The sequence below is a fragment of the Crinia signifera genome, chromosome 4 (assembly GCF_055691185.1).
Source record: "Crinia signifera chromosome 4, ASM5569118v1, whole genome shotgun sequence".
In the NCBI taxonomy this organism is placed as follows: Eukaryota; Metazoa; Chordata; class Amphibia; order Anura; family Myobatrachidae; genus Crinia; species Crinia signifera.
In genome coordinates, this window is record NC_139220.1 from 66,026,866 (window position 1) to 66,098,954 (window position 72,089).

General features: G+C 44.3%; 4 long non-coding RNA genes and 1 pseudogene across 4 annotated transcripts; 4 read left to right on the plus strand and 1 right to left on the minus strand.

The window, feature by feature from the left end:
- Positions 1 to 30,418: 30,418 nt before the first annotated feature.
- Positions 30,419 to 31,670, plus strand: LOC146072331 (uncharacterized). Its single transcript, XR_014473062.1, has 3 exons — positions 30,419 to 30,454; positions 30,992 to 31,066; positions 31,596 to 31,670. It is a non-coding gene; the product is annotated as an uncharacterized LOC146072331 (long non-coding RNA).
- A 5,318-nt stretch (positions 31,671 to 36,988) lies between these two features.
- On the plus strand, positions 36,989 to 38,603 carry LOC146072332 (uncharacterized). Its single transcript, XR_014473063.1, has 4 exons — positions 36,989 to 37,021; positions 37,326 to 37,400; positions 37,939 to 38,019; positions 38,567 to 38,603. It is a non-coding gene; the product is annotated as an uncharacterized LOC146072332 (long non-coding RNA).
- A 576-nt stretch (positions 38,604 to 39,179) lies between these two features.
- Positions 39,180 to 40,372, plus strand: LOC146072333 (uncharacterized). Its single transcript, XR_014473064.1, has 3 exons — positions 39,180 to 39,255; positions 39,792 to 39,866; positions 40,292 to 40,372. It is a non-coding gene; the product is annotated as an uncharacterized LOC146072333 (long non-coding RNA).
- A 4,009-nt stretch (positions 40,373 to 44,381) lies between these two features.
- On the plus strand, positions 44,382 to 45,938 carry LOC146072334 (uncharacterized). Its single transcript, XR_014473065.1, has 3 exons — positions 44,382 to 44,455; positions 45,253 to 45,333; positions 45,864 to 45,938. It is a non-coding gene; the product is annotated as an uncharacterized LOC146072334 (long non-coding RNA).
- A 22,993-nt stretch (positions 45,939 to 68,931) lies between these two features.
- On the minus strand, positions 68,932 to 69,052 carry LOC146076094 (5S ribosomal RNA; annotated as a pseudogene).
- Between the last annotated feature and the right edge of the window lie 3,037 nt (positions 69,053 to 72,089).

Below are 72,089 nucleotides of genomic sequence, written 5' to 3' on the forward strand. Positions count from 1 at the left end.
AGTAAATGAAGTGTATGTGTGTATTTTTTTAGTGACAGAAGTGTATGTTATTCAAGAGGTGTGCTGCATGTGTGTTTTCAGTGAAACAGGCGTGTTTTAAGTGACAGATTTCGGAGGGCCACCAAGGCACGTGAACAAACCACCCGTGTCGTTTATGTGATTTTTTTTTACATATTAAACAGCAGACCCGCATATCACAGAAGCTGGACGACCTGCATGTCACCTCACACAGAAGCAGGCCGACCCGTATACCACTCTTGGAGGGAGCCAGGACGCATACTGGGAGCTGCAACACCTCCGTGGGACATTGGGCAAACCCCCCCCATGAGCACTACCATTCTTATGGGGATCCAGTGACACAGAGAAGGTAATGTTGACCTGTATGCTGCTCCCTCCCACACTTAAATCAATGCTCGCTCTCTCTCTTCTCTCCCTCTTTTGCACACTTCCTCTCCCCCTCTCTCTAACTTTCTCCCTTTTTTTCACACTCCCACCCCTCTCTTTTCTCCCTCTTTCTCACACTCATTCTCCCCTCAACATCCCCTCTATTCTCCCCCCTCACACTTACTCCCCCCTCCTTTACTCTCACCCTTCTCTCCCACTCATTCCTTTTCTCACCCCTATCTCTCTTTTCTACCTTTTTCACTCGCTCCCCCCTCACTTCTCTCAATATCTGTCTCTTCCCTCTCTCATCCCTCTTTCTTTTGCCACTCTCGCACACTCACTCTTCTGCTCTCATCCCCCTCTCTCACTCCTCTCTCTCAAACTCTTTCTCCTCTTCACCCTCTCACCCATCTCTTCTCTCTTTAACCCCCTCTGTCTTGCTTCCCGCTCACACTCTCTCCCCCCTTTCTCTCAACTCTGTCTTTTCACCCTCTCTCACCCTCCCTCTTTCACCCCCCTTTCTAAGCTCAGCCCTCTCCCTCTCCACTTAGAACCCTCTCTATCTCTCACACTCTCTCCCCCTCTCACACTCTCAGCCCCCCCCCACTTCTCACACTCACTTTCACCTTTTCTCCCCTCTCTCTCACTCCCGAACTCTCTCTGTCCAAACTCCACCCCTTCTGTCCTTCTCTCTTCACCCTCTCACTCACTCCCCCTTTCCTTCTCACTCTCCCCTTTTACTGTACCTCTCACTCCCCACTCCATCACTGCCTCCCTTCCTTCTCCACCCCATCACCTTTTCACTTTTCACCACTGCTTCTCCTCATCATGCCTTCAGAGGCCAAGAAATTGTTGTGAGGCCACACCCATTGTTTTATGAGCACACACAAATAACCCCTCGCCCTCTCATTGTCCCCCCCTGTTGTTTTGTTCTGAATCCACACCTATACAGAAGTGCCTGTTTTTTATTAAGTGACAGAGGTGTGTATGTATTGGGGGGGGGGGGGGGGGGGGGGCACCAACACTTTACTTGGAGACCTGTACAAGTGATAACACTCCACACTGTGGCAACTTTGTTTAAAAAACATACATACACATGAGAGATTCCTCTATTAAGAAAGAAACAAGAATATACAAAATAAATTGAACTATCAATCTACGAATTGTATGGTGTGTATGATAGTGTGAGATCTGATAATTTTGCGAAAAAACTAATATTACACTGGTAAAAAAGCAAAATAAGAATACACACTCTCACTGTGTCTGAATTAAAGTGTAAAGCTGCAGAATTAACAGCTACAGCATGACAAATCTGAGGACGGCATAATATACAAAAGCCACTTATTCCTCAGTGATAACACTCCACACTGTGGCAACTTTGTTTAAAAAACATACATACACATCAGCAGGGCTATTTTTCAGCAGGCTCCAGCAGGAACTGAGGCCCTTATTCTAGTTCACTCTTTCTGACAAAATATTTCTTAGATGGACAAAACCATGTGCACTGCAGGTGAGGCAGGTGTAAAACCCCACCCAAATCTAATTATCTCTGCACAAGTAACACCTGCCTCACCTGCAGTGGACATGGTTTTGTCCATCTAAGAAATATTTTGTCAGAAAGAGTGAACTAGAATAAGGGCCTCAGTTCCTGCTGGAGCCTACTGAAAAATAGCCCTGCACATCAGAGACTTTTCTATTAAGAAAGTAACTTGAATATACAAAATAAATTGAATAATCAATCAATGAATTGTATGGTGTGTATAATAGTGTGAGATCTGACAATTTTGCGAAAAAATTAATATTACAGTGGTAAAAAAATAAAATAAGAATACACACTCTCACTGTGTCTGAATTAAAGTGTATTGGTTATAAAATAATAACAAAAGTACATTAAAGACACACAGAGAAGGGTGGTGTATATCATTATCTATTTGTACTTGCACAAATATACAAAAAACCTACAGGGACATCGTATCCCTGCAAATTAAGGATTTAATGAGGCAGTGGTCTGACACTGTTTTAATACACTTATTCCAATTTCTTTATCATTCTCACATCACTGTCGCTAACATTTTAATATTTCACCTTTTTATTAGCAAAATCATTAAGTTATATTTTATAATTATCAAAAAAGGACGTCTTAGTGCACCCAGCAATACTTTCTTTTCTTGTGTGGTTGTGACCTTCAGTAAAATATACACATTATGCAGGGGTCAATCAAGCATTTTATGGGCGTTTCCACGAAAACGGTTGGTGCGCCAACAAAAACGCTAGGCATACCGCTGCAAATGCAGGCGTGTCCATGCCTGCTTAGGGCAGGTGGCTGATGTCATATGAGGTCAGCTCAGCCCCCCTATTTGCCAATCTCCATGCAGGATAAAAGTAAGTATAGGCTTACTTTTATCTGTGAAGGAAGCAAAAATCATTCGATGGTGAGCGACCATCAAATGATTATTCCTCTGTGTGGCCACATGTGAGCAGATGTGTAAGTGTACACATCTGCTCGCATCGTGTTGCAGGGATTTGGTTGGCTGAACAGGCATGCGTTAGGCGGGCTGGCTTTTAGCTGCTCTCTAGGCAGCGAATATACGCAGCCTAGCGAGCAGATCCGAATCTGGCCCAAAGTATATGAGATTCATCACATGATGGAGGTTATTCTGGTTGACTTGTTCAGTTATAAATTTGCACCCTTGCGAGTCAACTAAACCCGCCTTGCGAATGGTGGCCGGCTGCCACCCATTCGCAAGGTGTATTCGCGCACAGGGCTTGAGAAAGATGTTACACAGTAACATTCATTTGCATCCTTGTGGTATCCGCCCCCCATATCATTCGATAGTGGGAGACCATCAAAAGATGGCGAAGACACATGCAATATAAAAGTGGGCAGAACTTGGGCATTAAAATGGGCATAGGTCCCAGATATAATTTGAATAAGTAGCTGGTATCCTGCAGGGGTTAAACAGTATTGTTCAAAAAATATTACACTTGATACACACACAGTCAGGTCACATACATATGACCCACTTGCCATTTTTTTTGACCAACATGGATTTGGGCAGAAATAGGGCACTAAAGTGGGCATGGGTCCCAGATTTCATCATTTTGAATAAGTAGCTGGTGTCCTGCAAGGGTTAAACAGCATTGGTCAAACAGTATGATACTTGAAACCAGCACAGGGGGGTCGCATACATATGACCCACTTGCAATTTCTTTTGACCAACAAGAATTTGGGCAGAAATTGGGCACTGAAATGGGCATGGGTCCCAGATTTCATCATTTTGAATAAGTAGCTGGTGTCCTGCAAGGGTTAAACAGTGTTGGTCAAAAAATATTAGGTACTTGTGTAGTTTCACGGCGCCACCGCGCGCACAGTCTGTTTCAGAAACTTGGCAGCTTGCCAGAGTCTCTGTTTAACTGTGCGCGTGCCGCTCTAGCTGTTATCCTAGCTGTTCTCAGCGCAACGTTACCAGCGTAGCGTGTGCGCATGCCACTCTAGCTGTTCTCATTGCAGCTCTACGCTATCAGCCTATGACCTTTTCATACCCCCACTATCCACGTCGGCTTGGAGTTGAGAATAGAAAGTGTGGCGAGCGCAGCAAACCACCGAGCCCGAAGCGTGGCGAGCGCAGCGAGCCCCGCGAGGGGCCGCGGATACCTTCACAGGTATCCGCGGCCCCTCGCGGGCTTCACAGGTGTCCGCGTCCCCTCACAGGGCTCGCTGCGCTCGCCACACTTTCTATTCTCAACTCCACGCCGACGTGGATAGTGGGGGTTTGAAAAGGTCGTAGGACGCGTACCGCCGCCGCTCGCCACGCTTCGGGTTGACGTGGATAGTGGAATTAACAAGGTCGACAGCTGTTATGTCGACTAGTGTCATTGTGAACAGGTTTAGCAGTGTTTTGAACAGTGCACCCCTATGTACCCCTACACCCTACCAAATTCAGACGCATTAGCGTCTGAATCCAAATAACCCCCTTGTTAGCAGCTTGCAAGGACTCGGGATTCAGACACTAAAGCGTCTCAATTGTAGCGTGTACATTACGCTACGCTGATAGCGTAGCGCTGCAATGAGAACAGCTAGAGTGGCATGCACACACGCTACACTGGTAACGTAGCGCTGAGAACAGCTAGAATAACAGCTAGAGTGGCACGCGCACAGAGTCTGGCAAGCTGCCAAGTTTCTAACAGCCGTGAAACTACACAAGTACCAAATATTACACAGGAAACCCACACAGGGGGGTCACGTACATATGACCCAATTACAATTTCTTTTGACCAACAAGGATTTGGGCAGAACTTGGGCATTAAAATGGGCATAGGTCCCAGATATAATTTTGAATAAGTAGCTGGTATCCTGCAAGGGTTAAACAGTGTTGTTTAAAAAATATTACACTTGATACACACACAGTCAGGTCACATACATATGACCCACTTGCCATTTCTTTTGACCAACAAGGATTTGGGCAGAAATAGGGCACTAAAGTGGGCATGGGTCCCAGATTTCATCATTTTGAATAAGTAGCCGGTGTCCTGCAAGGGTTAAACAGTGTTGGTCAAAAATATTACACAAGAAACCCACACAGGGGGGTCACGTACATATGACCCACTTGCAATTTCTTTTGACCAACAAGGATTTGGGCAGAAATTGGGCATTAAAATGGGCATAGGTCCCAGATATAATTTTGAATAAGTAGCTGGTGTCCTGCAAGGGTTAAACAGCGTTGGTCAAACAGTTTGACACTTGAAACCTGCACAGGGGGGGGGGGGGTCACTTACATATCACACACCGAAAATTTTCTTTGACCTACAGGCATTTTGGCATCAAAATAGGCAGTAAAGTGGGCATGGGCAACAGATTTGTTTGAATGGACAAAGTAGCTCTAGTTTGCAAGGGTTAAACAGGTCAGGTCAAATAATGTATACCATACATTAATGTATAATCAGTGTAAACTTTAGGTACTTGCTTGGTTTCATGGCGGCAGCACGAGCCCAATCTAGCTATGAATCGTGGCAGCTGCGTACCTTCCGCAATGCGCAGGAGCGACAACTCCACAATGCTCACGGACGGGTCTTTCCGTGCGAAAAAACCTGTCCGCAAGAGTACGGTCACTGTGGGCGGCATAGGGGCGTGTTGAGGGGAGCGGCCAAAATAATGAGGGAAACTGGGCGTAAACATGGGCGTACACGGGGTGTGCACAAAAAATGTACACTGCTACTACCGCTCATTCGGAGAAAGCACCGTTCATTTCAGACACAAAACAGGCGGACGCCAACCGCCACCTCAGACCACCCCTAGAGATACCGCATGAGAGCGGATGCCTGGGTCTGCTAATTAACGCTGATTACTACTCAAACACATACACTTGAATGTAATAAGCAATGCTGTAGTCTATTAAGTCCAAACCATTTTTTCACTACCTGCAAGCCACACACAGCACTCAAACACATTGGAAGCATATCTTTCTACACTTCTCTACATGTAAAGGTTGGTTTCATTTTAGTTAAGATTCTTTTTAAGACCTGCTTATATATGCCAAGGTAGTTATTTGGAAACCATTTACACACATTCAGAAAGTGTTTTCATATACTTTAAACAGCAGCACACTCAATCTACACAAGTCGACATGTGTCAACCTTTTCACTCTAATACAAACATATGTTTTGTATTTATGATACAAATACATAAACCACATTTAACACCTACAAAGGATGTTTCTGCAATGTTTTCAGCCCATGCCCACTATTTTGCACACAATCTTTGTATAGCACCCAAAATACAGAACTGTACCACTTTCTGATCTGCTATGAATTTAATTTTACTACACTCTGGATGTAAAATGTCACCAATCACATTATTGCAATCACATCTCTTTAACAAAGGATTGCTACATCTGCTTAGGACACTGAGAAATCATTTTTATGAAAATGTGTTAACATGTTTGTTCACAAGCAATTTCATCATGTTTGTTCGACTCACACATCTTTAACATACCTGTACCAAGACATTACTGGTTTTTTAGGGAGGACACATATGTATTCCTACACAAATGTACATTTTGATCCCTGTTTGCCTACCTCACCCACTCCATGACGAGATCATTGTTCTGGACCTGCTTTTACCTACTAATGTTGGAGTTCCCTCACCTGCACAGAAACTGCTTTCTCACCTATTAAGTTGCTCTGCACATGTGCTGACACAAACTAATTAGCTGGGAAAAGTTGGATATGAACATGTGAATGGCCATGGAGAGGGTTACACATGGGAAACTTCTACAACACTTCAATAAATGCACTAAAATACCCTGGTCAGTAAGTACACATCAATGTATTATTTGTTTCACACAAGAAATTACACATACAACAATAGTGTTTTAATTCTTAAAAAAAAAAATTATTTGCTGTTCAGCATCACAGCTTAGTTCACAATTTAAAATCAGAACGAAAAATTAAATATAACATATTGTCAAAAATAACAATCAACAACAACAACAGGTTGCATATCTCCAAACATGTGTTACCCTGCAAATGCAATGGTGAGAGAAATGTGGTCACCAGAATACGACCTGCAACAACCAGGGAGAATACTAAGCCTGATACACACCACCAAAAATAAAACCTGCATTTCTAGAGGTCAAAATAAGGACTTTAATGCCCATGGCACGAAAATGGATAGATGGCCAACTCAGGAAGTGGATGTCCAGTGCAATTTAAAAATTTGGGGTCCAAACACAAAGGAAGTGAACCAGGTGTCATTCTTTTGGCCCTTTTTTCCCCTTTTTGGATGGGGCCTTGGGGACAGGGGCCTTTGGCACTGAAGGCTTGCGGCCTCTTACCCTAGTGGACACAGGAGGGTCAGCAGAGGTGGAAGATTGGGGAGCAGCGTGGGGTGGCCCAGCAGATGGGGGATTGTCCCTTAGGGACCTGGCGGTGGTCAGCAGCTCAGCCAGAATGTCATTCTGGCGGCTGAGTTGTTGGGCAATGCTTTGCATGCCAGCCGCCAGAATGTCAGTCTGGCGTTGCATGGCCTCAATATGCTGGGTGTTGCTCTCCTTCCAATCCCCCATGAATTGCACACACTGCTGGTGACGGCCTGCAGCCTCCAACCCTTGCTGCTGGATCTGGTCCAGCATCTCGATCCACCTGGCATCAGCTGTGGCCTGTGGCGGGAGGTGGCGTGTTGGTGGAGGCTGGACCACTTGCTCCACCTGTGGCCCTGAAGAGGAAGATGCTGCCGGTTGATCAGCTGGTTCAGCTTCATCTAGGATAATAATTTTAAACAATGTCACCATCACATACACAAAAAAATCTCACTAACCAATTACAATGCATTACTGTGACTTACCAACAAAAGAAGAAAAAACCTCCACCAGGAGCTCACAATCCATATTGGATATCCCCCTGACATCGGCAACATCAATTACATCCAAGGCTTCCTCCTCCAGGGGGGTATATTCCAAGTTGTCTGGGATAGGCCCCCTCCCGGTGGACATGCTGTGGTTGTACCGGTCAGTCATCTTCCTATTCAGTGTTGTTTTAAAGTCTGACCACCTACAAGTGAAAACATACAAATATCACCATGAGATATGTGCACCACTGTGCTAGTGAACATCATGACTACGTTACATTTCCTAGTGTGGGTGACCTTATGTTTTTGGTGCTTATGTTTCCCACACACACATTAATGTCTCCATTATGAGGCATTTCAGTGTCTCATATAATTCATTAGCCCACTAAATGCACATACATATATCACTATGCAGAAATGACATCATCCATGGCCAAATTATGCACCTCCACCTGCTGTGAAACTACACATCCCACCATAGCTTGACAGTGTGGATAATATGGAGTTATTTAACTATGGGAAGACATGCTGGGATGGGTAGTTTCACACCAGCGACATGTGCACAGTTTTAACATCATTGTTTCAGTAGCATCATCTGGAACTTGTTACTACAACTCTTTAACAACTACACACTTTCTGTTGTCCCATCACATACTTCACATGAGCAGAAGTGTGCCCATGACCTCACATCACACCAATTGTGCATGTTTCATATATAAATGTGGGTTATTAGACATTGTTGTGTTCACATGTGACATTGAAGTGTAGCAATATCTACAAACACACCTTCCTATTACTATCAAAACATACATGTAACATATGTACACACATATGACATTATCAGGGGGAGAAAAACACTTGCCTTTTCTTCACTGATGCCATATCTCTGACCACTGTCGACACCTGGTTCACTTCCTCTGTGATCTTCTCCCAAAGGTTTTTTCTTGCACTGGCACCCGGCTTCCTGGTTGGCAATTCTATCCATTCTCGTGCCCTGGGAACTAAAATGCTAAATTCTGCCTCTAGAAATACAGAGTTTCTTTTTTTGGTGGTGGTATCCTGCTCAATACTCGGCCTAGATGGTGCAGGTCGTTATGCACCTGCTGGGTCTCACATGTTTGGAGAGATGCTACCTGTTGTTGTGGCTGGTTGCTTGGCCCTTGTGGAGCTGGTGGCATTGTTAGTGAGGGGCCCCCTTGGTCTTGGGCCCTCCTTCTCCGCTCCTGCTCCCTCTGCCTCAAACTTTCAAGCAGGGATTCTGCTTGTGCTCTTCGTAGGGCGTCCTCAGCTGCGGAATCATCTGAATCAGACATGTTTGCAGCAATTATGGCCAGCATCTGTCTGGATATTTATATGGTGATTTCCCGCCTGGATCAAGAGGGCGTATATTTTTACCGCAATGTAGTAGCTAATTTTCACTGTTTTTCCCGCCGATATTTCCCGGCGATAATTTCCACGTTTATGACCGCGGAAATTACGCTGGTCTCAACGCACCTGAGCATTCACCTGTACATGCACATGCACAGGTTGTTGACCATTGTGTGCTACATGGTGAAATGTGTGCACATGTTATTCCAATGATGAGTGTTTTCAGGTGGTCTCTGTTGGGAGTACATGTATGCTTTTTAACACAAATGTATAAACATACCAACATAACAATGCTTTCCCTACATTTGTTATGAGGATAAAAGTGTCATACACCAACATGTTGTATGTGCCTTGTTATCAGCGTATGTATTAGTAGATGGTTGCGTGTATTATTTTTCGCACACTATATATACAGTACGTCTCTACATTGAAAGCATGTTGTATGTGCCTTGTTATCAGCGTATGTATTAGTAGATGGTTGAGTGTATTATTTTTCGCACACTATATACAGTATACAGCACGTCTCTATAAATGGGTTACTGGAGTTACATACTGCCAAGGGAATCTTCGCCAATAGTCCTCCAAAAGGGGTACGGGACTCACAAACCCCTAAAAGGACTTCCAGCAAGTATTCTCCAAAGGGAGTATCCAGGATCAAGTTCCCAAGTGAGGAATTCTGTGTCACAAACAAAGATATGAACTCTTGCTTGTCAACAACTCCAAGTGTATTTAGCACAGTCCAACTTCCAGTTGGATTATCTGAACACTCATCAGTCTATGGATCCGATCCGGTGTCACCTGTGGATCCACAGACTACACCGATTTTAATCCGGTTGCTTCCGTTTGTCCATCCCAGTCTGATAGTTCAGATGAGAGCTGCCATTCTGCTTCCTGCGCTGGAGAGAATCTAGGTTTCAGTAATACAGAGTGGTCTACTCAGTCTGAGAATTAAGATTTTGCTTCTGACGATGAAGAACAGGAAGAATTCTAGGAAAGGAAGTTCCTACCATGAACTTTTTGTGTTATTCTGTATTGCTTCATGCCAGGTTCCATGTAGGCCAAAGAAGTGTCCTGAGGCCACCCCTGAAGGAGGGGGTACTGTCACGATCTGGGTAAAACAAACATTATTTTTTACATTCAAGTGTCTCCCCACAGTCTTTTCAGTGATTGCCTAATGCTGCAGCTGTGCAGCAAGGCTTGCAATCTTGCCTGATGCCTCAGCTCACTACAGCTGCACTCATTATTGCTTTGGTCATTAACCAGCCAAGTCTCCTCCCACCTTCAGGTATAAAGGTGCTAGAAGGACTCCTGCAGTTTGTTAGTGCTTCATTTGTCATCCATGCATGCAAGTGTCTCCTGATGGTGTCTCTTTCCCCTGCTGCAGTGTATTCTCCAGGTTTACCATCGCCTGTGAAGTGTCCAGGTTACCATCGCCTGTGAGTGTCCAGGTTACCATCGCCTGTGAGTGTCCAGGGTATCATCACTTGTGATCCACCACCGTCTCCCAGACTCACCTCAAGCAGGTATCCGCCTAGCTCCGGGATTCCATTCCCTTCTGATGTTCCACCATCGATCCAGTCCGATATTCCGGATTCCAAGTTTCCATTGATCCAGTCCGATATTCCGGATACAGATCTACAGCTACAGTCCAATACTCCGGATACATCAACCCAATCTGTATCCGATGTTCCACCATTGATCCATCTACATTTAATCATTGTAACTTATTGCCATTGCTGTGACTGTCTCATACCATCTTGCATACTTTACCTGCATTCACCTGTTACAACCTTCTGCCAATAAATCTGGTTGTATTTTACAACCAATCTGGGTGCACTGTTGTGCAAAGTATGTGCACAGGGGTTCCCTACAGCCTGCCCGGTTTCAATACCAATCCAGACCCCACCAGAGGTCTTTGTCTCATCGACTCAGACCCCTGGTGTGACAGCTCTAAGAGTGGTCAGGAGCACTCTTTGGCGTCCGCCTGTTTTTGGTCCAAAATGCACGGTGCGTTCGCCGATCAAGGCGGTTGTGGCACCGTGCATTTTGTGTGCACACCCCCGTGTACGCCAATGTTTACGCCTAGTTTTCCTCATTATTTTGTCCACTCCCATAAAAACACCCACATGCCACCCACAATGACCATGCTCTTACGGACAGGTTTTTTCGCACGGAGAGACCCGTCCGTGAGTGGTGTGCTGTCGCCGCACATGCGCATAGCGAAAGATATGCATGCGCAGACTAAAAAAAAAAGCCCGATCCGACCATGCACGGTCCGACCGCACCAACCAGAATAAGGCGATAAGTATGAATATTTATTTATATCAGTTGAAATCTTGTGCATGGGATGTGACCTTTTAAATGTATTAATGCTATTTAATGTGTCTGTTTATATTTTACTGAATTTGATTATGCATATATAAAGATACTAAATTGATCAGTGTGTGTACCATCAAAAATAGTCATACACAGTTTTTTTATAATTAAACTGCCAGGTACTAGATCGAGGAGATCTTTTGGTTAATACCATTAGTTCCCCCAATCCTTCCAATTTTAAATTGCATAGTCTCTGAGGTACTCGCAGCAGAGGGAAGGGGGGGGGGGGGCATACAGGCGACGGGCAGGGGACATTCGCATGTGAATGCACAGCGTTTCCTGGGAGTACCCATGTTAACGATGGGTGGCTTCCTTCCTTCCAGAGGCAGATAGCTGATGTCACCAGATGTCAACTGCCCATCCTTTTCTTGGACCAGGGTGCCACTTATCTAAGTCACCAGAGAGTGACTTAGATTAGCGAGCACTTCAGAAATCATTCGATGGTCGGTGACCAGTGAATGATTTCAGGCCCGCAAGCAAGCCTGCAAATGGATGTTTATGCTAAACATCCATTCACAGGCCTGTTGGGACATTCGGCCTCAAACGGGGGGCGGGCTGCGTTAGTTGGCTCACAAAGCAGCGAAATACCACTGCTTTGTGAGTAAACCAGAATCAGGGCCTTAATGACATCTATAAAATATGAAACAAAGGAGTGAAAGAGAAAACCAACAGACAATACTGACCACAAAAAGTCTCCAAGGTGGAGTTTATAAAAATGTTTGAACTATCAGATTTAATAGTGTTGCAGAAAATCAAAACATTTATCCTCAGAATATTCTTATAATGGGAAGTTACTTAAGATGGATAAATAGTATAAAAGGATAGGGGTTCAGTGACCAATCGTGTTAACAAATAAAAAAAGGAAGGATTGGATCATTGAGAAAATTTAAGGGTAAAAAATGTATTCAATATGAATTAACACAACACCATAACAATTAAGTAAAGGATTAAAATTAAAAATACTGAGAGATTTGATAGATACTAAAAATGGATTAGGAAGGCTTATTTTTTTGTATATTCTGTTTTTATACATACATAAATTAATAAGAGGACATCTTCTCTTGACAAAATCACAACGTAACAGCTTGTACTAATATAAATACAGTCACATTAAAGAGTCCATATTACACGGATCTGAGTACAGTATATTGTTAATACAATAGATAGGAAAAAAGGGAGGAAAGGGGAGAAATAGAACATGAGACAGGGGGAATGGGATGACCAGAGGCTGAGAGTGTACATGAAGATAATATAGCACAATAAATTTAGAAGTTGCGGTACACCAATCACATCCTTCCATAGGAAAATATGTAGTCCTTGTAAAGTTTAGAGGATTTATAGTCCAGTCATGGGAACCATATGATTGTGAATTCCAACAGTCTCTCTTTGGAGCTTAAGAGTATATCTTCTCTTCCATATTTATGTAATAGTCTACTCTAGTAAACCAAGTAAAACGGGTAAAAGGGTTATGAGATTTCAGAAAAGCAGGAATCATTGCATGAGCAGCATTACTGAGGTGTCGCAGTAGTGATTTCTTATATGCAGACATAGACATGGAGGAGTGATTTAACAGCCAGAAGCCTGGGTCAGAAGGGACAGGTGCATGTAGAATATCTGCAGATACGGAAATGACATCCTCCCAAAAGACTCTGATAAGGGGGCGTGTCCACCAAATGTGTATCATGGTGTCTAAGTCTGACTGACATTTCCAGCAAGTAGGGGAATTAAATAGGGAGAAGTATGTAGAAGAGAAGGGTACCTGTACCATTTCATCAGTAGTTTATATTGTGTTTCTTTTACCTGTATACAGATGGAGCTTCTATGTGCCTTAAGATATATAGACTCCCATTCCTTGCTTGATAGTGTAATTTTCGGATCCCTTTCCCATTTCTGCAGAAAGGGAGTGATCTGTTGGGGGTCAGACAGTTGCAGTAACCAATACAAGGAAGATATTGTATGTCTAGTGTGTAAAGTTGAAACACATAATCTTTAAAATGCAGTTAATTCCCTAAATGCCTGTTTAAAGGTATTTCTTGTGTATAGAAAGTGTTGCATCGGTAAGTACTTCCAGATATCAGCCAGTGGTATTTCCCATTTTGTCAGTATATCTGAAAATTGTATTACCCCAGATGTCTGCGCTAATTGGCCCACTCTACAAAGGCCTTCTAAGGCCCATTGTTTATAGTAAGAAAGAATAAGACCGGGTAGGAAGGCAGGGTTACCTAAAATGGAAGTAAGAGGGCCAAAATCTGAGGAAACACACTGTCTCTTACGTAGTACTTCTCAGGACAATACTGTGGGGGTGTGGGAGTTTGGGCAAGGTCAGGAGCCATGGGAAAATTTCAGGGTATTGCTGGACGTATAAGCTCTCCAGTACCACCCATTGCTTAACCTATCGACTCCACTTCCAGTGAGCATGATAGCGTGATAGTATATTTTTATATCTGGGATGGATGGATCTATTAATCCTGGGATTTCTCCAAAACCATATGAATTGTTGTATCAGTGAATGTATGGATCTGAACCAAGGGTCCGGGATATGGATTGGCAACGCTTGGAGAAAACAAATCAATCTTGGGAGGGTGTACATCTTGACCACACTGATTCTACCTAGCCAAGAAATCTTATTATATTGCCATTTACAGTAGTCATTTTTAATTGTTCTAAGCAAATGGCAGAAATTTAGGGATAGTAAATGCGACAGGTCGCTAGGAAGTTGAACCCCAAGATAAGTCATATGGGAGTTTTTCAATATGATCATATCCCTTGGGGGAGCAGAGATATTAAGGGCGTATGATTTGCCTGTATTAACCTTGAAGTTAGAGAGTGAGCTGAAGATATCCAGCTCATGCATGAAATGTGGACGTAAGCGGATAGGTTGTGTTGAGGATTGTGAACACATCAACTGCGAATAGAGCTAATTTATAGTTTGTGTCGCCCACTTGTAGACCTGTAATTTGGTCGTTCTTTCTGATTGCCCTGGCTAGACCTTCAATACAAAGTACAAATATGAGGGGGGATAGTGGACATCCCTGCCTCATCCCGTTACTTATAAAGAAGGTGTCGGAAAGAACCCTGTTGACCCCACTTGTGCTGAAGGCCATGAGTAAAGAGCTAGTATTCTATGACGTTTCTGTGGACCTAACCCGATGTGCTCCAGTAGAGCCCTCATGAAGTCCCAATTGACCCTATCAAAGACCTTTTTGGTGTCAGTCGACAATAAGATGGTAAGGATTCGACTATAAGAAGCTAAATGTATAAGGTTGAGTATTTTTGTGGTATTGCCACTTCACGGTCTGGGACAAACCTTACTTGGTCATTGTGGATCAGCAAAGGCAGAAATTCATTCAGCCTAAGAGCCAGTAACTTTAAGAATAATTTTAGGTCCACATTAAGCAGGGATATGGGTCTATAGCTGGAGCACACCGAGGGGTCCTTCCCTTGTTTTGGAATTACAGGGATTTGAGATTCCAAAGATTGGGTGTAAAAATTAGATTTATCTGATATGGAGTTAAAGGCTTTCAATAATCTAGGGCTCAGAATATCTTTAAAAATGTTGTAATATACTGCTGGGAAGCAATCTGGGCCAGGACTTTTACCTGTGGGCGAAGAAGATATGACATGTTCAACCTCTAGTATCGTGAAGGGTTTCTCTAAGGACTCTCGGGCCAAGGGCATCAATTTAGGGTATGCCACCTTTTCCAGATACGTCTTGGATTTCAGCAGGTTAGAGAGAGGATCATGGGCAGGGGAGTGGTCTCCAATATTATATAGAGTAGAATAATAATTTTTAAAACAGGCTGCAATCTCAGGTGTCTCCCAGATTATATAGAGTAGAATAATAATTTTTTAAAACAGGCTGCAATCTCAGGTGATGGACATGGATAAGTATGAAAAGAAAATGATAGAGATGTTAAATGGAACAATTACAGAAAAAGAAAGGGACTGTCTAAAAATGGAGGATCCAATCATACCAGTAATTTACGGACTACCAAAAGTCCATAAAAAAACTGACGATCCCCCCTTAAGACTGATTGTTGCGGGGATAGGTGCTATCACCTCAAATCTGTCTCAGATGGTAGACCATTTCCTGAAACCAATTGCCCAAAAAGCGAAATCCTTTTTAAAATACACAACACAAACCCTACTAGAATTAGAAAAAGTGAAATGGGAGGATGGTGATATACTAGTCACTGGGGATGTAGGTTCTTTATATACGATTACTGCTCACGAGAGAGGAATAGAAGCAGTAAACCATTTTCTAACATAGGAAAATATGTCCAGTGACTTGAGAGAATTCATCCAGGAAGGGATTGATTTCATTTTAAAAAACAATAACTTTTTCTTTAAAGACAGTTTTTTCTTACAGCAATTGGGGACCGCGATGGGCACGAAATTCGCACTGAGCTTCGTGGTCATATTCAAGAATTATTGGGAAAATGCCTACGTGTGGGAGATGCTCGGTGCGGATCTTGTGTCCTACCACCGCTATATAGATGACGTGATTATGATATGGCGGGGGGGACGGGAAAAGTTAAAAATATTCTGTGATCATCTTGACCATAATGATTTTGGGATAAAACTCACCTTTGATATAAGTGATATTAATGTTAATTTTTTGGACTTAACAGTGTATGTAGATGGGGGAAAATTGTGTACGAAAAACTACCAAAAACCCACTGATACAAATTCCCTGATTAGAGTAGATAGTAGCCACCATCCAAATTGGCTGGCATCAATTCCAACAAGCCAGTTCCAAAGAATTCCACAGAATTTTTCCAGTGAGAATGTATATGAAAAACAGGTAGTGCATATGAAAGACAAATTTATGAATAAGGGATACAAGGAACAGGATCTTGAAAATGATTTGGAAAAAGTAAAAAAGATGGAGAGGGGTGACCTTTTAAAAAGGAAAAAGAAAAAAGAGAAAAAGGAGGATCGAGATTTCTCTTGCTCCTTTGTTACAGCATTTAATGACAAACATAAAAGTATAGAAAAAGTAATTTATTGTCACTGGAAAGTGCTTATGTCAGATCCTATCTTAAAAAAAAAAATCCTACCTGAAAAACCTATAATGATCTACAAAAAAGCAGCTAATATGAGTAGACATCTTGGTAGTAGTGCCAAGGCACCAAAAAGCGCAGGCTGTAACATCAAATCACTGTCCTAGTAAAGAAGGCAGTAAGATAGAATCCTTCACATCTTGTGTCACTTAAAAAGAATACAAAATAATGAGTTTCTCCACTTGCAACAGCAAGAACATAATTTATCTGATACAATGTGAATGCGACCATCAATATATAGGAAAAACTAGTAGAGCCTTGAAAACGAGACTAGGGGAACACCTCCGTTATATAAAAAAATGGAGTAGAGAATCACTATATGACGGCACATTTTGAGCAAATACATCAATGCTCTATTAATGATATAGTCAGCTTTAAAGTGATTGAGCAAGTGAAGGGAAAATGGCGCAAAAAGAACATTGCGGTGTCCTTGGCTAAAGCTGAAATGTGTTGGATACATGAGCTAAAAACTCTGAGTCCCTCAATGGGGACTTTGAACTAAAATAGTTCATGTGAAGTTGCCTAGCTTTGGGAATTTTTTGAGTTAAAGTTGGTACCATTTGACGGTACTATACTCTTTATTAAAGTTCTATAGGTTTTTTATTTTTTTTTATTTCCTTTTTATTCAATTTCTTATGCATATAAAAATGACAATGACATAAACATTCTACATTTCACAATTACATAACAATACATTCTCACTGGGAAAATTGCGCCTGGTAATGTACATCGCAATTTATCACTCACTTTGTTAGTTTTATCCCGCTGTTCCCAGTGAGACAAAAAACATCACAATACTAACAACAATACTTGCCTGCTCAAGCCCACCCCTTCCCATTCCCGTACCCAATCCATGTGTTTATTTGGCCCTTTTCCATTTCCAATATTTCTTCACCAAATTTGTGCATTTGTTTTCAAACCCTACTTGGCTAGATGGGAGTCTGATGTTTACTATGCTTTGGTCACCCGGGTCATATTATTTTCACTTTCCTTCAATAGCTTTATGCAGTCCTTCGTGCATTATGCCTTTATGGCCCTATTTCTTGACCTGGCTGGATATCTATTCTCACCCTGTGTATCCAGTGCTTATGGTGAAAGTGATTTCTATTTTTAATCTTAAGGGGGAAGAAGAAGTCAGTGTCTTTTTCTTGAATTTGTGTAACTCTATATTTTCCATTAATAATTCCCTTATAGTTTATCCATTTACTCCATACTTTATTAAATTTACTTTTTGTATTTCTGTGTATGTGTGTATATTTTTCATGTGTTACTGTGTATTCTACCTATACATGTAAATTTATATTTTCCATTTATATAATTCTATTACTAGTTATCCATTTACTCCATACATTATTAAATTTACTTATCGTGTTTCTGTGTATGTGTACATATTTTTCATGTGTAACTGTGTATTCTACCAATCTTTTCCATCCTTCAAACTCCAGGCAATTTTCTGCCAGCCAGGTCCTGGCAATCATTACCTTGGCCGAGGCACATATATTAATGATAAGGGATTTATCCTCCCTACCTATACTTCCTTCCCCTATCATATTCAAAAGACAGCATTTAGGTGTCAGGCTCTCCCTATTAACCCCCATATCTACCAGAGATTGTTTTACTTTCTCCCAGAATTCCTGTACTATTGGGCACTCCCAGGCCAGATGGTAAAATGAGCCCGTGGCTCTTTGGATATTTATCCGAGGACCTTCCACCAAACTTCCTCAATCTTGTCATTGTTAGGTATGCCATGTGTAACATAAACAATTGTACTAGCTGCAATCTAATTGAGTTTTTAGCTTTTGATACCGATGACATCACGCTAGCCCATTCTTCTCTTTCTATTGTCCCTATATCGCTCTCCCATTTCTCCCTCAGTTCATCCAATCCACCCCCATCCGACTGCATTAGTTGATTATATATATTTTGGAGGTTAGTTTTTTTTTTTTTACAGATTTAAGCAATTTCTTACATGGGGATGTCCCTAGTCTTGGAGGGGTTCCCAAAAGGTGAGTCTCCAAAGTCTCAGCTGGAGATATCTAAAGAAGTGCGTTGTAGGCAATGTTCCTTCTAATTTTACGAAGGCTGTGTGCGGCAAATTATTTTGGCTGTGCAACTTTGGAAGGAAATTTAAATTTTTGTGCGTCACATATATAACTGGAAAATGACGTTCACCATTTGTGTTAACTTTACTTTAAAATTATATTAAACATTTAAACATTCAAAACACAGCACACAATGTAGTTAATGGGTGAAACACACATCAATTGAGTCCACAACTGCAAAAAGGGACCACTGCTGCTTTGTGCGCTCTGTTGTAATGTCTGTGCGCATGCTTGTCGAGTTGTGTGCGCGCGCACGCGTGCACAGCTTAGAGGGAACACTGGTTGTAGGCACTGAGAACTCCTCCTGTAGTTGTTTAAATGATTTTAATATCTCACCATTGTAAATCTGACCCAGCATGGTTACCCCATACTGTTCCCACACCTTGGAAACTTGGAGATGCTTTGTCTCTTTCATTCACTGAGGGTCATTTAGGGGGTGTTCTAGATCTACTTCGGAGAATATCATCAGTTTATTAGCTTCCCTCCACACTTTAACTGCTTGTGCCACCACTGGGGCATCCCCCTTATATACTCGACCCTTTAACAATTTGTACAGTGGGGTTGTCCCGCTCTCACTCTGTGCTACAGCACCCACTACACCCTCATTCGTACAGCTAGGCCCCATCCAGTCCCCCAGTAATGTCAACTGGCTCGCCATATAGTATAATTTAAGGTTGGGCAGCGCCAATCCCCCCTCGTCCCTCCCTCTCAAGGTCTGTAGTCGAATTTTGGGGCGTGCTTTGTTCCAAATGAAGGTGGAAAGCATACTATTTATTTTCCTGAAGAAGCAGTCGGGCACATGCTGTGGAGCCTGTTGCAATGCATATAAAAACTTAGGGAGCACAAACATATTTATCATATTTACTCTACCCGTACTTGTTAATGGTAGTTTCCGCCATATTTAATTTTTATGGTTAAGATATGATATTAATGGTTCCAAATTCAGCATCTTATGTTCGGCAGGATCCCGGGAAATCCATATCCCCAGATATTTAAAGGATTGTACCCACTTAAGTGGTGTATCCACTAATGGGGTTCCGGAGTCCCCCGGTCTCACTCACAAGATGCTTGATTTGCTCCAGTTTACACTAAACCCGGAGTAATCCCTGAATCTCCTCCATCACTATCGGGGCTGCCCTCCTGCCATTAGATAGAAATAACAATAAATTGTCGGCATATAATGCCACCACGTCTGTTATGGCACCTGTCTTAAATCCTACTATATCTGGGTGTCCTCGCAGAATACAAGCGAGAGGCTCAATGGCCAGTGCGAACAGGGCTGGCGAAAGTGGGCACCCCTGTCTCGTACCTCTATAAAGAGCGAATGATTTTGAGACAAGCCCATTTATGGCCATTCTGGCACTCGGGGTCGCATAGAGCAATTGCACCCATTTTTATAAATTTTGGCCCGATCCCCAGTGCTCTCATTGCCTCCCATTGGTAATGCCACTCGATGGCGTCAAATGCCTTGACCGCATCAAGTGACATCACCACTGGCAAGGGGTCCTCTGTATGCGGGGCTTGAGGATCCATATGGAGCTTCCGCAAATTAATTGATGTCGATTTTCCTGGCATAAAGTCGGTTTGGTCAGCATGAACTATTTTACAAATATGTTTATTCAGTCTAGCTGCTAAGACCTTGGCAATCATTTTCGCTTCTGTGGCTATCAGGGAAATTGGTCTATATGATTCTAGTAGTAGAGGATCTTTTTCTGCCTTCTGTAGTAAGATTATTTTTGCTTCTGACATGGAATTGGGAAAACTATCATTATTATAGCTTGCATTAAATGTCTCCATTAGCATGGGAGCCAAGATTTCGGAGTATCGCTTATATATCTCAGCTGGAATGCCGTCGAGTTCTATAGGTTTTTCATGTTTTTTTCTGTTGTCTATACACCTTTAAATGAGAATTTTTGTAAATCATAAGTTTTGTATGTGGTATTTTGGTTTTACATATTTTTTGCCTTTCTCTAAACCTTATGTCGACAGAAAATAATCCCGTTGCAATATGGGAAATTTTTTTTATATATATTTTTTTATTCTTTTCAAGTTTTTTTCTATTTTTTTCCCTTTTTTTACGAAAAAGGCGCAGTAGAAAATGTTGAAAAATAATGTATTTTCCAGATTTTAAAAAATAGAACATAAGTTTTTTTCGTATGCAATTGAATGGTAAAAAGTCACTATTAGATTTATATAGGATTATGAGATAAAGGATTGGTGCTGTTATGTAGCGGGTAGTGGAAATATACTGTGCCTTTTAGAGAACCCTGAAAGGGGAAGAACATGGATTCAGAATGCAGTAAGTAGTACTATAAAGGTGACTATGTGACCACCTCCATCTGAGCCTTGATAAAGATCTCAAGCAGATCGAAACGCGTTGGCCGGCGGATGGACATGATCACCAATTTGTTTTTTGTTTTTATGACTCGGAGCAGTTCCTAAGATACCCACAGCAACCATATGCTTGCCCATCATCTCCATGCTAAAGGAACCTTATTCTAGTTCACTCTTTCTGACAAAATTCTTCTTAGATGACAAAACCATGTGCACTGCAGGGGAGCGGCAGATGTAAAATTAGATTTGGGTGAGTTATTTAGTTTCTGTGCAGGGTAAATACTGGCAGCTTTATTTTTACACTGCAATATAGATCTCACTTTGCAGTAAAACCCCACCCAAATCAAATTCTCTCTGCACAAGTTACATCTGCCTTACCTGCAGTGCACATGGTTTTGTCCATCTAAGAAGGATTTTGTCAGAAAGAGTAAACTAGAATAAGGCCCCTTGTGAGGTGGACACTCACTGTGTACTGGAAGCTGGTTCCACGGTTGCAGTGACAAGGAGACAGCCCCCACGTGGTGTAGCTGATACGAACCGCATTCAGCATTGGAGCGGAGGACTCAGAGACGGGAGTAGAGGTACTTCATAGCATCTACTTTTCCTACCCCGTTCTCTTAGTTTGAAATGTTTGTGAAGCATACAGATGTAGCGGGTCTCATCGTTGCCGCCTATGGCGATTTTTCCGCCATGGCGGCCGTGGCGCTCCGCATTCGCAATATCTTTTACAAGCTTGGTGATTCGCCGTGGTGTGCAATACCACAGATTAACCACCAGATGTCACTTTTGAAAACCTCATTTGCGCATGCGTAAAATTTGTGCTGCAGCGCGTGCATGAGGTGCAGGAACTACTGTACAGGAACTTTATTATCCCTTGCAAGCCTAGTCAGCACCTCTCTTACGCCGCCGGCACGAGCGTGATCGCGTCTCTTTGGCGGAGACGGAGAGGAGCTGCAATTTTAATTTGTCTCGCAGGAGCGTCTCTGACGCTCCTAATAAACAGCCACTGAGTTCACTAATAAACAGTATACTGTAATTCTTTTACAATATTCAGTATAAGACTTTTATGCAATAGTGCTGCGTCCAGCAAGCTGTACTACATTATTCTGTAGATAGTGTACAGCCAACCCTAGTCCTAAATATACTGTACATGGACGCTTGTGGTGTATACTTGAGCGGCACGGACGCTAATGCGTCTCAGTATATTGTTCTAAAGTTACCCACAATACAGTATAGTGTTGCAGTATGACATTCACAGTACTGTAAGTTACTGATTCATATAGCGATCATTTTACTTTGAAGGACGCAGCACTGTTGTGTAGTGTAGTTGATACCTGCACGGCTCTTCATGATGGAGACCCGTGTTCGATTACGGCATCAAACTTTTTATATTATAGTATTACAGTTTACAGTATATTGTATAAGTATTATATAAAATATAATGCTTTTACAATATATAATACTTTTATACAATAGTGCTGCGTCCAGCAAGCTGTACTGGTCATGGGCGCTTGTGGTGTATACCGGAGCGGCACGGACGCTTATACGTCTCAGTACAATATAGTGTTCTAAAGTTCTTTTACAATATACAGTATAATACTGTACTTTAATACAATAATGCTGCGTCCAGCAAGCTGTACTGTTCATAAAGTACTGTAGTTTATCACTGGCCAGTGATAAACCTCTGTACTCACTACTCTTGCGGGCGCACAGAAATGCGACGCTGTTCCGCACAGGACGCACGGCGCACAGGACGCACGTGGGCAGAGCGCCATTACAGTGGTTATTGCTGCACTATGGCGGACCGCAGGCAGAGAGCGAGGCCCTTCGGGACAGGGGAGCTCCTCACCCTGGTGGCTTGGCGGGACAGGCCCCTGGTCTCCAATCGTGAGGTTGTGGAGGCCTACCAGGGGGCAAGCCAGGCCATCAGGGAAAGATTCCAGAGGGACAGGCCTGTCAGGAGCCTCCAGCGCAGGTGGAGCGACCTGGTTCGTCGGGAGCCCCAACTACTGGACTCCCTAAGGGAAAGTAAGTACTGTACAATGTTGAGTGCTACTGTATATTTTCTACTTGTTGCCATGGTGGATTTCATATTTGTTTTTAATGTGCTGATTACTGTACAGCATACTGTACTTGCCTCCTTTTGAAAATGAGTTTCAGGGAGATTATACAGTAGTTGCTAGTAGAATTTTGCACAGGCGTGTCTAGTTCCATACTGTACTGTATATGGAGATATTGTGAAAAGAGATTGTGAATGTGGCACCTACAGTAGAAGCGTGGGTGCAGGGGTGCCGAGAGGCAGGGGGAGCAGGTACAATTTATCCGTGCCTGGACCTGTCAGGGGTGCCCTGATCTGGACACAGAGGTTTTTTTAAAAAAATTGTTGGCGAGTGCGCCGGGTCTGAGTGCACCAGAGCAGCTGTTCAGTAGTGGCATTGGGAATGCAGATGTGGGGGCAGCAGTATCACAGAGGTCCTTCTGAGCATTGTTCCGCTCTCCATCTCCAGGGCCTGCCACGTGACTTGGGAGTCTCTGGGTGCTGGGAGGAGCTGGGTCAGAGAGAGGCCAACTCCTGCGTTAATACCGCCCACCCCACTCCCCACATTCCCATCCCAGCAGCCCTGGTTCCCAACCCATGTCCAGGTCACTGTGGAAGGTGGGTGGGTGGCTGGCTTATCTGTGTCTGCTGCCTCCCTGCATGCTGCTGGGGCTGAGATCCAACTCTGGATGTACGCATCTTAACCCCTTGCAGAGCAGGTCAGGAAGAGGAACTAGACAAGAGCCTATTGCAGGACATCAATAAAATGGCATTAAAAGGAGAGGTGATAATCATGGGAGACTTTAATCTACCTGATGTAAACTGGGAGCTGCCTGTTGCAAGTTCCACCAGAAGTAGGGACATGCTGAATTCCTGGCAAGGAGCATCCCTCCAGCAATTGGTGAGGGAGCACACTCGTAATGACGCAATATTAGACCTAATACTTACAAATGGTGACAGAATATCTGACATAAATGTGGGTGAAAATCTGGGATCCAGTGACCATCAAGCAGTATGGTTCAAAATAAAGACAGAGACTGACTCATCGCACACAAAAACAAAGGTGTTAGATTTTAGGAAGGCTGATTTTGTAGAGATGGGAAACTCTGTAAGGGATTCTTTGGCAGAGTGGAAGAACTTGGAAGGAGTGCAGGATAAGTGGGAAAAATTAAAAAGTGCAATTCTAAAAGCAACAGAACTTTGTGTCAAAAGAGTTAGGAAAAACACAAGAAAAAGAAAACCATTGTGGTTTGCAAAAGAAGTAGCAAGTATTGTGAAAGCAAAAAAGTTGGCCTTTAAGAAATTTAAGCAGACGCAGAAGAATGAGGACAAAGAGGTGTATCTTGTTAGACAGAAGGAGGCTAAGAAGTTAATCAGATGTGCAAAAGCACAGTCAGTGGGTAAAGGGGGGAAAACTTTTTTTAGGTATATAAGTGAAAGGAGAAAAACAAAAAGTGGAATAATTAGACTGAAGACAGAGAGTGGAAGTTTTCTTGAGGGGGACAATGTAATAGCAGATAATATTAATAATTATTTCTGCTCAGTATTCACTGCTGAAAGAGAGGGGAAGGGGCCACAGTTAAGTTGCAAGTATAGTCAGAAAACTGAGGGAGAGACAAGTACATTTACAGAGGAGAAAGTCCTCACAGAACTCTCAAAACTGAAAGTGGATAAATCAATGGGGCCAGATGGGATACATCCAAGGATACTAAAAGAGCTTAAAGGGGAGCTGGTAAAACCAATAACAGAATTATTCAACCAGTCACTAGCTACTAGAGTAATCCCAGAGGACTGGAAAACAGCGAATGTAGTCCCACTGCACAAAAGTGGAAGCAAGGAAGAGGTAAGCAACTATCGACCAGTGAGCCTAACATCAGTAGTAGGGAAATTGATGGAAACACTCTTAAAACAAAGAGTTGTAGAATATCTCAAAACCAGCAATTTACAGGATCCAAAACAGCATGGGTTTACTGGGGGAAGATCATGTCAAACAAATCTTATTGACTTTTTTGACTGGGTGACTAAAGTAATAGATCAAGGTGGGGCTGTCCCACATCGCAGACTGTTAAATAAACTTGAAAGCTTGGGATTGGATTCTAAGATAGTTGAATGGATAAGAGCGTGGTTGCAGGACAGAAAACAGAGAGTTGTAGTAAACAGAGTACAGTCAAAGGAGGGAAAGGTTACAAGTGGAGTACCCCAGGGATCTGTACTTGGACCGGTGCTTTTTAATATCTTTATTGGTGATATTGCAAATGGAATTGAGGGTAAAATGTGCCTTTTTGCAGATGACACAAAGGTATGCAACAGGGTAGACACACCAGGAGGGGTAAAACAAATGATTGAGGATCTAGGCAGATTAGAGAAATGGTCAAGAGAATGGCAACTACAGTTTAATGCCAAAAAATGCAAAATCATCCACAGTTAAGTTGCAAGTATAGTCAGAAAACTGAGGGAGAGACAAGTACATTTACAGAGGAGAAAGTCCTCACAGAACTCTCAAAACTGAAAGTGGATAAATCAATGGGGCCAGATGGGATACATCCAAGGATACTAAAAAAGCTTAAAGGGGAGCTGGTAAAACCAATAACAGAATTATTCAACCAGTCACTAGCTACTGGAGTAATCCCAGAGGACTGGAAAACAGCGAATGTAGTCCCACTGCACAAAAGTGGAAGCAAGGAAGAGGTAAGCAACTATCGACCAGTGAGCCTTACATCAGTAGTAGGGAAATTGATGGAAACACTCTTAAAACAAAGAGTTGTAGAATATCTCAAAACCAGCAATTTACAGGATCCAAAACAGCATGGGTTTACTGGGGGAAGATCATGTCAAACAAATCTTATTGACTTTTTTGACTGGGTGACTAAAGTAATAGATCAAGGTGGGGCTGTCCCACATCGCAGACTGTTAAATAAACTTGAAAGCTTGGGATTGGATTCTAAGATAGTTGAATGGATAAGAGCGTGGTTGCAGGACAGAAAACAGAGAGTTGTAGTAAACAGAGTACAGTCAAAGGAGGGAAAGGTTACAAGTGGAGTACCCCAGGGATCTGTACTTGGACCGGTGCTTTTTAATATCTTTATTGGTGATATTGCAAATGGAATTGAGGGTAAAATGTGCCTTTTTGCAGATGACACAAAGGTATGCAACAGGGTAGACACACCAGGAGGGGTAAAACAAATGATTGAGGATCTAGGCAGATTAGAGAAATGGTCAAGAGAATGGCAACTACAGTTTAATGCCAAAAAATGCAAAATCATGCACTTGGGTCTCAGAAATCCAAAGACTCAATATAGTATAAATGGCACTATAATGGAAACTACTGAGGAAGAGAGGGATCTAGGTGTCACTATTTCAGGGGACTTAAAAGCAGGTAGGCAATGTAACAAAGCAATGAAGAAGGCAAGTCAGATGCTTGGTTGCATAGGGAGAGGTATCAGCAGTAGAAAGAAAGAAGTAATTATGCCACTGTATAAGTCATTGGTACGACCTCACCTAGAGTATTGTGTTCAGTTCTGGAGGCCATATCTCCAGAAGGATATAAATACATTAGAGACTGTACAAAGAAGAGCAACTAAAATGGTGCATGGCCTACATCACAAAACGTACCAGGAAAGACTAAAAGATCTTAATATGTATACTTTAGAGCAGAGAAGGGAAAGGGGGGACATGATAGAAACTTTCAAATATATCAAGGGCTTTAACAAGGTACAGGTGGGAGACATTCTTCACAGGAAGAGGAGCAACAGAACACGAGGACATGCACTGAAACTAGAGGGAGGAAGATTCAGGGGAAATGCGAGGAAGAATTTTTTCACAGAAAGAGTAGTAGATAAGTGGAATAGCCTCCCAACAGAGGTGGTAGACGCAAATACATATTGATATCCTTACAAAAAAATAAGGATCAAATATGGTTTGAGGTAACATGTTTAAAAAAAGGGGCAGACTAGATGGGCCAAGTGGTTCTTATCTGCCGTCAAATTCTATGTTTCTATGTTTCTATGTACTGTAAATCCTTGGCAATGAGCATGTTACCCCCTGGCAGAGCATGTAACACCTGGCAGAGCAGGTTAATCCCATGGCAACGAGCATGTTAACCCCCTAATATGCAATGAGCATTATGGTGTGTGGAATAATGTGTAATGAGCATTATGGCATGTGGTATAATATGTAATGGATGTGTGACATGTGTACTGTAATAGGCATTACGGTGTAAATTTGTGTCCCTGTATCCACCTTGTAAGCAGTGGCGTAACAACAGGTCCTCAGAGGAGCTCTGTCTGTGGGGGCCACAGGAAATTGTTGTACCGGGGCCCAGGATTTCTCTTGGCGGCCCTGCGTGGGTGTGTACTGCTACAGTACTGTACATCTGAGAGGACTCTTCAAATAGTCATTATACAGTACTGTACTGTTTCTTATTTTTCCAGGGATCAGCAGGATGACGGCGCAGGAGAGGCGTCACTGCCACTGTAAGTACAGTACAGTATTCTTGGTGCAGTTAAAGTACAGTATAGTACAGAACATTGCATATTGACTTTCAAACATGTGGCATACTGTACAGGACCTACAGTACCAACATGACCCATTCCAGGGGCCACAAAATGCTCTGCTCCTGGACTTCCTTGCCAGTGCCACTTGCAGAGGTGGGGCTGCACCATAGTTCAAAGTTCAAATAGGGACTTTGGTGTTTGGGGTGGCAGTAGGTTATGCTCCCCTATCTGAATTTTGGACTGTGCTGCAGCCCTGCAACTTTGCAACTGCCACTGGCATGGAGGTCAAGGAACAGAGCATTTCATCCCTCCTGGAATGGGTTATGTTGGGAGGTACTGTATAGTACATTAGTGTTAGAAAATATACAGTAGTTTTTTTGTGTGCTTTTCCACAGTGCCAGTGAGTGAGCGGCTTGCCCCCCCCCCCAACCCCGTCAGGAGGAGACGGAGCAGCCGAGCACCAGGTCTGGTGGTAAGTACAGTAATGTACAGTATAGTAATACTGTACTCTACTTACAGTATGGGCCCAACCTGTAACATACAGTAGCTACAGTACAGTAGTTCTCTACCTGCACTGTTGTAATTAAGGCTGAGAAAAGATGTTAGTCCATCAAGTTTAACCAACTGAACTGTACTGGACAGTATCTAGAGTAACTTGTACTGTAACTACTGTACTGACTTGAGTAAAACATACTGTACAGTATACAGTAGCAGAGCCAGCCCTAGCCTAAATGACACCCTAGGCAACATTTTGGCTGTTGCCCCCTAGCACATTCACTAGTTCAACCTCAGGCCTACTGTACAGTATATTCTGTGTGTTACTGCGGCTGTAACTGCATATGGAACGCTACAGTATGTTACAGTGATTTCCATGAATACAATATTTCATATGCAGATACAGCCTCACCCACACACATACTGTAATATACAGTAGGCATGCTGCATATCATTTTAATCAGCAGAAGCTGCAGATGCCCTAGGCAGTTGCCTAGTTTGCCTATGCCTAGGGCCGGCTCTGTACAGTAGGATTCCCTTAGTGGCCAAAAATGAATCCAGTTTTGATTACAATTAATGAGCAGTAGTTGCTGTAACCGCCCCCACCGCCAATGACTTTCAGAATGTTACTGCTCTAATGGTGAAGAATCCCATTCTTGCACTAATTCAGTACGGAAGTTCTTTTCCTCTGGCCTCACTACAGTACTCTACTGTATGGTACAGTCTCTTTGTTCTGTCTTTTTTTACGTTTGCAGCATCCAAAAGCCTCCCACCCAGCCAGGAGGAGCTGACGGCCTCCATCTCCACCCAGCAGGAGACGGGACCCAGTGCGGTTGGTAAGTATTGTACAGTGTAACACCAGGGCTCCCACCCTGTAACATACAGTAGTACTCTACCTGTACTGTTGTGCAGTAATTCCCTTAGTGGCCAAAAATGAATCCAGTTTTGATTAAAATTAATGAGCAGTAGTTGCTGTAACCGCCCCCACCGCCAATGACTTTCAGAATGTTTCTGCTATAATGGTGAAGAATCCCATTCTTGCACTAATTCAGTACGGAAGTTCGTTTCCTCCGGCCACACTACAGTACTCTCCTGTACGGTACAGTCTCTTTATTCTGTCTTTTTTTTACATTTGCAGCATCCGAAAGCCTCCCGCCCAGCCAGGAGGAGCTGACAGCCTCAACCTCCACCCAGCAGGAGATGGGACCCAGTGCGGTTGGTAAGTATTGTACAGTGTAACACCTGGGCTCCCACCACGTGTACCGGAAAGTACTGTACGTGTAGGTCCACCCTGCAACATACAGTAGTACTCTACCTGTACTGTTGTGCAGTAATTCAGGCTGAAAAAAAATATGTTAGTCCATCAAGTTCAACCAACTGAACTGTACGGGACAGTACAGTTTCTACAGTAACTTGTAACTCAGTAGTTACAAGTTACTGTAGATACTGTCCACTACAGTTCAGTTGGTTGACTTGAGTAAAACATACAGTACAGTATCTACCTGTACAGTGCAGTATACAGTACTGTAGGATTCCCTTAGTGGCCAAAAATGAATCCAGTTTTGATTAAAATTAATGAGCAGTAATTGCTGTAACCGCCTCCACTGCCAATGACTTACAGAATGTTACTGCTCTAATGGTGAAGAATCCCATTCTTACACTACTGTAATTCAGTACGGAAGTTCTTTTCCTCCGGCCTCACTACAGTACTCTACTGTATGGTACAGTCTCTTTATTTTGTCTTTTTTTTTACATTTGCAGCATCCGAAAGCCTCCCGCCCAGCCAGGAGGAGCTGACACCCTCCACCCAGCAGGAGACGGGACCCAGTACGGTTGGTAAGTATTGTACAGTGTAACACCAGGGCTCCCACCATGTGTTCCGGAAAGTACTGTACGTGTAGGTCCACCCTGTAACATACAGTAGTACTCTACCTGTACTGTTGTGCAGTAATTCAGGCTGAAACAAAGATGTTAGTCCATCAAGTTCAACCAACTGAACTGTACGGGACAGTACAGTTTCTACAGTAACTTGTAACTCAGTAGTTACAAGTTACAGTACTGTAGATACTGTCCACTACAGTTCAGTTGTATGACTTGCGTAAAACATACAGTACAGTATCTACCTGTACAGTGCAGTATACAGTAGGATTCCCTTAGTGGCCAAAAATGAATCCAGTTTTGATTAAAATTAATGAGCAGTAGTTGCTGTAACCACCCCCACCGCCAATGACTTTCAGAATGTTACTGCTCTAATGGTGAAGAATCCCATTCTTGCACTAATTCAGTACGAAGTTATTTTCCTCCGGCCTCACTACAGTACTCTACTGTACAGTACAGTCTCTTTATTCTGTCTTTTTTTACATTTGCAGCATCTGAAAGCCTCCCGCCCAGCAAGGAGGAGCTGAGGGCCTCCACCTCCACCTCCACCCAGCAGGAGACGGGACCCAGTGCGGTTGGTAAGTATTGTACAGTGTAACACCAGGGCTCCCACCACGTGTACTGGAAAGAACTGTGCGTGTAGGTCCACCCTGTAACATACAGTAGTACTCTACCTGTACTGTTGTGCAGTAATTCAGGCTGGAACAAAGAAGTTAGTCCATCAAGTTCAACCAACTGAACTGTACGGGACAGTACAGTTTCTACAGTAACTTGTAACTCAGTAGTTACAAGTTACTGTAGATACTGTCCACTACAGTTCAGTTGGTTGACTTGAGTAAAACATACAGTACAGTATCTACCTGTACAGTGCAGTGTACAGTACTGTAGGATTCCCTTAGTGGCCAAAAATGAATCCAGTTTTGATTAAAATTAATGAGCAGTAGTTGCTGTAACCGCCCCCACCGCCAATGACTTTCAGAATGTTACTGCTCTAATGGTGAAGAATCCCATTCTTGCACTAGTTCAGTACGGAAGTTCTTTTCCTCCGGCCTCACTACAGTACTCTACTGTATGGTACAGTCTCTTTATTCTGTCTTTTTTTTTAACATTTGCAGCATCCGAAAGCCTCCCGCCCAGCCAGGAGGAGCTGACGGCCTCCACTCAGCAGGAGACGGGACCCAGTGCGGTTGGTAAGTATTGTACAGTGTAACACCAGGGCTCCCACCACGTGTACCGGAAAGTACTGTATGTGTAGGTCCACCCTGTAACATACAGTAGTATTCTACCTGTACTGTTGTGCAGTAATTCAGGCTGAAAAAAAGATGTTAGTCCATCAAGTTCAACCAACTGAACTGTACGGGACAGTACAGTTTCTACAGTAACTTGTAACTCAGTAGTTACAAGTTACTGTAGATAATGTCCACTACAGTTCAGTTGGTTGACTTGAGTAAAACATACAGTACAGTATCTACCTGTACAGTGCAGCATATAGTAGGATTCCCTTAGAGGCCAAAAATGAATCCAGTTTTGATTAAAATTAATGAGCAGTAGTTGCTGTAACCGCCCCCACCACCAATGACTTTCAGAATGTTACTGCTCTAATGGTGAAGAATCCCATTCTTGCACTAATTCAGTACGGAAGTTCTTTTCCTCCGGCCTCACTACAATACTCTACTGTATGGTACAGTCTCTTTATTCTGTCTTTTTTTACATTTGCAGCATCCGAAAGCCTCCCGCCCAGCCAGGAGGAGCTGACGGCCTCCACCTCCACCCAGCAGGAGACGGGACCCAGTGCGGTTGGTAAGTTTTGTACAATGTAACACCAGGGCTCCCACCACGTGTACCGGAAAGTACTGTACGTGTAGGTCCACCCTGTAACATACAGTAGTACTCTACCTGTGCACGTGGGCAGAGCGCCATTACAGTGGTTATTGCTGCACTATGGCGGACCGCAGGCAGAGAGCGAGGCCCTTCAGGACAGGGGAGCTCCTCACCCTGGTGGCTTGGCGGGACAGGCCCCTGGTCTCCAATCGTGAGGTTGTGGAGGCCTACCAGGGGGCAAGCCAGGCCATCAGGGAAAGATTCCAGAGGGACAGGCCTGTCAGGAGCCTCCAGCGCAGGTGGAGCGACCTGGTTCGTCGGGAGCCCCAACTACTGGACTCCCTAAGGGAAAGTAAGTACTGTACAATGTTGAGTGCTACTGTATATTTTCTACTTGTTGCCATGGTGGATTTCATATTTGTTTTAAATGTGCTGATTACTGTACAGCATACTGTACTTGCCTCCTTTTGAAAATGAGTTTCAGGGAGATTATACAGTAGTTGCTAGTAGAATTTTGCACAGGCGTGTCTAGTTCCATACTGTACTGTATATGGAGATATTGTGAAAAGAGATTGTGAATGTGGCACCTACAGTAGAAGCGTGGGTGCAGGGGTGCCGAGAGGCAGGGGGAGCAGGTACAATTTATCCGTGCCTGGACCTGTCAGGGGTGCCCTGATCTGGACACAGAGGTTTTTTTAAAAAAATTGTTGGCGAGTGCGCCGGGTCTGAGTGCACCAGAGCAGCTGTTCAGCAGTGGCATTGGGAATGCAGATGTGGGGGCAGCAGTATCACAGAGGTCCTTCTGAGCATTGTTCCGCTCTCCATCTCCAGGGCCTGCCACGTGACTTGGGAGTCTCTGGGTGCTGGGAGGAGCTGGGTCAGAGAGAGGCCAACTCCTGCGTTAATACCGCCCACCCCACTCCCCACATTCCCATCCCAGCAGCCCTGGTTCCCAACCCATGTCCAGGTCACTGTGGAAGGTGGGTGGGTGGCTGGCTTATCTGTGTCTGCTGCCTCCCTGCATGCTGCTGGGGCTGAGATCCAACTCTGGATGTACGCATCTTAACCCCTTGCAGAGCAGGTCAGGAAGAGGAACTAGACAAGAGCCTATTGCAGGACATCAATAAAATGGCATTAAAAGGAGAGGTGATAGTCATGGGAGACTTTAATCTACCTGATGTAAACTGGGAGCTGCCTGTTGCAAGTTCCACCAGAAGTAGGGACATGCTGAATTCCTGGCAAGGAGCATCCCTCCAGCAATTGGTGAGGGAGCACACTCGTAATGACGCAATATTAGACCTAATACTTACAAATGGTGACAGAATATCTGACATAAATGTGGGTGAAAATCTGGGATCCAGTGACCATCAAGCAGTATGGTTCAAAATAAAGACAGAGACTGACTCATCGCACACAAAAACAAAGGTGTTAGATTTTAGGAAGGCTGATTTTGTAGAGATGGGAAACTCTGTAAGGGATTCTTTGGCAGAGTGGAAGAACTTGGAAGGAGTGCAGGATAAGTGGGAAAAATTAAAAAGTGCAATTCTAAAAGCAACAGAACTTTGTGTCAAAAGAGTTAGGAAAAACACAAGAAAAAGAAAACCATTGTGGTTTGCAAAAGAAGTAGCAAGTATTGTGAAAGCAAAAAAGTTGGCCTTTAAGAAATTTAAGCAGACGCAGAAGAATGAGGACAAAGAGGTGTATCTTGTTAGACAGAAGGAGGCTAAGAAGTTAATCAGATGTGCAAAAGCACAGGCTGAAGAGAAAATGGCCCAGTCAGTGGGTAAAGGGGGGGAAACTTTTTTTAGGTATATAAGTGAAAGGAGAAAAACAGGACAATGTAATAGCAGATAATATTAATAATTATTTCTGCTCAGTATTCACTGCTGAAAGAGAGGGGAAGGGGCCACAGTTAAGTTGCAAGTATAGTCAGAAAACTGAGGGAGAGACAAGTACATTTACAGAGGAGAAAGTCCTCACATAACTCTCAAAACTGAAAGTGGATAAATCAATGGGGCCAGATGGGATACATCCAAGGATACTAAAAGAGCTTAAAGGGGAGCTGGTAAAACCAATAACAGAATTATTCAACCAGTCACTAGCTACTGGAGTAATCCCAGAGGACTGGAAAACAGCGAATGTAGTCCCACTGCACAAAAGTGGAAGCAAGGAAGAGGTAAGCAACTATCGACCAGTGAGCCTTACATCAGTAGTAGGGAAATTGATGGAAACACTCTTAAAACAAAGAGTTGTAGAATATCTCAAAACCAGCAATTTACAGGATCCAAAACAGCATGGGTTTACTGGGGGAAGATCATGTCAAACAAATCTTATTGACTTTTTTGACTGGGTGACTAAAGTAATAGATCAAGGTGGGGCTGTCCCACATCGCAGACTGTTAAATAAACTTGAAAGCTTGGGATTGGATTCTAAGATAGTTGAATGGATAAGAGCGTGGTTGCAGGACAGAAAACAGAGAGTTGTAGTAAACAGAGTACAGTCAAAGGAGGGAAAGGTTACAAGTGGAGTACCCCAGGGATCTGTACTTGGACCGGTGCTTTTTAATATCTTTATTGGTGATATTGCAAATGGAATTGAGGGTAAAATGTGCCTTTTTGCAGATGACACAAAGGTATGCAACAGGGTAGACACACCAGGAGGGGTAAAACAAATGATTGAGGATCTAGGCAGATTAGAGAAATGGTCAAGAGAATGGCAACTACAGTTTAATGCCAAAAAATGCAAAATCATGCACTTGGGTCTCAGAAATCCAAAGACTCAATATAGTATAAATGGCACTATAATGGAAACTACTGAGGAAGAGAGGGATCTAGGTGTCACTATTTCAGGGGACTTAAAAGCAGGTAGGCAATGTAACAAAGCAATGAAGAAGGCAAGTCAGATGCTTGGTTGCATAGGGAGAGGTATCAGCAGTAGAAAGAAAGAAGTAATAATGCCACTGTATAGGTCATTGGTACGACCTCACCTAGAGTATTGTGTTCAGTTCTGGAGGCCATATCTCCAGAAGGATATAAATATATTAGAGACTGTACAAAGAAGAGCAACTAAAATGGTGCATGGCCTACATCACAAAACGTACCAGGAAAGACTAAAAGATCTTAATATGTATACTTTAGAGCAGAGAAGTGAAAGGGGGGACATGATAGAAACTTTCAAATATATCAAGGGCTTTAACAAGGTACAGGTGGGAGACATTCTTCACAGGAAGAGGAGCAACAGAACACGAGGACATGCACTGAAACTAGAGGGAGGAAGATTCAGGGGAAATGCGAGGAAGAATTTTTTCACAGGAAGAGTAGTAGATAAGTGGAATAGCCTCCCAACAGAGGTGGTAGACGCAAATACATATTGATATTCTTACAAAAAAATAAGGATCAAATATGGTTTGAGGTAACATGTTTAAAAAAAGGGGCAGACTAGATGGGCCAAGTGGTTCTTATCTGCCGTCAAATTCTATGTTTCTATGTTTCTATGTACTGTAAATCCTTGGCAATGAGCATGTTACCCCCTGGCAGAGCATGTAACACCTGGCAGAGCAGGTTAATCCCATGGCAACGAGCATGTTAACCCCCTAATATGCAATGAGCATTATGGTGTGTGGAATAATGTGTAATGAGCATTATGGCATGTGGTATAATATGTAATGGATGTGTGACATGTGTACTGTAATAGGCATTACGGTGTAAATTTGTGTCCCTGTATCCACCTTGTAAGCAGTGGCGTAACAACAGGTCCTCAGAGGAGCTCTGTCTGTGGGGGCCACAGGAAATTGTTGTACCGGGGCCCAGGATTTCTCTTGGTGGCCCTGCGTGGGTGTGTACTGCTACAGTACTGTACATCTGAGAGGACTCTTCAAATAGTCATTATACAGTACTGTACTGTTTCTTATTTTTCCAGGGATCAGCAGGATGACGGCGCAGGAGAGGCGTCACTGCCACTGTAAGTACAGTACAGTATTCTTGGTGCAGTTAAAGTACAGTATAGTACAGAACATTGCATATTAACTTTAAAACATGTGGCATACTGTACAGGACCTACAGTACCAACATGACCCATTCCAGGGGCCACAAAATGCTCTGCTCCTGGACTTCCTTGCCAGTGCCACTTGCAGAGGTGGGGCTGCACCATAGTTCAAAGTTCAAATAGGGACTTTGGTGTTTGGGGTGGCAGTAGGTTATGCTCCCCTATCTGAATTTTGGACTGTGCTGCAGCCCTGCAACTTTGCAACTGCCACTGGCATGGAGGTCTAAGAACAGAGCATTTCATCCCTCCTGGAATGGGTTATGTTGGGAGGTACTGTATAGTACATTAGTGTTAGAAAATATACAGTAGTTTTTTTGTGTGCTTTTCCACAGTGCCAGTGAGTGAGCGGCTTGCCCCCCCCCAACCCCGTCAGGAGGAGACAGAGCAGCCGAGCACCAGCTCTGGTGGTAAGTACAGTAATGTACAGTACAGTAATACTGTACTCTACTTACAGTATGGGCCCAACCTGTAACATACAGTAGCTACAGTACAGTAGTTCTCTACCTGCACTGTTGTAATTAAGGCTGAGAAAAGATGTTAGTCCATCAAGTTCAACCAACTGAACTGTACTGGACAGTATCTAGAGTAACTTGTACTGTAACTACTGTACTGACTTGAGTAAAACATACTGTACAGTATCTACAGTACAGTATACAGTAGCAGAGCCAGCCCTAGCCTAAATGACACCCTAGGCAACATTTTGGCAGTTGCCCCCTAGCACATTCACTAGTTCAACCTCAGGCCTACTGTACAGTATATTCTGTGTGTTACTGCGGCTGTAACTGCATATGGAACGCTACAGTATGTTACAGTGATTTCCATGAATACAATATTTCATATGCAGATACAGCCTCACCCACACACATACTGTAATATACAGTAGGCATGCTGCATATCATTTTAATCAGCAGAAGCTGCAGATGCCCTAGGCAGTTGCCTAGTTTGCCTATGCCTAGGGCCTGCTCTGTACAGTAGGATTCCCTTAGTGGCCAAAAATGAATCCAGTTTTGATTACAATTAATGAGCAGTAGTTGCTGTAACCGCCCCCACCGCCAATGACTTTCAGAATGTTACTGCTCTAATGGTGAAGAATCCCATTCTTGCACTAATTCAGTACGGAAGTTCTTTTCCTCCGGCCTCACTACAGTACTCTACTGTATGGTACAGTCTCTTTGTTCTGTCTTTTTTTACGTTTGCAGCATCCAAAAGCCTCCCACCCAGCCAGGAGGAGCTGACGGCCTCCATCTCCACCCAGCAGGAGACGGGACCCAGTGCGGTTGGTAAGTATTGTACAGTGTAACACCAGGGCTCCCACCCTGTAACATACAGTAGTACTCTACCTGTACTGTTGTGCAGTAATTCCCTTAGTGGCCAAAAATGAATCCAGTTTTGATTAAAATTAATGAGCAGTAGTTGCTGTAACCGCCCCCACCACCAATGACTTTCAGAATGTTTCTGCTATAATGGTGAAGAATCCCATTCTTGCACTAATTCAGTACGGAAGTTCTTTTCCTCCGGCCTCACTACAGTACTCTACTGTATGGTACAGTCTCTTTATTCTGTCTTTTTTTTTAACATTTGCAGCATCCGAAAGCCTCCCGCCCAGCCAGGAGGAGCTGACGGCCTCCACTCAGCAGGAGACGGGACCCAGTGCGGTTGGTAAGTATTGTACAGTGTAACACCAGGGCTCCCACCACGTGTACCGGAAAGTACTGTATGTGTAGGTCCACCCTGTAACATACAGTAGTATTCTACCTGTACTGTTGTGCAGTAATTCAGGCTGAAACAAAGATGTTAGTCCATCAAGTTCAACCAACTGAACTGTACGGGACAGTACAGTTTCTACAGTAACTTGTAACTCACTCAGCAGTTACAAGTTACAGTACTGTAGATACTGTCCACTACAGTTCAGTTGGTTGACTTGCGTAAAACATACAGTACAGTATCTACCTGTACAGTACAGTATACAGTAGGATTCCCTTAGTGGCCAAAAATGAATCCAGTTTTTATTAAAATTATTGAGCAGTAGTTGCTGTATCGCCCCCACCGCCAATGACTTTCAGAATGTTACTGCGCTAATGGTGAAGAATCCCATTCTTGCACTAATTTAGTACGGAAGTTCGTTTCCTCCGGCCACACTACAGTACTCTCCTGTACGGTACAGTCTCTTTATTCTGTCTTTTTTTTACATTTGCAGCATCCGAAAGCCTCCCGCCCAGCCAGGAGGAGCTGACAGCCTCCACCTCCACCCAGCAGGAGACGGGACCCAGTGCGGTTGGTAAGTATTGTACAGTGTAACACCTGGGCTCCCACCACGTGTACCGGAAAGTACTGTACGTGTAGGTCCGCCCTGCAACATACAGTAGTACTCTACCTGTACTGTTGTGCAGTAATTCAGGCTGAAAAAAAATATGTTAGTCCATCAAGTTCAACCAACTGAACTGTACGGGACAGTACAGTTTCTACAGTAACTTGTAACTCAGTAGTTACAAGTTACTGTAGATACTGTCCACTACAGTTCAGTTGGTTGACTTGAGTAAAACATACAGTACAGTATCTACCTGTACAGTGCAGTATACAGTACTGTAGGATTCCCTTAGTGGCCAAAAATGAATCCAGTTTTGATTAAAATTAATGAGCAGTAATTGCTGTAACCGCCTCCACTGCCAATGACTTACAGAATGTTACTGCTCTAATGGTGAAGAATCCCATTCTTACACTACTGTAATTCAGTACGGAAGTTCTTTTCCTCCGGCCTCACTACAGTACTCTACTGTATGGTACAGTCTCTTTATTTTGTCTTTTTTTTTTTTTTACATTTGCAGCATCCGAAAGCCTCCCGCCCAGCCAGGAGGAGCTGACACCCTCCACCCAGCAGGAGACGGGACCCAGTACGGTTGGTAAGTATTGTACAGTGTAACACCAGGGCTCCCACCATGTGTACCGGAAAGTACTGTACGTGTAGGTCCACCCTGTAACATACAGTAGTACTCTACCTGTACTGTTGTGCAGTAATTCAGGCTGAAACAAAGATGTTAGTCCATCAAGTTGAACCAACTGAACTGTACGGGACAGTACAGTTTCTACAGTAACTTGTAACTCAGTAGTTACAAGTTACAGTACTGTAGATACTGTCCACTACAGTTCAGTTGGATGACTTGCGTAAAACATACAGTACAGTATCTACCTGTACAGTGCAGTATACAGTAGGATTCCCTTAGTGGCCAAAAATGAATCCAGTTTTGATTAAAATTAATGAGCAGTAGTTGCTGTAACCACCCCCACCGCCAATGACTTTCAGAATGTTACTGCTCTAATGGTGAAGAATCCCATTCTTGCACTAATTCAGTACGAAGTTATTTTCCTCCGGCCTCACTACAGTACTCTACTGTACAGTACAGTCTCTTTATTCTGTCTTTTTTTACATTTGCAGCATCTGAAAGCCTCCCGCCCAGCCAGGAGGAGCTGACGGCCTCCACCTCCACCCAGCAGGAGACGGGACCCAGTGCGGTTGGTAAGTATTGTACAGTGTAACACCAGGGCTCCCACCACGTTTACTGGAAAGAACTGTGCGTGTAGGTCCACCCTGTAACATACAGTAGTACTCTACCTGTACTGTTGTGCAGTAATTCAGGCTGAAACAAAGATGTTAGTCCATCAAGTTCAACCAACTGAACTGTACGGGACAGTACAGTTTCTACAGTAACTTGTAACTCAGTAGTTACAAGTTACTGTAGATACTGTCCACTACAGTTCAGTTGGTTGACTTGAGTAAAACATACAGTACAGTATCTACCTGTACAGTGCAGTGTACAGTACTGTAGGATTCCCTTAGTGGCCAAAAATGAATCCAGTTTTGATTAAAATTAATGAGCAGTAGTTGCTGTAACCGCCCCCACCGCCAATGACTTTCAGAATGTTACTGCTCTAATGGTGAAGAATCCCATTCTTGCACTAGTTCAGTACGGAAGTTCTTTTCCTCCGGCCTCACTACAGTACTCTACTGTATGGTACAGTCTCTTTATTCTGGTTTTTTTTTTACATTTGCAGCATCCGAAAGCCTCCCGCCCAGCCAGGAGGAGCTGACGGCCTCCACTCAGCAGGAGATGGGACCCAGTGCGGTTGGTAAGTATTGTACAGTGTAACACCAGGGCTCCCACCACGTGTACCGGAAAGTACTGTATGTGTAGGTCCACCCTGTAACATACAGTAGTATTCTGCCTGTACTGTTGTGCAGTAATTCAGGCTGAAAAAAAAGATGTTAGTCCATCAAGTTCAACCAACTGAACTGTACGGGACAGTACAGTTTCTACAGTAACTTGTAACTCAGTAGTTACAAGTTACTGTAGATAATGTCCACTACAGTTCAGTTGGTTGACTTGAGTAAAACATACAGTACAGTATCTACCTGTACAGTGCAGTATACAGTAGGATTCCCTTAGAGGCCAAAAATGAATCCAGTTTTGATTAAAATTAATGAGCAGTAGTTGCTGTAACCGCCCCCACCGCCAATGACTTTCAGAATGTTACTGCTCTAATTACATTTGCAGCATCCGAAAGCCTCCCGCCCAGCCAGGAGGAGCTGACGGCCTCCACCTCCACCCAGCAGGAGACGGGACCCAGTGCGGTTGGTAAGTTTTGTACAATGTAACACCAGGGCTCTCACCACGTGTACCGGAAAGTACTGTACGTGTAGGTCCACCCTGTAACATACAGTAGTACTCTACCTGTGCACGTGGGCAGAGCGCCATTACAGTGGTTATTGCTGCACTATGGCGGACCGCAGGCAGAGAGCGAGGCCCTTCGGGACAGGGGAGCTCCTCACCCTGGTGGCTTGGCGGGACAGGCCCCTGGTCTCCAATCGTGAGGTTGTGGAGGCCTACCAGGGGGCAAGCCAGGCCATCAGGGAAAGATTCCAGAGGGACAGGCCTGTCAGGAGCCTCCAGCGCAGGTGGAGCGACCTGGTTCGTCGGGAGCCCCAACTACTGGACTCCCTAAGGGAAAGTAAGTACTGTACAATGTTGAGTGCTACTGTATATTTTCTACTTGTTGCCATGGTGGATTTCATATTTGTTTTTAATGTGCTGATTACTGTACAGCATACTGTACTTGCCTCCTTTTGAAAATGAGTTTCAGGGAGATTATACAGTAGTTGCTAGTAGAATTTTGCACAGGCGTGTCTAGTTCCATACTGTACTGTATATGGAGATATTGTGAAAAGAGATTGTGAATGTGGCACCTACAGTAGAAGCGTGGGTGCAGGGGTGCCGAGAGGCAGGGAGAGCAGGTACAATTTATCCGTGCCTGGACCTGTCAGGGGTGCCCTGATCTGGACACAGAGGTTTTTTAAAAAAATTGTTGGCGAGTGCGCCGGGTCTGAGTGCACCAGAGCAGCTGTTCAGCAGTGGCATTGGGAATGCAGATGTGGGGGCAGCAGTATCACAGAGGTCCTTCTGAGCGTTGTTCCGCTCTCCATCTCCAGGGCCTGCCACGTGACTTGGGAGTCTCTGGGTGCTGGGAGGAGCTGGGTCAGAGAGAGGCCAACTCCTGCGTTAATACCACCCACTCCGCATAATTCAGCCCACCCCACTCCCCACATTCCCATCCCAGCAGCCCTGGTTCCCAACCCATGTCCAGGTCACAGTGGAAGGTGGGTGGAAGGTGGGTGGCTGGCTTATCTGTGTCTGCTGCCTCCCTGCTTGCTGCTGGGGCTGAGTTCCAACTCTGGATGTACGCATCTTAACCCCTTGCAGAGCATGTACTGTAAATCCTTGGCAATGAGCATGTTACCCCCTGGCAGAGCATGTAACACCTGGCAGAGCAGGTTAATCCCATGGCAACGAGCATGTTAACCCCCTAATATGCAATGAGCATTATGGTGTGTGGAATAATGTGTAATGAGCATTATGGCATGTTGTATAATATGTAATGGATGTGTGACATGTGTACTGTAATAGGCATTGCGGTGTAAATTTGTGTCCCTGTATCCACCTTGGAAGCAGTGGCGTAACAACAGGTCCTCAGAGGAGCTCTGTCTGTGGGGGCCACAGGAAATTGTTGTACCGGGGCCCAGGATTTCTCTTGGCGGCCCTGCGTGGGTGTGTACTGCTACAGTACTGTACATCTGAAAGGACTCTTCAAATAGTCATTATACAGTACTGTACTGTTTCTTATTTTTCCAGGGATCAGCAGGATGACGGCGCATGAGAGGCGTCACCGCCACTGTAAGTACAGTACAGTATTATTGGTGCAGTTAAAGTACAGTATAGTACAGAACATTGCATATTGACTTTCAAACATGTGGCATACTGTACAGGACCTACAGTACCAACATGACCCATTCCAGGGGCCACAAAATGCTCTGCTCCTGGACTTCCTTGCCAGTGCCACTTGCAGAGGTGGGGCTGCACCATTGTTCAAAGTTCAGCTGAGGAAGTCCACTCCCTCATCTCATCCTCTCCCCCCTCTACCTGTCCCTTGGACCCTCTCCCCTCCCATCTCCTCAGTTCCCTCTCCCCCACTGGCTGCTTCCACCTTGCTCACCTCTTTAACCTATCTCTTTCTACTGGCATCTTTCCCTCACCCTTCAAACACGCTCTGGTCTCGCCTATTCTTAAAAAACCTAACCTGGACCCTTTATCTCCCACAAGCTACCGCCCTATCTCTCTTCTCCCATTTGCCTCTAAAATACTAGAACGGCTGGTTTACAGGCGTCTCACCAGCTACCTGTCTGACCACTCCATCCTAGATCCCCTGCAATCTGGCTTTCGCCCACTTCATTCCACTGAGACTGCCCTAGTGAAAGTCACCAATGACCTGCTGTCAGCCAAATCCAAGGGTCACTTCTCCCTGCTTATCCTTTTGGACCTATCTGCTGCCTTTGACACTGTGGATCACCCTCTACTCCTCCACACACTCCAAAACATTGGCCTCTCTGGCACAGTCTTCAACTGGTTTTCCTCTTACCTCTTCAACCGTTCCTTCTCAGTCTCTGCCTCTGGCTCTACCTCACCACCTTCTATCCTTCCTGTCGGGGTCCCTCAGGGTTCCGTCCTTGGCCCCATTCTGTTCTCTCTGTACACCTCCTCTCTGGGTGCACTCATTAACTCCTTTGGCTTCCAATATCACCTCTATGCAGATGACACCCAAATCTACCTCTCCTCTCCTGATCTGTCCCCCACTGTTTTCTCTCAAGTTTCCAACTGCCTCGCTGCCATCTCTACCTGGATGTCTGAGCGATTTCTGAAGTTGAATATGGACAAAACCGAACTTATTATCTTTCCCCCACCCAGAGCTATGCCCCCTACTAATATCTCTATCACTGTTAACAACACCATCATCTCCCCTGTTCCCCAACTCTGCTGCCTGGGTGTCACTCTTGACTCCTCCCTCTCCTTTGCACCCCACATCCAAGCCCTGGCCCATTCTTGCCGTTTCCAGTTACGCAACATTGCTCGCATCAGGCCCTTTCTCTCACAGAGTGCAACTAAGCTGATCATCCACTCATTGGTCATCAAACGGCTTGACTACTGTAATGCTCTTCTCACCGGCCTCGCTCAATCCCAACTGGCTCCTCTCCAATCTGTCCTCAATGCTGAAGCCAGGCTTATCTTCCTCTCCCGCCGCTCTAATTCTGCTACCCCCCTTCAACAAAATCTGCACTGGCTTCCATTCCCCTACAGAATCCTCTTCAAACACCTCACACTCACATACCGGGCCATCTCTAATTCCATTGCTCCATATATCTCTAACCTCATCTCCATTCATACACCCTCCCGCCCTCTATGGTCAGCTGACGACTGTCGTCTCTCCTCCACTCTGATCACTACTTCCCATGCTAGAGTACAGGACTTTGCCCGTGCTGCACCCCTTCAGTGGAACGCACTCCCTCGCTCCATTAGACTCTCCCCGACCTTGCAAAGCTTCAAACGGGCACTGAAAACTATTCATCAAAGTGTACCCTTCCACTGCATAAACCAGCTGGTTCTCCGACCCCTTGCCTGTTTACATCCTGCTATCTTACCACCACCCCCTCGCTTGCACCTCTTGTAATCTGTCTGTCTCCCCTTCCTACTAGATTGTAAGCTCCTCCGAGTAGGGCCCTCTTCCCTCCTATTGTCAAAGCCCACTTCTCTTGACATTTCACTCACAGCTCTCCTTTACTCCAACACTCAGTGACCATCTTCGTCTGCATACTCATCTCCATCATTGGCCTCAAGCCTCTAGTTGTATGTTGATTGGGTCCTCACTACTTACATTCAAGCTGTAATGTGTATTGAACTGTGGTGCTCTTTATTTGTACTGTATTTTTGTTATTTATTCAATGTTATGCCAAGTTTTGTCTCCCTGTATTGTTCCTTTGTACGGCGCTGCGAAACACTTGTGGCGCCTTATAAATAAAATTATAATAATAATAATAAAGTTCAAATAGGGACTTTGGTGTTTGGGGTGGCAGTAGGTTATGCTCCCCTATCTGAATTTTGGACTGTGCTGCAGCCCTGCAACTTTGCAACTGCCACTGGCATGGAGGTCAAGGAACAGAGCATTTCATCCCTCCTGGAATGGGTTATGTTGGGAGGTACTGTATAGTACATTAGTGTTAGAAAAGATACAGTAGTTTTTTTGTGTGCTTTTCCACAGTGCCAGTGAGTGAGCGGCTTGCCCCCCCCAACCCCATCAGGAGGAGACGGAGCAGCCGAGCACCAGCGCTGGTGGTAAATACAGTAATGTACAGTACAGTAATACTGTACTCTACTTACAGTATGGGCCCAACCTGTAACATACAGTAGCTACAGTACAGTAGTTCTCTACCTGCACTGTTGTAATTAAGGCTGAGCAAAGATGTTAGTCCATCAAGTTCAACCAACTGAACTGTACTGGACAGTATCTAGAGTGACTTGTACTGTAACTACTGTACTGACTTGAGTAAAACATACTGTACAGTATCTACAGTACAGTATACAGTAGCAGAGCCAGCCCTAGCCTAAATGACACCCTAGGCAACATTTTGGCTGTTGCCCCCTAGAACATCCACTAGTTCAACCTCAGGCCTACTGTACAGTATATTCTGTGTGTTACTGCGGCGGTAACTGCATACGGAACGCTACAGTATGTTACAGTGATTTCCATGAATACAATATTTCATATGCATATACAGCCTCACCCACACACATACTGTAATATACAGTAGGCATGCTGCATATCATTTTAATCAGCAGAAGCATAGATGCAGTTGCATAGTTTGCCTAGGCTCGGCTCTGTACAGTAGGATTCCCTTAGTGGCCAAAAATGAATCCAGTTTTGATTAAAATTAATGAGCAGTAGTTGCTGTAACCGCCCCCACTGCCAATGACTTACAGAATGTTACTGCTCTAATGGTGAAGAATCCCATTCTTACACTACTGTAATTCAGTACGGAAGTTCTTTTCCTCCGGCCTCACTACAGTACTCTACTGTATGGTACAGTCTCTTTATTTTGTCTTTTTTTTTTTTTTTTTTTTTACATTTGCAGCATCCGAAAGCCTCCCGCCCAGCCAGGAGGAGCTGACGGCCTCCACCTCCACCCAGCAGGAGACGGGACCCAGTGCGGTTGGTAAGTATTGTACAGTGTAACACCAGGGCTCCCATCACGTGTACCGGAAAGTACTGTACGTGTAGGTCCACCATGTAACATACAGTAGTACTCTACCTGTACTGTTGTGCAGTAATTCAGGCTGAAAAAAAGATGTTAGTCCATCAAGTTCAACCAACTGAACTGTACGGGACAGTACAGTTTCTACAGTAACTTGTAACTCAGTAGTTACAAGTTACTGTAGATACTGTCCACTACAGTTCAGTTGGTTGAATTGAGTAAAACATACAGTACAGTATCTACCTGTACAGTGCAGTATACAGTAGGATTCCCTTAGTGGCCAAAAATGAATCCAGTTTTGATTAAAATTAATGAGCAGTAGTTGCTGTAACCGCCCCCACCGCCAATGACTTTCAGAATGTTACTGCTCTAATGGTGAAGAATCCCATTCTTGCACTAATTCAGTATGGAAGTTCTTTTCCTCCTGCCTCACTACAGTACTCTACTGTACGGTACAGTCTCTTTATTCTGTCTTTTTTTTACATTTGCAGCATCCGAAAGCCTCCCGCCCAGCCAGGAGGAGCTGACGGCCTCCACCCAGCAGGAGACGGGACCCAGTGCGGTTGGTAAGTATTGTACAGTGTAACACCAGGGCTCCCACCACGTGTACTGGAAAGTACTGTATGTGTAGGTCCACCCTGTAACATACAGTAGTACTCTACCTGTACTGTTGTGCAGTAATTCAGGCTTAAAAAAAGATGTTAGTCCATCAAGTTCAACCAGGGACAGTACAGTTTCTACAGTAACTTGTAACTCAGTAGTTACAAGTTACTGTAGATATTGTCCACTACAGTTCAGTTGGTTGACTTGAGTAAAACATACAGTACAGTATCTTCCTGTACAGTGCAGTATACAGTAGGATTCCCTTAGTGGCCAAAAATGAATCCAGTTTTGATTAAAATTAATGAGCAGTAGTTGCTGTAACCGCCCCCACCGCCAATGACTTTCAGAATGTTACTGCTCTAATGGTGAAGAATCCCATTCTTGTACTACAGTAATTCAGTATGGAAGTTCTTTTCCTCCGGCCTCACTACAGTAGATGGCCGCGTGTCCCAAGTACTGTATACAGTAGGCATGTTAGTGAACAAAGGCCTGTTACAGTATTTGTACCGTATAACAACTGGGGTCCAACCATTTACTCTACTGTACAGTACAGTACTGTATGTTTATTTTGTCTTTTTATTTACAGTTACAACATCAGAAAGTGTCCCCACCACCCAAATCACCCTCCGCCACCGATGCCGCAGAAATAGCACACCCTCTCCCTCTGGCCCATCAACAGCTGGTAGGTACTGTACTGTCCAGTTCTCCTGATTTCATCTGGGACAGAGACGGCAGGGGTGATACTGTACATAGACAACGGGGACACTGACAGGAAACAGGTGCCACACAGTCTGTATGACCTAACCTCTCCTGCCAGCGCAGCGACCGTGACACATCCGGATGCAGCAGCCAGAATACATTTACTGTAGGTGACCAGAATTGTGGTGCAACTGTCACGGTTACACTACTGAATATGTGTTCTGGATACTGTACAGTACAGTACTGTATGTTTCAAACTAACCTCTTTTTCTGTTCTTATCCGCAGTTCCACCCACCCAGATTACCCTCCGCCACCGCCGCCGCAGGACCAGCGAACCATCCCCCCCCAGGCCATTGGCAGCTGGTAAGTACTGTACAGTACTCTGATTTCATCTGGGACAGAGACGGCAGGGGTGATGCATAGACAATGGGGACACTGACAGGAAACAGGGACTACTGTACAGGGTTTATACTATCCATACAACTTCCCCTCTCCTCCCAGCACGACGGCCGTGACACATCCAGATGCTGAGGCCAGAATAGATTTTGTTTACCATAATTGTGGTGCAACTGTCAGTTACTGTACAGTACACATTATTGAACATGTGTCCTAGATACTGTACAGTACAATATAGTACTGTACTTTGCAAACTAACCTACAGTTTTTTCCTTTGCTTTTTCACAGATGACCGTGAAAGGCTGCGGACCCTGTGGCCCATATTTCATAGGATGGTTCGCATGGTTTGCAGAGCTGTGGCGGACAGCCAAACTCCCCCAGAGGACCCAGTGTCTAGAGGTAAATCATACTGCACTGTTTCTCTTCACCATGCTGGAAAGGGATATACAGTACAGTAGGAGTCATTATTTCAAATGACTTACTGTAAAGGCAGGAAAGCAATAGTACAGTAGCAAAGCAATGATGAAGGCTAGTCAGATGCTTGGTTGCATAGGGAGAGGAATCAGTAGCAGAAAAAAAGAAGAGGGAACAGAGAAGGGAAAGGGGGGACATGATAGAAATCTTTAAATATACTGTACAGTATCAAGGGTTTGAACATGCTGTAGTAAGGAGGGACATTTTCTTCAAACAAAAAGAAGTTATAGAACACAAGGACATGCACTGAAACTGGAGGGAGGTACTGTAGGTACAGGTGAAATGTTAGAAAGAATTACTTCACAATTACTTCACAGAAAGGGTAGTGGATAAGTGGAATAGCGTCCCATCAGAGGTGGTAGAGGCTAAGACAGTAGAACAATTTAAACATGCTTGGGATAGGCATATGAATATCCTTACAAAGAAATAAGGATTAAAAAGGGTTGAGATGACCTGAAGGATAAATAAGGGGCAGACTAGATGGGGCAAATGGTTCTTATCTGCCGTCAAATTCTACTACAGTACAGTATATACTTCCGGAGGACAATGTTTAATATGGAGGTAGTGCTCCACCAACTGGTGGACCAGTTATTTATGGGCGCCTTCCGCCAGCTTTAGTTTTTTTGTATTTTTTTTTCGTGATTAAAAGCCCAAAGTTAAAAACGTTCAATACTGTAGTTTTGTCTCTTTCTTTATTGACAGAAGATGATATGGGATACAATCAGTGGGGAAAGGGAAACGAGGTACTGTACTGTAGAGTACCGAACAATACAAAAGATACTGTAAAGATACTGTAAAAACAAACACGAACAACATCAATTTTTAATTTTTTATTTTTTAAGGGGGGGGCAGGGTGGTCAATTACATTACACTTTTATTGACAGTGGAGGGATGACAAGGGATACAGTCCAATCAGTGGGGAAAAGGTAACAAGATACAGTACAGCACAGAACAATAAAAACAATGGTAACATCACACACTACTTTTATTTTTTTGCTTTTTATATATATATATATATATATTTTAGGAACAGCAGCACACACACACACGGAAAACACACGGAAGAGAAATACTGTAGGGTGGGGTGAAGTGGGTTTTTTTTTGGTATTTTTTTCTTTTGGGGGGGGGGGGGGGGGGGGGGGGCAGTACTTTGGAACACTGACCAGAGGAGTAGCTAGGTGACATTGTGCCCGGAGCAGCAGTAGGTTTCGGCACCCCCCCCTTCCCGTAAATTTTCCTTCTTATAGTAATGCACCTTACACATGATGCCACACAAATTGTAATGCCCATTATAGAATATGCCACATCGTAGTGCTCATTACACATTTTGACCTACACCGTAATGCCTAGTAGACATTATGCCACATACCATAATGCTTAAGTAACTGCATGCCACACGCCGTAATGCACATTGCACATGAGGGAGCACAAGAGGGAGAAAAAGAGAAGAGAGAGTGAGGGAGAAAGGGAGGGGAAAAAGAGGAGAGCGAGGAAGCGCAGGGCATAGAGCGTAAGGGAGCACATGAGAGAGAGAGGAGGGAGGGGATCAGGAGAGGAAAAAGAGGGGGTGGGTTGGGGGGGGGATGGAGGAGCACTGGGGAGATGGAGAGAGAGCAGAGGAGCGCAGGAAAGGGAGGGGGACCATGGGGGGTGGTTGATGACTGGAGAGACAGGAAGGAGGGGGAAAGAAAAGAGAGGCAAATGGGAAAGCCAGGCTGTACTTCCTAATTTTCCATTTCCGCACCACTGCTCCGCCCCTCTGCCTGAAAGTATAAGTTATTCACCAAGGGATGTCCTTACCAGTGCCTGAGAAGTCCCACTCCTTGCTGCCGTGTCTCCTGCTCTCACACTGCAGGGCCTCTGTTCTCCCGTGTACAGGAGCCGTCGCCGGGCCTACTCTCCCACATAGATGCAGCGCCGCCGGGACTCCTGCTCCTCCCGTACATAGATGCAGCTTCCGGGTCTCTGCTCCTCTGCATGCAGGTGCCGCCACTGGTCCTTCTTCTCTGCACACAGGCGCCGCTTGTCCTTCCAGTGACACATGCAGGATTTTGAAAGGGGTAAATAAGTGGTTACAGAACCAATAATAACTGCCCCCACCCCCATAGATAGCTAGAATAACCCCTCATAGAAGGCATAGCCCCTCCATAGTCAGCATAGCCCCACATAGTCAACACAGCCCCCTAGGAACAGCACAGTCCCCCATACACACCATAGCTAGCCCAACATCGTCATCATAGCCCCACCACAGTTAGACAGCAGAAATCCCCATGTAGACAGCACAGCCCCCATACACAGCACAGCCCCTAATGCACACCATAGCCCCACCATAGTTAGATAGCAGAACCCCCCATAGTCAGAACAGCCCTCATATAGACAGCACAGCCCCCCCATATACAGCACAGCCTCCCCATACACAGCACAGCCCCCCATACACACCATAGCCCCACCATAGTTAGACAGCAGAGCCCCCCCTAGTCAGAACAGCCCTCCCATATATAGACAGCACAGCCCCCCATAGACAACAGAACCCCCCATAGACAGCATAGCCCCACATAGACAGCAGAACCCCCCCCCCCATAGTCAGAACAGCCTTCCCATAGACAGCACAGCCCCCCATACACAGTACAGCCCCACCATAGTTAGACAGCACTAACCCCCCCCCCACACACACCATAATCAGCATAGCCCCTCAGACAGAACACCCCCCAATCGGAGACCGCCTCAAGCACAGTCCCCCCTCCCCCCTAGGCAGCAGACATCACAAGGATCCTCTCCAGCCTTCCACTGTTCCACACACACAGTCTGCAGACTTTGCAGGCACAAGCCTGGCCAGTGTGCAGATTCAATCATCCCAGAACCACTGGCAGCCCCTGCCCCCCTACTCACTTTGTAAATAGAGTAGCCCTGGTGCCCATGTGCTCCTCCGTAGGTCTCTCCCCTCTCAGGCTGTATGTTATGTCGTCATCGTCAGCCTGAGGAGCTGCTCCCCCTGCCTGCCAGCGGCTGCATCTACATGTCACAGAGAGGCAGACAGCAGCCGCAGCAGCAGCAGGGAGGCAGAGGGAGTCGGGACGGAGACAGAGGCTCTGCGCCTCTGCTATAGATTGCCGGGCGGCATCCAGAGGATGGGCCGGCGGGCAGCAAGTGTAGCGCCATGCTACTCCTCTGCGCCCGGAGCACACGCTCCCCCGGCTCCACCCTCGCTACGCCCCTGACACTGACGCACACAGAGGACAGATCGTGAAGGAAAATAGCAAATGCTGGATGAACGGCGCCACAATGGACTCAGCTGCAACTGGAAAGAAACACTTTTATTGACAGCACATGGATGACAAGGGATACAGACCAATCAGTGGGGAAAAAGGTTACAACGTGGGGAAAACACACAACTTTTTTTGTCTTTTTTGTTTATTGTTTTTTATTTTTGCTTTTTGTAATTTTTTTTTTTAAAACAGCAGCACACGCATGGAAAACGGACCGATGAAGATAAAAACATCACACACAACTTTTTTTTTCACATTTTTTTTTTGTATTTTTTTAATATTATTTTTATTTTTATTATGTTTTGTTTTACAGTAGGTTTATTTTTGAAGGAACAATAACACACACATGGAAAATAGATGGGTAAAAGTACAGTAAATACAGTACTATACCGTATGAAAGTGAAAGTGCTGTGAACCACCCCTGCTTCATCACCGAGTTGTGCACAAGGGAGGACAAACTCTTGGCAATGGTGGTAACCATGTTGTGACATGATTGAGACGGACCCATGGTGTTCTCCTCTTCATTCGTAGTAATCCATTGATGGTATTGATTATGGGGGGTCTATAGTGCTTCTCAAGTGTAATCCGTTTACCACATCTGCTCATGATGTCTTTTCTTAAATTCTTTGGCAGTGCAAATTTCCCATACTTGCCATAATAGTTCACACGGTTTGCCCATGTCAAATAGAGGTCATGTGGCACATGCTCTTGGAAATGAAGTTGTGCATATCTGTGCAGTTGGTCCTTTGCCTTTCCATAAAGCAGGTCGTCATTTGCAACCGTGATGTCACACAGGGGAATATTCGGCAGAACAGGACCATAAACTTCCTCGGAGTCCGGCTCTGCAGGGGTGCTGCACTGAATGGGTGCTTGAGGAAGCTGCAAAGTCACTTCACCAAAGTTCACCACTGGTTGTGCTGTAGAAGGCAGTTCTTCGTGTCTATTCAAGACCATTGTGGTGTCCACTTCACTGGGTGCATTCACTTCGCCGGCAGCATCGACTTCGCAGAGTGCACCCAGTTCGCCGAATGTATCTACTTCGCCCGGTCCATCCAATCCGCCGAGTGCACCCAGTTCGCTGAATGTATCCACTTTGCCCGGTCCATCCAATCCGCCGAGTGCATCCAGTTCGCCGAATGTATCCACTTCGCCCTGTCCATCCAATCCGCCAAGTGCATCCAGTTCGCCAAATGAATCCACTTCGCCCGGTCCATCCAATTTGCAGAGTGCATCCACTCTGCCAGGTCCATCCTCAATTTGACACATCTGTACAGCTACTTTATGTGTTTGTGGTCTTGTTCTTTTCAATGTGTCGACTATCGTGTCTTTCACTGCTCCGATGATGCGGTCGTTCACTGATGTTGTGATGGTGTGAGTCACTGATTCGATGATGTCACTGATTTGATCATTCACTGATGTCATGATGGTATTACTTACTGATTTGATGAGGTCGTCTTTCACAGATTCAATGAGGACGTCCTTCATTGATTCAACAGTGTTCTTCAAGGCATCTTTTAGCACAGCATTTTCTATCTCTAGCCGATGTACCTTTTCTTGAAGGTCCTGTGCTCCATGGTCGTCTTGCAGGTTGTCCGTCAATTCTTTTGCTCCTGAAAGATTGCCAAAATCAAGCTTTCTTCTTGGTGAAGAATGTCCTTGTTAACAAAATCCAAAACCACAAATTCCTCATTTGGATCATTACTTACCGCCTGTACCAGGGTTAGATCCATGCTGAGTGCTGGTACGTGTATATCTTCAGCCAACACAGTCTCCTTATGTGATGGGCCAGCTTCGATATCTGCAATAGAGAAAGGCACATTGTCAACGTCACCCAATGCACCAACAATCATGTCGTGCAAAACAGCATTCTTTTTCTTGGCATTTTTCCTTTGCTTTACTGCTACTGGAACGTTCTCTTTTTGGACAGCAGTCTTCTTCGCCTTTTTGGGTGCATACTGGGGAGCCATTGCAGCCATTGCCAATTGTCTCTTGGTGGGATGTGCACTGCGTTTGCCGTAGAAGGTTGCACTTGATATGTTCATTGTTGTTTGTCTACAAAAAAAATCATTCAAACTTAAATTGTGTTACAGTATACAGTAAATCAGGTTAAGCACAATACTGTACATTATGGTCCAAATACAGTAACATTTAATCATGTGCATAACAGTTTAAAATGTCATGTCCATTTTATTCATTTTAAAATAACGTACAGTAAGATCAATGTAATAAAAAAATGCCACAGCACAGTATGTTAATCAGTTTTTCAAAATGAGACGCTCCTGCGTCTCATTAGCTGGAGCGTCTCAAGCTCCGGGAAGTAAGGGGGCGGCATGCTATACGGGCGGACGCTGGGATTTACAAAATGGCCGCCAGCGCTGAGGCGCCTCGTGGCAGCCACGGTCCATGGAGCAAAGTAACTAGGGCACAACTACGGGAAGCAGATACGATCTTGTCTGCCCCTGCATCTCATTAGCTCCTGCGTCTCATTAGCTAGAGCGTCTCAGGCTCCAGGGAGGAGGGGGCATGCTGTACGGGCAAGCGCCGCTCGATACCGCTCAAGGCAGTTTTGTTCGGACGCTGGGATTTACAAAATGTCTGCCAGCGCCGAGGCGCCTCGTGGCAGCCACGGTCCACGGAGCAAAGTAACAAACTAGGGCACAGCTACGGGAAGCAGATACGATCTTGTCTGCCCATGCGTCTCATTAGCTCCTACGTCTCATTAGCTAGAGCGTCTCAGGCTCCAGGGAGGAGGGGGCGTGCTGTACGGGCAAGCGTCGCTCGATACCGCTAAAAGCTAATGAGCATCTGCATAAGCTACAGTAAATACAGGTCAAAGATAAGGTATTTTTATATAGAAATAGAGATAGAAAAAGATTTACCGTTCAGGAACTTTTGCAAGAAGCAGTTGAAATTAGCTGGATTCCGTGAGGCCAGCCGAGATTTCGAATGCAGGAATGCAAGCAGAAGTACAGGAACGGTATCAGGAAGTACAGAAAAAGTTTCAGGAAACTTCAGCGAGTTTTGAGAGGAGCCGAACAGCAAGTCTGCATACAAAGAAACAGGTTGTTACCTGGTGTCCCTGCAAACGCTCTTTTTATCTGAAACAAACAAAAGAATTCTTGCCGCCCAAAGCAGGTCCCTGTGATTGGATTAGGGAAATTGTTAACGCCCACAACATATCCGCAGAGACCAATCACAGGATCTGCTTTGGACGGCAAGAATTCTTTGGTTTGTTTAAGATAAAAAGAGCGTTTGCAGGGATGCCAGGTAACACTCGGCAAACCTGTTTCTTTGTATGCAGACTTGGCCCTTATTCTGATTCGGTCGGTACGGCCCGCGTGCGGCCGTACCGCCGATGTTTGGACTCTGCACATGCGCAGAGGTCAATCTGCGCATGTGCAGCCCCCTTCGCCGCAGACGTATTTCGTCCGCCGCAAAGGGGGCGTATAGGGGCGTGAGAGGCTTCATGCCCTCATTTCCCTATGTGTACGCCCCGCGTTTCATGGGCGTTCCCATGCAAACGCGGGGCGTATGCATGGTAATGAGGGCATGACGCCCTCATTACCATGACATGGGGGCGGAAAGCTGACGTCGCCGGATGTCAGCTTTCAGCCCCCATACAAGCTACCACACGGACGATTGTCCGTGTGGTCTTAGCTTGCGGGAGCTGCCGCGGCGTGCGGACCTGCCTTCGATGGTCGACGACCATCGAATGCAGGGGGCAGCTCCCACCATGGTGGAGGCGTAGCCTCCACCATTTTAATGCGGATCGCCAGCCGTCCGTGTACGGACGGCCGTGGCGATCCGTCTGGTGGGCGGCCCTTGGTTTGTGCGGTCGGAGCCCCGTGTGCGGCTCTGACCGCACCAACCAGAATAAGGGCCTTGCTGTTCGGCTCCTCTCAAAACTCGCTGAAGTTTCCTGAAACTTTTTCTGTACTTCCTGATACCGTTCCTGTACTTCTGCTTGCATTCCTGCATTTGAAATCTCGTCTGGCCTCACGGAATCCAGCTAATTTCAACTGCTTCTTGCAAAAGTTCCTGAACGGTAAATATTTTTCTATCTCTATTTCTATATAAAAATACCTTATCTTTGACCTGTATTTACTGTAGCTTATGCTGACGCTCATTAGCTTTTAGCGGTATCGAGCGACACTTGCACGTACAGCACGCCCCCTCCTCCCCGGAGCCTGAGACGCTCTAGCTAATGAGAAGCAGGAGCTAATGAGACGCAGGGGCAGACATGATCGTATCTGCTTCCCGTAGCTGTGCCCTAGTTTGTTACTTTGCTCCGTGGACCGTGGCTGCCACGAGACGCCTCAGCGCTGGCGGCCATTTTGTAAATCCCAGCTTCCGAGCAAAACTGTCTCGAGCGGTATCGAGCGACGCTTGCCCGTACAGCACGCCCCCTCCTCCCCGGAGCCTGAGACGCTCTAGCTAATGAGACGCAGGAGCTAATGAGACGCAGGGGCAGATATGATCGTATCTGCTTCCCGTAGCTGTGCCCTAGTTTGTTACTTTGCTCCGTGGACTGTGGCTGCCACAAGGCGCCTCGGCGCTGGCGGCCATTTTGTAAATCCCAGCGTCCGAGCAAAACTGCCTCGAGCGGTATCGAGCGACGCTTGCTCGTACAGCATGCCCCCTCCTCCCCGGAGCAGGAGACGCAGGAGCTAATGAGACGCAGGAGCAGAAATGATCATTTCTGCTCCCCGTAGCTTTGCCCTAGTTTGTTACTTTGCTCCGTGGGCCGTGGCTGCCATAGCTAGTGAGACGCATGAGTAGATGTACAGTATTAGTGACTGAGTGCTGTACAATACATCTTTGTCATTTATTACTATTATCGTTGTTTTGGGGGGGGATAAAGATTACATTTTTATTAAAGTTTAAAGTAATGTACAGTAGTAGTTTTTATTGTGAAAAAGTCCATGTCTTCTAAAGCTGTATTTCTAAATGTACTGTATTCTCTTCATACAGGAACGTGTATAGTACAGCTGTACAAAATACCAGTTAAAATCAACAAAACTATGAGCAAAATAATTGCAAACATGAAAAAAGACAATAAAACTACCAAAGATATCTAGGCTTGGCTGAAGGAAAGTGGGATTGTAGTCACTTTACAAACAGTGCGCTATCATGCTTTCGAGAGAACAACGGCCAGAAAGGAAATATTTGCTCCAAAGTGCTCTTGGTAAGATCAGTACTGTGCAGTAAATTAATGTATTGTTTGTTAAACTGGTATAAACTATGGTAGTATTAACCTTTGCTGTAATAATAAATACTGTATAGTGAAAGCCATGAAACATTTCAGTCATTGCCTTGTTCATTAATTCTTATTTACTGTGTGCGCTGTAGGAGAGCTGAAAATATTGTGGAGAAATTAACTTGTGACAATGATGAAATGACTGCTCGACAAATCAAACACATCTTCAAAACAGAGCATGACTTTGACATATCACTCACCAGCATTCGAAAAATGCGTCGGAATATGGGATGGAACTATAGAGCTACAAGGTAAGACTACTGTGTACAGTATAAAGCAGTAATGCGCACCTTTTCACATTAACCCCTTCAGTGGTGGGTTTTGCTGGGGCAGGACAAACCTACCAGGGCAGCGGCGGCAGAGCTTGCCGCCGCTGTCACTCATAGTGACGTCGGCGGCAGGATCAGGGATGTTCGCAGTGGCTCGGGAGGACTCGGGTGCCTGAACTCTCCCGAGTCCCCCCGAGCCGCGCCGACCATACCCGAGCCTGCCGCCAATGTCACAACAACAGGCCGGGGGGGGGGGGGGGGTTTGACTGGAGGTGCAGTGCCAGTGGTGCACACAAGGACACCACTGGCGCACACCTACTGTATAGTGGCATGCCCCGAGATTTTCCGGGACAGCCCGCTGCGGCAGCACAGCTGAGGCAGGAAAATCTCCTGGCATACCACTCAAGTGGTTAATAACCATACTTTACAAAGTGCTGGACTGCATATAATGATGTCCAGTATACAGTACTGTATTTAATTACCTGTATAATTTTGTGCTGTTGACAGGATAACGCCCATGATTAGAGATGTTAACAAAGAGAAGAGAGTGGAACAGGCACGTCGTTGGATTGAGAGCGGTAAAACATTTCCGGATGTCATTTTCACCGATGAATCCTAAGTAGCACTCGAGAGGTTCTCACGAATGTCATTCCGTAAGAAGAGCCATATCTCATTAAAGCCACGTCCAAAGCATCCACTGAAGATCCACGTATGGGGAGGCATATCGCGATTAGGAGCTGGCCCCTTGTTAATGTTCGAAGGTATAGTACAGTACTACTGTCTATATGATGCTGTGTCTGTGTATGTAAGAAATATTGTACACTACAATAATTAAAATTTAATTAGGTGATTATTAATAAACAATACTGTATTTTATTATGTCTCTAGGGATCATGGATAAACAATTCTTTCAAGAAAGAATAGTAGAGGGATGTATGGTGCCATTTGTGCGAAAATATTACCCATCGCATCACAGACTATTCCAGGACAATGATCCCAAACACTCTGCCTCCGCAAAATTCATGGAAGAGAAAGGCATCAATTGGGAACGCACACCACCAGAGTGAGTATTGCTTTAATATTGTACTGTACTTTAATGGTTTTGTTAGTTTGTATTTTCAAAGGGTTTTCTGCTCTATAAGAAACATTACTGAAATACTTTATCATACTGTTTACTTTAGATCCCAGGACATGAATCCAATTGAAATGGTATGGGCTCAAAGGAAGTACAACATCAGGAACACTGCAAAGCCAACAACAAAACAGCAGCTGATGGATGGGATCCGTAAATTTTGGCAAGAAGTGCTGACACCGGACATCTGTAATAATTGCATAAATCATCTGCTTAAAGTATTGCCTGTTGTAGTCAAAAGAAATGGACAATCCTCTGGTAGTCGAAAGAAATGGACAATCCTCTGGTATGTAGCATTAAAATAGTATAGAAGTACAGTATTAAAAATACAAAAACATTGATTCTGCGCAATGTAACCAGTCTGTTTTCTGTGTGTGTCTCGCTGAACCCCCACCCCAAAAAATAATAATAAAAAAAAAAGTTGTGTGTGTGTGATGTTACCTTTTGTTTATTATTCTGTCCTGTACCTTGCTACTGTACTGTACCTTGTCTCCTCTGATTGTACTGTATGCCATATTATCCATCTGTTGTCAATAAAAGTGTTTTTCGAGTGGATAAAAAGTACTAAAATGTTGATTCGGTGCGATGTAGCCAGTCTGTTTTATGTGTGTGTCTTGCTAAACCCCCACCCCAAACAAATTAAAAGAAAAAGTGTGTGATTTTAACTTTTTTTTTCTATTCTGTACTGTACCTTGCTACCTTTTCCCCACTGATTGTACTGTATGCCATATCATCCATCTGCTGTCAATAAAAGTTTTACTACGGTATATTTGCAGTAGCATACAATAAGTTACTGTTACTGAAAAATGTCAATGATACATTGAAGTGAGAATAATTTTTTAAAATACTAATAATAAAACATTAACATATATACAGTACACTAACACACAAAAATGAAATGAAATAAAACGAACTAAAATATTAAATATAAAATCAATAAACTGGTGCATGAGCACCCTCAGTAATTCCTCAGCCTTTGAGCCCTCTGTTGATGTTCTGTGGGGAAAGTAAAATAGTATCATTACTATAAGTACTGTACAGTACAACACAAATACAGTTATTGTTATTATTACTCTAAAACCTTTGAATCACTGACATACTGTACTGTGACTGTACTGTACCTCTATAATTTGGGCCGGTGCCCGGGCCAGGCCCCTGTGAGCCTGGTTCTGGCCTGCCTTGCTGATGGCGACGGTGGGCGGGTGCAAACATTGGCAGTTCCGGCCTTGGGCCCCCATGGACGATTGGCACTGTAGTGGGCGAAAAAATGAGCATTAGAATACAGTACTGTGCATTATAATTTGTGACCTAGTGCACTGTACTGTAAATGGACAATGGTGCCACAAGGAAGGGGTGTGGTCACACAAAAGTAAGTACTGTACAATACACAAAGCACAATCATTTACTGTGCACATTACACCACATGTAGTGCCCTTCTTCATATTACAGTAAGTCATACAGTTTTACACCTTATACACATAATGTGCACAGTTGTTGGCTTATCTACTGTACATCTGCCTCTGTCAATCCAGCAACTCTCTGTCCATGTCCATTAGAAGCTCCATTCCTTGTGTCCCTCCAGCTGCTTCCCCACCTCTGAGTCCCTCCAGCCCCCTCTCACTTGTCTGTAGCATGTACAGAACCTGTTCCACTTAGTGGCCCTTCCTTCTTCACTTCGACGGCGGTGGTGGTACTGTATGACATCAAATAAAGCATGCCATGCCTGAAGAAGAAGCTGCTGGGATTGGCTTTTCTGTTGGAATTACTGTTCAGGACTGTGGCAGAGGTGGAACTTAGTTCCCCCTACCATCAGAGGTGGTGGAAACCAGTTGCACCCCATTCCCCCACACTTTTACCCTTGGTTACAGTACAGTACTATAGTAATTCTTACCACTTTCATCCTCCTCCTCATCTTCCTCCTACTCCATGACCACTTCTTCCTTCTCCTCCACCTCCATCTCAATGATGTCTTGAGTGGAGAAAAAAAGGAAAATACTATAAGTACAGTACATCTCTGTAGAAGAAGGCCCTAATGCTGTAGGTTGAAATGCCTACACACCATCTCCAAGCGGGCACCAGCCACCTACTGTACAACCAGCCAAGGCCCAAATGCTGCGTGACACCCACCGCAGAGCCCCCCAAAGTGAATGCCTAAATCAAATGGCATCGTCAGGTCCTCCAGAACCACCTGCACTTCCACCCTCTTCAGCAACCAACCCCCACCTCCGCATCCCACAAAGCACCCCCTTCACCGGACAGAGGCATCTGGCTGCACTTAGCAAAGTAGGTCCAGACTAGCGAGAAGCCACAGTCAGACAAGGTGTACTGGCCACCCCCCCACCACACACCTAATAACAACAGGACTGCACTGTACTGTAGTTTAACCCATTGTTTGTGCAGTAGCAGAGATCCTGTGAGATGTCTTACTTCTCTCGTAATGGTTGGCAATAACATTGAACAGTACCCCCTGCATTGTACAGTATAATTTACTGTATGCAAGATCGTGTATTGTTTTATTAAATACTGTAAACCTTGCTTAGCAATGTAAACCGCATTGTTGATCGCTATTTACACACAACGCCAATTGTTCATAGTGTATGTACTGTACCACTGTACTTACTGAATGGCGCCGCCTCCTCCTGCTCCTCCCCCTCCCCCTCTTCCTCCTCCACCACCTCATCTACCTGGGTGGAGGTGTGCCTTATTGATGCTGCAAATGTAAAAAAAAAACACTGTAAACATACTGTACAGTAAATTAAATGGTTGGACCCCGGGTGTTATACTGTAAAGTGCTCCTCACCCTCCTCCTCTGCCTCGGTGGTGAGGGGGTGGCTACGTTGGCGCGACAGGTCTATATAAAAAACATTGTGACAAATATTGTAACCCCGGGTACAGTATTATTGCAGTATGCAGTATACAGTACAATACACATGGAGGGCCGCACTGGTATTACTTGGGACCCTGAATACTATATTATTATAGGATACACGTGGAGGGCCCCACCGGTAATGCAGGACCCCAAGTACTGTATTATTATACACATTATTATACACATGGCGGAACCACACTGGTATTATGTGGGACCTGTACAGTACCACCAACTCATCCCTTTAATTCGGGAAACATATTAATTACACAGGTTCTGTGGCTGCCTGACTTCCCAACTCCATTTCACCTGGTTTTAATCAGCCACAAAACCTGCTTAATTAATACAGTACTGTATGTGTCCCGAGTTAAAGGGATGAGTTGTTAACCCTAGTGGGACCCCAAATACTGTATTATTATACTGTAGAATACACCTACAGTACAGTACGGTATCCTACGGCACCCAGGTACAGTACTGTACTGTACACTGCACTGTAATACACTTGTACTGCAGTAACCAATTTATTAACACTTTATTCTGGTACACTGTACAGCAGTAGTTCCCAAACTGTGCGCCTAGGCTCCCAGGGGTGCCTCAGAGCACTTGCAGGGGTGCCTCAGGTTGGTGGCCAGAACCAATTCAAATTGTTTATGGTCAATGTAATGGGCAAAATCAGTGCTTGTGGCTTTCAAGTATAAAATACTGTACTGTATGCGTATAAACAGAAGTGAATCATGTTCCTTACCACATACAGTACTGTAACTGAACCTACTGTAAGGATGACATTTAAGCACAACTTAGAGTACTTAATTTACAGTAATTATTATTATTTTTTATTCTTGGTAACAAAATTTTGGGTGCCCTGAAAAATATTCTGATACTCTTGGGGTGCCGTGATTCCAAAAAGTTTGTGAACCACTGCTGTACAGTACAGTATTCTCACATTACTGTACTTACAGCGCCTGATGGACTGAAGTCTGTCAGGATCTCTCCTGACAAGGTCGCTCCATCTGCGCTTTAAGGAGCGGACCAACCGCTAACGGTCAGTTTCTTCTAGAATGTCCCTGCGGGCCTTTCTGTATGCCCAAACTTTTTGTTTATTGCTGGAGAGAGTCCTATCTCTCCAGCAAACAAGGTGCTTGAGCTCCAGGTCGCTGTATGGCTCCTCTCTGCTAAGCTGCGCCATTGTACAGCAGCATTAAAGCATACAGTAGTAAGCTCAGCCCCTCCTCTCTCAATCGTCAGGCTGAGCAGGAGAAACACCACGAGTCATGAGCCCAGCCACTGACTTACTTCCTGTCTGAGACGGGCCGCCCCTTGGCATAACCTGAGTCGCAGCAGCGTCTGAGACGGCCCGCCCCTTTGCGAGACCCGAGTCCCGGCAGCGTCTGAGACGGCCCGCCCCTTTGTGGATTAGCTCTGCAGGAGATGTTGTGGTGTAATGTCCTGTATTAGCCAACCCCCTCCACCCCTGTGGGGAAGGGGAGGAGGCGCTTGACTTCAGTTGCATAGACATCACTCCTTGCAAGATACAACACTAGTGCAATGGTACTGTAGCCAAATCAAGTCCTCTTACTGTACAGTACCAACACTTCATGAACACCCACAGTAGCTGGGACACTGGTGTACTCGTTACTGACTGACACATTTATTTATTTACAGTTTCTTATATACTGTAGCGCAGCAGATTCCGTTGCGCTTTACAATTGTAGACAGTGATTAAACAAACTGGGTAGCAACAGACAGACTTGGAGGTAGGAGGGCCCTGCTGCAAGCTTACAATCTATAGGGACACATTATAAATGATCCACAGGTGGAGCTACTGTAATTGCAGTACTAAAACATTAACTGTTTTATTTGTCTAGTTTTGTTAACACTTTTACATTTAATGGTCTGGTTTTATTAAATATCACTCTACAAAATATTGGAATAGAAGGGAAAAAAAAAAGGATGTCACTGTAATCGAACCCGGGTCTCCAAGCATGAAGAGCTGCGCAGCTAACCACTAACCTACGCAGCACATTGATATGTACAGGCTGTGGAGTGCTGATACAATCAATGGCATCCACAGCCCTAGCGGCGAAACACGAGTCCCGACAGCGTCTGAGACGGGCCGCCCCTTGGCGTAATCTGAGTCGCAGCAGCGTCTGAGAAGGCACGCCCCTTTGCGAGACCCGAGTCGCAGCAGCGTCTGAGACGGCCCGCCCCTTCGTGGAATAGCTCTGCAGGAGATGTTGTGGTGTAATGTCCTGTATTAGCCGACCCCCTCCACCCCTGGGGGGGAGGGGAGGAGGCGCTTGACTTCAGTTGCATAGACATCACTCCTTGCAAGAGACAACACTAGTGCAATGGTACTGTAGCCAAATCAAGTTCTCTTACTGTACAGTACCAATACTTCATGAACACCCACAGTAGCTGGGACACTGGTGTACTCGTTACTGACTGACACATTATAAATGATCCACAGGTGGAGCTACTGTAATTGCAGTACTAAAACATTAACTGTTTTATTTGTCTAGTTTTGTTAACACTTTTACATGTAATGGTCTGGTTTTATTAAATATCACTCTACAAAATATTGGAATAGAAGGGGAAAAAAAAGGATGTCACTGTAATCGAACCCGGGTCTCCAAGCATGAAGAACCATGCAGCTAACCGCTAACCTACGCAGCAGATCGATATGTACAGGCTGTGGAGTGCTGATACAATCAGTGGCATCCGCAGCCCTAGCAGCGAAACCCGAATCCCGGCAGTGTCTGAGACGGTCCTTACATGGATTAGCGCTGTAATATAATGTATTGTACTTTTGTGTACTGTAGGTCAAGTCTGGAAGGGGAGGAGGCGGTTGCCTTCAGCTGCATACACATTACTGTATGCACAGTAGCAACAGTTCAAAATATTCAGCATCGGCTACGTGAACGTGAAGGTATTGTAGCCCTTGTGCTCACTCCTACGGCCACGAGCGTCTCCTTTCCTACGAGAGGCTCATTGTGCACGAGCGTCTCATACTGTAAGCTCGCTCTTTACGGCAAATAGCGGGATACCACTGGCACATCACTCCGACTGTAGCTTGATGGAGCATTAGCCACCCAGTGGTGGCGGATTGTATTACATGGCTTTTTCCCACGCCCCTTGGCGGACGCCAGCGCCAGGAGAATATCGATGCGCCAGAACCTCCGCCATGGTGGCCTGGCGGCAATGATGAGACCCGATACATCTGTATATATGAATGCTGGGATTCTTAATTCTTTTTATAACATTTTTATATAATTTTTTTCTTAATGTTGTTGCTGATTATACAGAATATGCACCTATTGCCGTTTATGGAAAAATAAAGTGTTTATGCATTTTTTTTTATCAATAAGAAACCTACTTTTTATTTTACTATTTGACATGAGCGCCTAAGATTCCAGACTCCTGATTTCCTTTGCCACAGCCTTGTTTTTCGTGTCGGGGATAAAAGAGGCCGCTCTTGTGCCAGCAAATGTCCCAGTTTATTACCCCATTGGTAATATGTATTATTGCACTTATGTAGGGATAGTTGGGTTTTGTTATTAAGGAGTTTTTTCAGTTGAGCACGGGCTCAGTTAGTTCTATTAAATCAGAGGGTGATAGAGAAGATTTGTGGAGAGTTTCAAGATGGTGGATTTTATGTAGTAATGTAGTTGTTGCGGACAGTCTTTCTTTTTTTCATATAGGAGCCTAGTTGAATCAGTTTGCCCCGTATAATGCACTTGTGTGCTTCCCAGAGTGCTATTATCGAAACCTCCTCTGTATCATTAATGGTGAAATAATCAGACAGCGTCTTATCTAGTTCACTTTTGCAATATTTGTGGTACTTGTGTATTATCACGGCGCCCCCCATTTCCATTGCATGGCATTGTACAACCAAAAAAAATCGCGTTGCATCGCATGCCATATGATCGGATGCAATGCGATTAGACGCGATTATACCCGATTTTAAATTGTACACGCACCCAGACCCGATTTTACATTGTACACCCACCCTGATGGGTACTGACAATGTTAAATGCCCCCCCCCCATTGTTAATGCCACCCCACTATCAACGCCAACCCGAAGCGTGGCGAGCGCATCGGCGGTACGCGTCCTCCGACCTTTTCATACCCCCACTATTCACGTCGGCATGGAGATGATTGTATATAGTGTGGCGAGCGCAGCGAGCCACCGAGCCTGAAGCGTGGTGAGTGCATGCGCATTACTTCACAAGTATTGCGTGTCAGCTCGCCGCGCTTCGGGCTCGGTGGCTCGCTGCTTTCACCACACTATATAGAATCAACTCCACGCTGATGTGGATAGTGGGGGTATGAAAAGGTCGGAGGACGTGTACCCCCGCCCCTCGCTGCGCTCGCCACGCTTCGGGTTGGCGTTGATAGTGGGGTGGCGTTAACAATGGGGGGGGGCATTTAAAATTGTAATTACCCATCAGGGTGGGGATACAATTAAAAATCGGGTCTGGGTAGGCATTTAACATTGAAATTGCGTCGCATCGCATGCCATTATAATGGCATGCGATGCAACGCGATATTAAAATTACACTCTTCCCGAGAAAAGCCTTAAATCGGGTCCATCGCATGCCCGATGTAATGTAATTAGTGGTATGCGATGCGACACGACGGGTGCCGTGATACTACACAAGTACCATATTTGTCATGGAGGAGAGATTCGTTAAGGCGCCAAGTGCAATGGCTAGGGGAGTGAGAAGGGATCGCGAGGGACATGAATACTGGGGCATAGTCTGACCAGGTGATCATGCAAATGGAGGCATCCACTAATAGTGGAAAGTGTTTGTGACTTATAAGCAGATGATCTAAGCATGAGTAAGTCTGGTGCGGATGAGAAAAAAAAGGTGAAATCTCGGCCATTGGGGTACGTAACCCTCCAGGAATCAGCTAGTGTTTACGTTCAGAGAATCTAGGGGTGATAAGGAAAGTGTTGGTGGATGGATCTATGGGCCAATTTAAGTTACCCCCCCAGAATGACAGTACCAGTGCCAGGGGCAAATGCAGGATTTTTATGGGGGGTTTCCAAATATATGGCACAGCTCTTGGGCACCCAACACCACCCCTCCTACCGCAACTGCCGCTAGATCTTTGTGCCCCCCCCCCATATATACACAGGCACACATATACAGTTACTTAGACACATATATACACAGGCACATATGTACACAGGCACATATATACACAGGCACATACAGTATATACACAGGTACATATATACACATACACACAGGCACATATATATATATATATATATATATATATATATATATATATATATATAGAAAGTGGTTTCTCTAAACTAGAGACACAGGCACTCGCCACTTTATCCAAAAAACAGTCAAGTTTTTGATAAAAATCAAATAATGTTTTTATTCACAAGATGAGTAGAGAGGTCAAAGGGATAACATCACCATGCTCCGACGTTTCGGTCCGTACATAATGGACCTTTATCAAGGAGCGGTACAGGTGAGTCAATGGAGGAATCAACAAGGTACAGGTGCGCTGCATGCAAACCAGCATGGAGCAGTGGTAGACATCAGTGGATGTCTACCACTGCTCCATGCTGGTTTGCATGTTATCCCTTTGACCTCTCTACTCATCTTGTGAATAAAAACATTATTTGATTTTTATCAAAAACTTGACTGTTTTTTGGATAAAGTGGCGAGTGCCTGTGTCTCTAGTTTAGAGAAACCACTTTCTGTCTATTGGAGTTCGGAGTACCCTCTGCACCCCTTCACAGGACACCCCACCGTTGGCTTTACCTCCCCCAGTGAGAGTGCGGTCTACAACTATAACAATATATATATATATATATATATATATAAATCCAAGAGAAAGACCGGCACCCAGGACTTATGATGAGTCCAGAGAGGTAGCTTGCCCTGGTGCCACCCTAAGGGCCTCGCAGCCCGTGAAGACACATTATTGTTTTGTCCTGACGACGGTGGAGACCCCGAAACGTAGACCACCAGGCAATAAATTTGTCCTACATTCACCAGCATCTAGTCCCTGAGTGCCCTTCTTTCTCCAACTATATATATATATATATATATATATATATATATATATATATATATATACACACAGGCACATATACACAGACACATAAATAAACAGACATATATACACAGGCACATACAGTATATACACAGACACATATATACACCTACACATATATACACAGGCACACATATACAGTTACTTAGACACATACAGTACATACACAGGCACATACACTATATACACACACACATATATACACAGGCACATTTATACACAGACACATACAGTATTTACACAGACACATTTATACACAGGCACCTATATACACAGGCACATATATACACAGGCACATACAATATATGCACAGATACATATATACACAGACACATGAATACATGTCTGCCCTAATGCAGGCATAGCAGTAACAAACAGCAGGAGACCCCCCCCCCCCCCATAGGCAGACATTTCACATTCCGAGATCCCCTCCAGCACAGCCTAGGCAGACATGTCAGTGAATTTTATACCTCCAAGTTCCCCACACACAGTTGTCACAGTGACTGTCTGCCCTAGTCACAAATAGACCAGAGAAGAGAGTAAACACTCAAACATGTTAGAAATTTGTAGAAATATTAAACTAAACAGTAACTAAATAGCAACACCATACTATAAATGCTGTAGAAAGTGCTAGTTCAATGTAAAGTATATCTCACCCATCTATAGACACCTGGAAAGTCCATGACCTCAGCCACCTGAAAGGAATTCCATTTTCTCGTCAACCTGGTAAGAAGGAGGTCATTTGAAATAAGAGTCATGACGTAGTAGGAGTCGCCCCTAAGGAGTCGCCCCTAAAATTTTGGACAACTTACCATTGAGCTCCATCCCTGGGCAGCTGTGGTGGAGTCAGTTCAGGGGGGTTGAAGTCCCAGTCAGAAATTTTTATAGATTGAAGGCTGAGTCCGGAGCAGAACATTGGGAGGTCGGAGGGGGAGTGTAGGGAATGAATTTTCCCATGATGAGACCTGGAGCTTAAAGGGGAAGCCCCATCTGTATTTCAGCTGGCGTTGTGACGGGTTTAAGGGTTTTCCATTGTTGGAAAGTGTGCCAGGACAGATCTTGGAAAAGGGTGATCGGTTCGCCATTGAAAACCAGTTCGTCAAGTCGGCATGCTTTGTTCATTATCTCTTCCTTCTGGGAGTAGTAATGTAAGTGGCATTTAACATCTCGGGGGCATTCCGTAGGGAGCCCTCTTGGTTTGAGAGCATGGTGGGCTCTATCAAATGTAATAGTGTTTGCTGGATCTTGTTCCAGGACCTCGCTGAAGATTTTTGTCAAAGTGTCCGCTAAACTTGTCGGGGGGATGTCTTCAGGAATACCTCTAACGCTGATATTATTTCGTCTGCCTCTGTTGTCCAGATCCAAAACACGTGCTCTTAGTGATTTAATTTCAAGTGATTGAGCTGAAATGACCTCGCAGAGGGATCTCGTGAAGACATCAGCAGAGTCGTCATGCTCCTCCAGAGTGCTAACTCTGTCAGCGAGCTGAGAGATATCACATTTAACAGACATCAACTCTTTACGTATGGTATCCTGGATATATTGTTAGATAGGTTGAACTCGATGGACTAACGTCTTTTTTCAGCCTTAATTACTATGTTACTATGTATATTGTTTAGTGGGTAGGGTCTTAATAAAGGTCAGAAGGGTACTTTGAGGGTAGGGTCCTCCTGGCAGGGCGAGGAGGTCTGATCCAGTGGAGGTTGGAAGGAGTGCTGTGTTTCGACAACATTGGTGGTAGTAGGATGTAGGAAGGGTCTCATTCCCTCCCTCTTTTGGTCTCAGCATGTTTGCTTTCTACTTCCCCGATTTGACCATACTGAAGTTAGGACAATTACATTGAGGTCATAGAACGATTAGATTAGTATGCACAGTAGTGGGGGTTAGGATTACCGCACCGGTTCTCAAAGATGGTGTAACTGTAATTGCTGTTTCTCGGTTTAGACTGATGTGACAATAAAGAAATAGTCAATTCAGAAAATTTGTCGTCGAGTATTTGGGTTAGATTACCACTATAATACTGTACGGTGACCATCAGCGGTGCTGCTTTGAGTTGATACAAATGGATTGTATAGGGGGAAGAGAAAAAGTAAACTTTTTGGCAGCACACTTCCCGAGAATCCTGTATATAAGATTTTTGCTAAAACATTCGTTTTATTAAGTTATTAATTAGAAAATAAAAATATAAGTTCCTATAATGTCTCTGCTGCCTGCAATATAATAATCGCGAAATTATGGGATATACGTCAATATGTCACAGATTTGTGTAATAGTGAGTCAGTCCAGTTGCTCAGAGGGTCAGTTTAAGACAGAATGTATCTCCTGAGTATAAATGTATTGTTATAGGAGGACCTTCATTCATATCATCATAATTCACCACATAGCATAAGTGATAGCATAATGGTAATTTAAATCATGGGTCACCTGTCTTAAGTCCGTGTGATGCAGTTTCAACCATAGACACTTATGCAATACAGTATAATCCCTTTTAGGCAGTGTGTTCTGTATATGCACAGACATACGGTACCTGGGTATTCCCTGGAGGTCTCCCCGCCAGGTACTAGCCCAGCCCAACACTTCTTTGCTTCCAAATGCGGGATGAGTTTGGGCGTAGTTAGTGTGGTAGGACCGTATGTTTGATTACAGCCAGTGGGTATCTACTGTTTATATTGCAAAGAATTGTCATCTAGAAACAAAGCATCACTCCATGCTTGGGATAGAGGTAATTATTTATGCATTTAGTGAGTGGCGTATTTCACTATGTAAGCTGAGCACCACAAATCAAATAGCCACTTTGTAAAATGCCCCCCGTGTATAAATGAGGGGGAAATTTACTTAGGAAAGTAATACATATATTTTAACAGTCTAAGTGATATAATGATACTGCGGAGCTATAGTTGAGCTTCACTTGTAGCCAGATTCACAAGAATGACACCTGTGGTGTCCTGGTAATATTATTTTTAAACAGGGAGAGAAGCCTGTGGTATCCTGTTGTTGTTATTATATAGTGGGAGCAGCCTGTGGTCACAGTGTGGTGTTGTGGTAATATTATTATTATTATACAGGAGGAGCAGCCTGGGATGTTCTGGTATCATCACCATTATTATTACTATACAGAGTAATCATTATTATTATTATTATTATACTATACTATACTATACTATACAGCCTGTGGGAGTACTCCTGTTATTATGCAGGGGGGGGGGGGGGGGGGCATCCTGTGGTGTTCTTCTGTTATTATTATGCAGGGGGAGCAGGCCTATGGTGTCTTGGTATGATTATGCAGGAGGAGCAGCCTGTGGTGTCCTCCTGTTGTTATTATTATGCAGGGGGAGCAGGCCTGTGGTATCCTGTTATTATACAGGGGAGTAGCCTGTGGTGTCCTGTTATTATACATGGGGAGCAGCCTGTGATCTCTTGTTGTTGTTATTATTATTATAATACAAGGGGAGCAGCCTGTGGTGTTGTTATACAGGGTGAGCAGCCTGTGGTGTCCTATTTTTTTTTTTATACAGGGGGAGCAGTTAGTGGTGTTCTGGTATTATTATACTCCACTTGGTATAATCAACTCCAGGCCTTATCTTTTTTATTAATCAGAAAAAAACTCCATTTAATGCTGTTACTTAAGAGCTAGTGCTCTAGACTTGTCCCCAGGCTGAAAGTTGCCATTCAGCCCCTGCCCCCAGGAAATTAATCCACGGACTGCTTTCAGGGGTGTAGTATGAATTGACCAGGCCGATACTTATACCTCTAGGTTAAACTAAGTAGTTGTAACATCACATTCTGTATAAAGATTCACTATTCTTCTAATTCATATATTATATACATAAATAGAGAGGGGGATATCTATGTAATATAAATGCTTCTTTTATATACTAAAATAAGTGTTTTATCTAATATGCAGGTTCTCAAACTCAGGCCCACACAGTGCATGTTTTCCAGGTCTCAACACAGAAGTAAAATAATTAGTTCCACCTGTGGATATAATTGTGGGTCCAGTCAATTGCAATTAAACTTTCTTAAATAAATATATCCTGTAAGAATTAAAGAATAAAACAGTACTAGTGCCAATTTAGAGAAGGTACTTATTTATGATTTAGTAGCACTTCTAATAAATCCATATAAGTGCCAATAGAGCAATTGCAATGTAATCAGACCAGTGAATAAAGTGCTAGTGCTTATTTAAGTACAGCATATGGTACTAATGTAGTGCTAATGGATATATCTTAATTTAAAGGTCATTGTGAACTAAATATTACATATTGGACAAATATTACATATTGGAGATAAAATATTTACACAATAATATAAATAGTGTAAGCATGTTAAATGTAATCAGTATTTTGTGATGTGTTTAATATACAGTCACTATTCTTAGGAGTCACTGATGGTAATAAATACTACAGCACAGTCTCCCTTCCTGATACCAACCTGGCCCAACACTGCTTAGCTTTCAAGATCGGTGGAGGTTGGGCATATTAATTGTGGTATCGGCTGGCAGGGACAGAGGATTGGCGGGTGGGCATGCTGCATTGAACAGCAAGGCCCTTGGTTATGACATAGTAGAAATAGACTGTGCTGTACAGTCCATTTCTACTTTTGATCCCGATGCTCGGGATCAAATTGGGATTAGATCTGGACACACACGATTTGCACTATTTGCAATGTGATTTGGACTAAATAGGCAAAATCAATATATCCCAAAACATACTGTATGTACACAGCATATTTTTAAATGAGGTACCAGAGGTTAGATTAGCGAGCAATTCAGTAATCATTCGATAGTCGGGCCCACATGCAAGCCTGCGAATTGAGGGTTTGGATATCCCATTATACATATCATTATTAGAATTAAATGTAACCTAAGAATAAATTCTACACAATGCAAACTGGGTGTGTGATGGGGTAAAATGTGTTCCCATTGCATGTTTGAGCAGGAAAATCTATTTTTTTATGATCCAGAAATTTACAAACCCATAGCCATGTGGACACTGTACATAGATGATTTGCTGCTTATATGGGCAGGCCCAGAGTCACTTGTGACCATTAATTGTCTAGATGTATGCATTCAGTTGCAGAATAGATCTACTGTCAATCTATACTGGATTCATGTACAAATCTGTTTATAAATCTCTGATTTTATCCTTGATGTGATCTTATCCTTGATGTGTGTTTAAAAAAAACAGTGAGACCTGATACCAGCTGTGAAGTATATTACTCTATTTTTACGTTACTGTCAAATGCTTGGCTGGTACCATTTAAACGGCAAAGAACCTGTCAAAAAAGTCCTATTGTGGACTTGCTCCAGTATAGAGGAGCTCCAGTGTAAATGCGAGGTTGGGTGGTTGCGCTAAACAGTAATATTCAATTATACATAAATGAAAACATTGGGTACTTGTTTCTTATCACGCCCACAATCGCGGGCATCGTGTGCCTTAACTTTAAGGCACACGATGCGACGCGATGCCCACGATTTCCCCATAGGCTTCAATGTTAAAATATTTAACATTGAAGCCTATGTGATGGACCCGATTTGTCGTGTGCCTTAACTTTAAGGCACACGATGCGACGCAATGCCCACGATTTCCCCATAGGCTTCAATGTTAAAATATTTAACATTGAAGCCTATGCGATGGACCCGATTTGTCCATAGGATTCAATGTTAAATAATTT